The sequence below is a fragment of the Sus scrofa genome, chromosome 1 (genome assembly GCF_054392235.1).
Source record: "Sus scrofa isolate SSC_HxYL_T2T_F1_AM1 chromosome 1, Sscrofa_HxYL_maternal_Yorkshire_Landrace_v2.0, whole genome shotgun sequence".
Classification (NCBI taxonomy): domain Eukaryota; kingdom Metazoa; phylum Chordata; class Mammalia; order Artiodactyla; family Suidae; genus Sus; species Sus scrofa.
Genome location: NC_139383.1, coordinates 17588270 through 17660358, shown reverse-complemented (window position 1 = coordinate 17660358; position 72089 = coordinate 17588270). Strand labels below are relative to the sequence as shown.

The 72089-nt window shown below is 43.0% G+C and overlaps 2 long non-coding RNA genes across 2 annotated transcripts; one reads left to right on the top strand and one right to left on the bottom strand.

The window, feature by feature from the left end:
* Window positions 1-25505: 25505 nt before the first annotated feature.
* LOC146405952 (uncharacterized) lies at window positions 25506-31443 on the top strand. The gene is made up of 2 exons (XR_014844932.1): window positions 25506-25832; window positions 26470-31443. It is a non-coding gene; the product is annotated as an uncharacterized LOC146405952 (long non-coding RNA).
* Window positions 31444-41670: 10227 nt separating this feature from the next.
* LOC146405951 (uncharacterized) lies at window positions 41671-48118 on the bottom strand. Its single transcript, XR_014844942.1, has 3 exons — window positions 45715-48118; window positions 43114-45049; window positions 41671-42661 (listed from the first exon to the last, which is right to left on the bottom strand). It is a non-coding gene; the product is annotated as an uncharacterized LOC146405951 (long non-coding RNA).
* Window positions 48119-72089: the final 23971 nt, after the last annotated feature.

Genomic DNA, 72089 nt, shown 5'->3' with positions numbered 1-72089 from the left:
TATCAAAGATTAACACTCCCTGCTTTTCAGTTTTGCAAAGCTAACAATACCCTAGATCTGAACTGTATTAATAGCATTTTGTTTCCTTCTCTTTGTCCCTTTGTCACTTGGAGTCAAAGGTTTAGGTTCAGAATAAAGTCTGCTCAATAGTTTGTCATTAACCCGCTAAACTTAGAAACTGCAGCTTGAGCTGGTTTCAAGTGCCAGGCTTTAGTGGTCACATCGTTGGACCAACTGCTCTGAATCAAATTGAGGACAAAACCTGCCACTCCCCCCTATACCTCTGTGAGGCCCCAGGGACCCAAGACTGCATTTCAGTAGATCCCAACAATGGTACTCACTTGTGCAGTGTGCACACACACACACACACACACACACACACACACACACACACACACACTGACTCTAATCCCTTCCTACCCACCATGTTCCTGCTTCCTCCTGCTTTGAGCCCCATTCCCTGTGGTGTACAGCTTCTTCTGGGAGACCGTGAGCTTAGAGACGGTGACCCGTTCAGGAACTCATGGATTGGGATGGCGAAAGTGATGATCTAAGTCAATCATGAAGCTCCACTTCTCTCACCATTTATTGAGTTTGGAAGAGGAACCTGACCTAATGCTGGCCACTGAAGGACTTCCCCAAAAAGCTTTCCTGCACCAACTTCCCCACCGTGCAAAAGAGATGCATGGAAAATGATCTTTCTTCCTTGACTGGCAGCGTTGGGTGTACCACTGAAACTGGAAACTGTAGCAGGCGTTTTCCAGCCATGAAGTACCAAGATGGCCTGGGAAATGGTGGAGGGGAGAGGGGGATGGGGTCCTTGGTAACACAGCAGAACAGGCAAATTAACCCTGAAACAGTTCAAACTTCCTCTGGGAAATGATAAACCTCCTAGTAGGTTAAGCCATTTTGAATTGGGTCTTCTTTTATTAGCAGCTGAAATCGTCATTACTAATATAACAATAATACATTGCAAAAGTCTTAGTGACTTTAATTTGACTTAAAACTTCTTCCTGCCCCAAAAAAAAAAAAAAAAAAAAAAAAGAGTCAGCCATAGCCTTAGCTTTTCCCTGCTTTGTGGATTAGAAAAATTGTCTTTTCTGACAGTTTATTATTTTACCTCTGGGATGCCTCTCTGTATAAAGTGACAAAATGTGCCTATGTCTTCATCTTTGACGTGGGAATAAAGGACTGGACAACTGTTCCCTTCGACTGTAATCGATGACTGTACACAGCTGATAATAAAAATAAATCCCAAACTGCAAATAACATATAATAGTAATGAGAGAGGGCCATTTGCTTTAGTGCTTTTCGTTATAAATATAAAAGATAGTTTTAATTGTATCTTTAAGCGTGAGCCCTTTCCAGCGGAGCATGGAATATGGAACACTTATTTAATGGGTATAATTCTATTTCCGTTGTGGAGAAGGTGCAAATAATAGCAGCTTTTGCCCCAAAGCAACAACCCTTTGGGACGGCTGTCTGCACTAATGCGGGTATCGATATACATGCATATTTCCCATTAATACTAATAGGATCTAATGTGACCGTATAAATCACCTGAGTTTTGATGCTGTGTGAATCTGATGTTGGATGAGTCGTGACGAACTCACAAAGTCCATTTGTCTGGGAGCTATTTCTTAATACGCCTTCATCTTGTAGTCGAAAGCCTCTCCTATGACTGAAATATTAATCAAAGGCTGCTGCTGCTGCTGTTCTCATTCTGTACACCTGCCTCTCACCATCAGAAACGAGGAAGTAGACTCTTCTGTGTGGCTCTATCTAGGTGGCGTTTAAGGTTCTGCGGAAAGAAATGAAAAGAGAATGGAACAAAAAGAGAAAAGAATTTCCTCTTCGTGGGGAGCAATGTGCTAGGCTAAATTAAGTGTGCACACGTTTTGGAATTCTGGAAGGCGTGCCAGAGCATGTGGGCTGAGTGTGTAGAATTTACACATCTTTCTCCCCACGTCATCCTCCCCATTGTCAGCTATACTGAGCATCTTACCTCCAAGTCTTCCGAGCAACATTTTTTTACCCATACCATCAGCATCCTCTGGGGAGAAATGTAGGGTATGACCCATCAGAGGCTGTGCTTGACAACCAGTATCCCTCACTCGTCCAAAATGGGCCCTTGCAGGCTCATCTAAATTAGCTCACTTTCCTCCTTCAACTTCCTCCTCTCTCACCTGGGATTCTAGTCACAGTGCCTGCTCTCAGAGACTGCCTTTTGTTCTCCCCTGTTATAGGCAAAAAGGGATTACATACAGTAGTCCCTTTGTATTCACGGGCAATACGTTCCAGGCCCCCTAGCGACTCCCTGGAATCACAGATGATACCAAACCCTTTACAGGTGACCCTCTGTCGCCTCAGATTTCACATCCACTGGATTTAACCAACCACGGATTTTAAATATTCAAAAAACAAATTCCAGAATGTTTCAACAGGCATGCCTCGTATCTGCCTCACACTGGCAACTATTTACATAATATTTAAATTGATTAACAACTATTTACATAGCATTTACATTATAGTAGGTATATAAGTAATCTAGAGAGGATGTAAAGGATAGGGAGAATGTGCATAAGGTTATAAGCAAATACTATGCCACTTTGTAGGACACTTGAGCCTCCACGTGGATTTTAGTATCCACGAGGGTCCTGGAGCCAACTCCTCCCAGATACTGAGGAAAAACTGTAAATACCCTGTTTTTTCTCTACACGTACAACCCATGATGAAGTTCAATTTATAAATTAGGCACAGTGCAGTTCCCAATGTGGCGCAGCGGAAACAAATCCGACTAGGAACCATGAGGTTGCAGGTTCGATCCCTGGTCTCGCTCAGTGGGTTAAGGATCTAGCGTTGCCAGGAGCTGTGGTGTAGGTCGCAGACGCTGCACGGATCTGGTGTTGCTGTGGCTGTGGCGTAGGTCGGCAGCTGTAGCTCTGATTCGACCCCTAGCCTGGGAATCACCATATGCCACGGGAGTGGCCCTAAAAGGACAAAAGACCAAAAAATAAATAAATAAAAATAAATTCAGCACAGTAAGAGACCAACAACAATAACTAAGCATTAAATAGAACAATTATAACAATAAAAATTATGAGAATGTGGTTTCCCTCTCTTAAAATACCTTATTATACAAATTTAATGCCTTTTCCACCTTAAGTAAGCACTTATCATGCACTGTGGCTGTAGCTTTTGCAGTTTGAGGTGCAACAGCAAAACCAGCACACATTTCTTTTTTCTTCTTCACAATTTCACAAATAGAAGATACATTCTCTCTTTTTTTGACCTTTTTTTTTTTTTTGGCCACAGCGTGCAGCTGATTGATACAGGAATCTCAGTTCCCAGAGCAAGGATTGAACCTGGGCTGCAGCAGTGAAAGTGCCTAACCACTAGACCACCTGGGAACTCCCAGAAGATTTACTCTTATTGTAAATCTTAGCAACCTCAGCATATGATTTTTTTCCTTTCTTATTGAGAACTTTCACCCTTTTATCAAAGGAAGCATTTTATGGCTACTCTCTGGCGTATCCGAATTGCCAACGTCACTGCTCTTGCGTTTTGGGGCCATTAAGTAAAGTAAGAGTTACTCAAACACAAGTACCACCATAGCACATCGTTGATTTGATAACCGAGTTGGCTACTGAGTGACTAGTGGGGATGAGATATGCTAGACAAAGGAATGCTTCACATTCAGGGCAGGACGGAGCTGGAGCACTCGCAATTTCATCACTTTATTCACAACGACACACACTTGGAAATTTATGAATTTATTTCCCGAATTTTCTATTTAATATTTCCAGACTGCAGTTGACCACAGCTAAGTGAAACCCCAGAAAGTGAAAGCTTGGGTAAGGAGGGACTACTGTACTCTAAGAAAAAAAGAAGCACACACACACAGCATTTTTTTGCCCCAAAGTTTCTTTCAGACATAGCAAAAATAAAAATCCATTGGAACATCATAAGTAAAAACCTTGTTTATGACTAGACCACATCATCTTGGAATGATGGATAATCAGCACTGGAAAGGACCTGTGGCAGTCTGTCGCAATAAGCTTACATCCCGCAGCAGCAGCAGCAGCTTTTCACAGCTGGCAAAGCCCTGGCGTTTCCACTGCTGTCTCACGTGGGCATGGCAAATACTGTTACTGCCCCTTTTACAGATAAGGAATCTGAGGCTAATTGAAAATGCTGCAAAAAAGGCCTCATTGATTTCTATACTGAAAAATTGGAATCACTGTGTTTCTTCTCTCCTCCAAGAGAATAGGGCAATAATTAAATACACAGCTGCTTGAGTAGGCTGTTAAATCCAAGGTGTCTTAAAACCCATGTAAAGCCCTCAGTGAATCTCTGGGTCCACAAAACATTTCAGAATTAGTTTGGCCATTATAATCTGCTTGAGCCCAAGGAAACGCTAGGATTAAATTAAGTTTAATTAGTAATAGTTGAGGATTAGTGAAAAAGGTATTGAGCCTTAGTAGATCTTCCAGTCTTACTCTAAACTGAGACATCTTTTAAAAATTCAACACTTTGGGGGGAGGGGAAATTGAACAAAAGTACTCAAAAGGTACAAACTTCTAATTTTAAGATAAATAAGTACTAAAGATGTAATTTAATGTACAACATGAAAATATAACACTGCCATGTGTTATGTATGAAAATTGCTAGAGTGAATCCTAAGAGTTTTCATCACAAGGAAAACAATTTTCCTCTATTTCTTTAATTTTAAATCTCTGTGAGGAGGAGTTCCCATCGTGGCTCAGTGGTTAATGAATCCAACTAGGAACCATGAGATTGTGGGTTCGATCCCTGGCCTCACTCAGTGGGTTAAGGATCTGGCGTTGCTGAGAGCTGTGGTGCAGGTCGCAGATGCGGTTCAGATCTGGCGTTGTTGTGGCTCTGGCGCAGGCCAGTGGCTACAGCTTCAATTAGACCTCTAGCCTGGAAACCTCCATATGCCATGGGAGCGGCCCTAGAAAAGGCAAAAAGACAAAAAAAAATCTCTGTGAGGAGTTCCCATTGTGGCACAGCAAAAACGAATCCAACTAGTATCCATGAGGATGCGGGTTCAATCCCTGGCCTTGCTCAGTGGGTCAGGGATCCGATGTTGCTGTGAGCTGTGGTGTAGGCAGGCAGCTGTAGCTCCAATTCGACCCCAGGCCTGGAACTTCCATATGCCACAGCACAGCCCTAAAAAGCAAAAAACAAACAAACAAACAAACAATCACAATATGTGAGATGATATTCACAAAGCTAATTGTGATAATCATTTCCTGATATGTAGATCGAATCAGTATGCTGTGCACCTTATACAGTGCTCATATGTCAATTATATTCCAGTAAATCTGGAAGAAAAAGAATACATTGGTTAGGATTGTATCAATTCAAATGATAGCCATCACCTATGGATTCAGATTTAGTAGTCAGAAACACTTGTGTGCTTTCAATTCCTGGTTCCACCACTCACTGGCAAAATCCCTCTGGTCAAGTTTCTTAACTGATCTAAATCTCTGCTTCTATAGGTACAAGATGGAAACAATAATGTTACCTACCAAGTAAGTTGTAACAATAATTAAATGAAGAGTTCCCTGGTGGCTCAGTGGGTTAAGGATCTGGCATTGTCACTTCTGTGGCTCAGGTCACTGCTGTAGCGTGGGTTCGATCCCTGGCCTGAGAACTTCCACATGCCACAGGTGCAACCAAAAAAAAAAAAAAAAAAAAAACCCAAGAATTAAATGAGATAATTGAATAGAAAAAAAGACTTTTCATACTAGTTATTAAGATATAACTAATATGTAAAAATTAATGAAATTCTTATAAAATTTCATGTCTATAAAATTAAAAGTCCCCTTGAGTGGCAGAACTTGTGCAGGCTGACTCTGTTATCGCTTTGGCGGGAAACATGCTGACTTGCACTGTGACGCTCTGGCTCAGGCATCCTCACCTTAGTTTCCTCTTTTCTATTTGTGCATATCAGATTTAGCAGGAACTACAGGTGTGATACCAACTGCAAAAACAGTTGCATCCATTCATTCATATATTCACTCGTTTCTTATATGCCTACTCTGGGCCAGACCCTATGCTAGGAATAAATACAAGGAGACCGGTTCCCACCCTTTTGGGGGTCTCCCGGGCTAGTACGGGCAAGTCTAGGGAAAGGTACTGAAGGACGGGACTGGATATTTGTTGGGGCATTTATCATTTATCTAGGTTATCTGCCATACTCCTAACTACAGCTTTAGTCAAGTAGGTAATGTTATCCCCGTTTTATAGCTGAGGCCCAGAGGATTTAAAGGCGCTGACACAGAGTCACACAGCACATGAAAGAAGAAATCAAGCCTCCTTGTGTCTAACTGTGCTCTTTGCACTCCACCAGTACTAAACTGGGTATCATAGGGTGGCCTTCAGCAGCTGCTACCTGCCACCGACTGCCACCGAGCCCCTAGAAGTGTAGCCCCAGCTATTCTGTTCATGTTGGAGCCCATCTTCCTTTTCATGGGATATTCTGGAATGAGGAAGAAGCTTGGAGTGCTTGTCCAGGAGGATCTGCTGCGTCATTCATTCTCCAGCAGCTCTCGGGCATACCCGAATGGAACCCAGGAATGACTCTTCTGTCTCCAGGAGAAGAGTGTCCTTCTCGCCAGTGCACCTGCCAACGTCACTGGGAACGCTTTGGATAGTTCCTGAGAATCTATTAAATAGGAGGCAGACAGCCCTAGGAGTAGCGGGGCTGTGGCAAGACTTTCTCGGGAACTCAGAGAGGTTGAGACAAAGCCCAGAGGAGAGAGGAGCCTTCTTCGCCCAGAGCCATAGTAGGAGGGGAGCCCCGGGGGTCCACAGAGCATGTTTCAAAGGAGCATTAAGGTAAGAGAAGCACAGTGGGTGAGGCCACAAGCCCAGCACCAACACTAAGAGAGTGTAAACATGGGGACCAGCCAGGGTTTGCGGCTCAACGATGAGGAGAATGAGGGCCTTGGGAATTGAAGAAAAGTAGGATCCTTCGAGACAGACCTACAGGTGCTTATTCTCAATCCTCAAACTGCTCTGAAAACTGAAAGTTTGGGGTGTCAAAACCTGTCCTGAACTAATATGAGGCCAGCTGTAGTCTTGGTTCATCCCTCTTAATGTGAATATTCATAGTTTTGCTGTCAAAATATCCATTTATTTTATTATGGGTTATGCTGGATTGTGTTTAATATTGTAGAGGATAGGACTATATTACATTTCTTAAAAACCCCAAGTCCCAAACCTGAATTCCCAAACACCTCTTTTCCCAAGGGGTTCAGCCGAGTGACTGTGTGTCATGCATTTATTGCCACGTTATCTCATTTTACCCTCCCATTAGTCTTGAAAGGAAAGTCGTATCTTTCTCCATTTTATGGATAAAAAAATAAGGATAGAGAAGCATTTATTTGACCCAGGTCATGCAACCGAGTAGAAAGTATCAGATTGAGGATTGAACCCGACACACGAACCCAGATCTGCTGCAGGCCTGAGCCATGCGATGGGCTGATAGGGACTGGAGCATGACCAGCAGTGGCTCCCAGGAAGGGGACTCAGGGACCTGTCCCCTTCTCCTGGTTAAACCTGTCTCTGACCCTGACATCTCTCACAATCGTTTTGGTTTTTATTAAAAAGAAGCCACTGCGGGGCTAGAGCCTCCTGTCGACATGAACTTCTAGAAAGTGTTGAGTGAGAGCAAAATAGGATCCTTTTCAAGACTAATGTCTTTCAGCTACAGAACCTCTATCTAGGACGTTGTTTCGAACCTTTAAGAGGTCTTGGATTCCTTTGAGAATCTATGAAAACTGTGAACTTTCTCCATGGGATATCACACATCCAATTCCACAGAGTAAATTCATCCTGCTGCAGGGGGGCCTAGCCACAAACCCCAGATGAAGACTCTCTGTCCCCAACTTTTAAAGGATGAGTACGTTTTCCATGAAAAATTTAATAGCAAAGTTCAACTTTAAAGAGCGAAGATCAAGTGTTCCTGCTATGGCTCAGTAGGTTAAGAACCCGACATAGTGTCCAGGAGGATGCATGTTCAACCCCTGGCCTCACTCAGTGGGTTAAGGATCTGGGGTTGCCGAAAGCTGTGGCATAGGTGCAGATCTGGCATTACTGTGGCTGAAGCTCCAATTTGACCCCTAGCCTGGGGAACTTCCATATGCCCTGGGTGTGGCCCTAAAAAGAAAAAAGGAAGAGTGAAGGTCATTTCAACTAATAAATCTAATGACTCAGTTAAGATGTAATTTCTGTAGAAGCCTAGACTTCTCCAGCCAAAGAAGGGAGTGTGTGTGTGTGTGTGTGTGTGTGTCTTAGGGTGTTGGGAGAAAAGACTGGGTGGAGGTTGAGTTCTCGGACTTGCCCGTAGAAGTGTTATGAAACCCTTAGCGTTCTGTTGACTCCTCTGCTCGTATAAACAACCAAATGGTCCCCAAAGCAGGGAACGCAGTAGAGGTGACTTTCAGTTCCAGGACCTGGCAATTATCTTCTTCTGTCTGCAAGCGCACGGAGAATTTGGTTCTCCTGGCAGATTGCTTTCTGTCATCCGCGATACTAAAAGTTGCAAACCACTGTCAAGGCCCAACGATAAAGAATCTCCAGCTGGCATCGTAACTGTATAGTTTATTTTCCCTCTTGCTCTTTTGATTTACTAGGGTTCAAAGCCATTCTTTTCGAACACTAAATGTTTCCTAGTCTTTTATATCTCTGGTTTGATGGTTATGATAACCTAGTCCCAAGAGTATGAAGCTGGAAATGATGAAGAGAAGAAGGATGTTCATCATTAGCTGGCGCAGAAAACCACTCCTTCCCGGAAATTCAGAAACTGGATAATGGCAGGTTTTGTTTTTTACATGATTTCCTTTATGACAGTTCTGTCACTTCACACCAAGTGCCATATATTCAGGCTGGTGTTTCTCTGATGAGAGTGTCCCTGGTTCATGACACTGGGCTGAGCTGTGTTTCCGATTCGTGCATTTGGTAATTGATAGAAACTGATGATGCATGCGTTTTGATGTGAAGTTACAAACTAGTCATGTTCAGATGAGTAAAATGCTTGTATGCTTCTCATTTCCCACATGGTATTAAGTACGATTAAATGATAAATGCAATTGAGCCAAAAAAAAAAAAAAAAAAAAAGGTTAAGTTCTTAGACTCTGGAGTTACTCCAACACAAGTTTGAGTTTTGAATCCATCACTTATCAGACGAATGACTGTCAAGTTCCCTCATCACTCTATGCCTCATTCCCTGCGAAATGGAATTTAAAATGGTATTTCCCAGAGTTCCCTTTGTGACTCAGAGGGATAAGAACTTGACATAGTGTCAGCGAAGACGCAGGTTCAGTCTTTGTGGGTTAAAGATCTGGCGTTGTCACAAGCTTTGGCGAAGGTCACAGATGCAGCTTGCCTCCATTGTTGCTGTGGCTGTGGCTGTAGTGCAGGCCTTCAGCTGCAGTTCTGATTCCACCCCTAGCCTGGGAACTTCCATATGCCGCAGGTGCAACCCTAAAAAGAAAAAAAAAAAAGATATTTCCCCATAGAGATGTTTTAAGGAGTAATTGAGATAATACATGTAAAGCACTTAGCATAGCATCTTATTCAATACATGTTAGTTATCTATCAATATCATCTCTCAGGATAATAATGATTTCCCCACTCTGATTCCTCTAAGAACCTCCTCTGGCTTCATTTGGGCTTAAATACAACTGCGTCCCTTGAGGTACCAAGATGGATATTTATTGCTATTTCCGGAGTTCCTGTCGTGGCACAGCGGTAACAAACACGGCTAGTATCCATGAGGACACTGGTTCGATCCCTGGCCTTGTTCAGTGGGTTAAGGATCCAGTGTTGCCATGAGCTGTGGTGTAGGTCACAGACGCAGCTCAGATCCAGCATTGCTGTGACTGTGGCTGTGGCAGAGGCCAGCAGCTACAACTCCAATTCGACCCCTAGCCTGGGAACTTCCATATGCCACACCTGCAGTTCTAAAAATAAATAAATAAAATAAAAAATAAAATTTGCTATTTCTTCCAGGTCTGAGCTATCAGAGAGTTGATGCTCAGAGGAGGGAGGAGGTGAACCTCAAATTACCAGGGTGCTTTGCGCAAGAGAGACTTGCAGGCCTCTGTGACAAATAGCTTTTCTGTGTGCTATGTGGCAGCCTGGTAGGGACCTGTGTTTCTGCTGAACTGGGCTGAGTGGAAGAGACAAAAAAACAATGACTGGATTCATCCCACTGGCCTGCACCCTGGTGCCTTGTCCATCCCAGCTGTGGCCCTATGGTCAGCACAGGTGCATAGACTCAGATCTATTCCAAACCGGAACATTCTAGACAAGCAGGCAGGGCCGTCTCAGTCTTCCCAAATCCCCAGGAGTCCAGAGATGCTGCGTTCATCTGAAGTCCAGGTGGGCATCGCCTGTCACCTGTCTCTGCAGCCGTGGTAGACCACACATGCTGAGGGCTTCTGCCAGCACTGGGACAGGGTCTCTGGGAGACAGGCTGCTCGCCTTGCCTTCTTTTTCTGTCAGCCTTGAAGAGCTTTGAGCCTAAAACTACCTGTCTCATTCCAGCGGAAATCCAATAAATGTTTGGAAGAAAATAACCCCATTTAGAAATTGGTAGGAGACTCTGTCGATACATTTCCTGGTTCTGCTCAAGTGTGCAGAACTTTGTTTCTTGGCGAATCAATAAAATTTCAAAATGTGGATCACACAAAAGCAGAAGTTCTAAGAGAGGAAGAGTTTATAAGACTGAGTATGTTTAACTAGTGGAAAATAGAGCTTCTGTGACATGCTTGGCAGAAACTGGAAGCTCTGAGATGTTGCTTGTGATTTGGAAGTGAGCTCCGGACAGGAGACAGGATTTCTTTAGGACGTACAGAGATTTTGCAGGGCTACCTCTCCTCATAGCTAATAACAAGGAAACTTGGGATAGGTTAAAACATTCAAAAATGGGATTCTCAGTAATAAACAGCCGTGTACCAGGTCTCACAGAAAGCGACATTTTAACGACTGTCATTACTGATGATAAACTGCAGTATAGTTTCATGGTATCCCCAGATGTAAGGGTCAAAGGTAAATCAGTTAGAATCACCTTGCAGAGCATGCCTGGAATTTTCCACAGCACCAACATTTAGTTATGGTATATAGTGAGCAGTATTAGCAAAAAAAAAAACCTAATTCCTGGAAAAAAACAAAAACCTTTTTCCTGGCAGAAGTATAGTAACAGCAATAATAAATATAATACCAGCAATGCCTTCTAATAGGCAACTGTGGCCAATAATTTTCCAGAATATGAGTAACATGAAGGAATTTTGCAGGATTCCTTTCCACTTTTAGCTCTTTTTACCTTGCTTTTTTTCCCCCCTCTTACTTTTCTTTTCTGAAGAAAAGTGCCCAGATTTCTTGTTTACTTGCTTGGCCTTCTGGACTTCCTCGTGCTTGTGCAAATTAGGTTTTTAATATTTATTCATTTTAGAAACTTTTTATTATTTTAGGACTTGTGGCCAGAGGAAAAGAAAACATGAAGTATATCGAATTACTTACAGTGGCAACTAGATGCTGTTATTATCATACCATGAACAAAACCATAAAACAATGGCCTAGAGTCAGGGCACGTGGGCTCCGACCCATGAGCCTCCAGGAAGCTGGCTGGCAGCCTGGGAACATGGATGGAGATGACCACTCAGGTCTGTCCAGCTCTGAAGGGTCCAGGGCAGTGGCCAGCAGTGTGCAGAGAAACAGGCTAAGGAACCAGCCCTGGAGGTCAGCCTCTCTGATTAGCCTGTCTGCCCTGACCTCACGTGACTCTCGGCTTCCCCTCATCTCCACCGCATCCCCCAGCACGTAGCAGGGGAGTTAGGTTAGGGAGTTAAATGAGATCCCGTGCTGTGGAGTGTGAACCCCTAGGGCCTGAAACGGGGTGTGTGTTGCCTGTCATGTACCACCCAGCCCCTCTGAGCCCTACAACACAACCCCCAAGAGCCCTGGAGCCAGACTGCCCTGCCACTTCCTGGCTGTGCCACCTTGCACCAGTTCTTTAACCACCTCCGCGCCTCAGCTTTTTTATCCACGGCACAGTGATAATAATATTCATAGCCACCTACCCCCATAGAACTGTTGTCAGGGTTTTGAAAATCTAGATGGAAACACCCCCACTCACAGGGAACTGTATCTAATCACTCGTGATGGAGCATCATAGAGGATAATGTGAGAAAAAGAATGTATGTATACGTGTAACTGAGTCACTTTGCTGTAGAGCAGAAATTGACAGAACATCGTAAATCAACTTTAATTAAAAATTTTTTAAAAAAGAAAAAAATACCACTCTTCTGGGATGTGCTTACTCCCTGTCAGTCATTGAACTAACATGGTTTACACACCTTAGCGCTGGTCATCCTCACAGCCCATAAGGGGCTGGTCCATTCTTTTTTTTTTTTTTAATATTTTTTTTAATTTTCCCACTGTACAGCAAGGGGGTCAGGTTATCCTTACATGTATACATTACAATTACATTTTTCCCCCACCCTTTCTTCTGTTGCAACATGAGTGTCTAGACATAGTTCTCAATGCTATTCAGCAGGATCTCCTTGTAAATCTATTCTAAGTTGTGTCTGATAAGCCCAAGCTCCCGATCCCTCCCACTCCCTCCCCCTCCCATCAACCACAAGGCAACCACAAGTCTCTTTTCCAGGTCCATGATTTGGCTGGTCCATTCTTACCCACATTTTACAGGCAAGAAAACTGTGAGCATTGTCTGAGGTCACACAGCCAGCACGTGGTAGAGGCAGGGTTCAAAGCAGATGGGGAGTTCCTGTCGTGGCTCAGCAGAAAAGAATCTGACTAATATCCATGAGGACACAGGTTCGATCCCTGACCTCGCTCAGTGGGTTAAGGATCCGGCGTTGCCATGGGCTGTGATGCAGGTCGCAGACATGGCTTGGATCTGGCGTTGCTTTGGCTCTGGTGTAGGCCAGCAGCTATAGCTCCAGTTTGACCCCTAGCCTGGGAACCTCCATATGCCTCGGGTGCGGCCCTAAAAAGACAAAAAAAAAAAAAATGCAGGTGGTCCCAATCAAAAGCATGTGCTACCCAGCCCTGCAGTCTGTGCTGGGCCTGTGTCTCCCCCCAAAACAGTGTGGCCACATCCACAATGCTGACGGACCCTCAGGGCCGGAGGGGAGATCCATCCAGGCCGATTAACATACCCGCCCTCTCATTTGCAAACCAGACTCAGGGTCAAGGGCAGCGGCACCATCGAGAAAGCACTGCACACTTGGCTTAAAAGTCAAGCACTTTTGAAAACATCTGCTTGAAATCGTGTGTGCCACTGATTGAAATGAAAAACAAACTCAGCTGCCAAGCAACGGTGGGAAGAGGACAAGGAGAAAAGAACTAGTGACAAACAACTAGTTAGCACGTCACCACAGATGGTCACAATAAGAAGCCCACACGAAGAAAAATCACAACTAAAAATATTGAGGTCTTTGCCAAAAGTTACTGTATGTTCCAATATATAAAAATGGTTCTTTTTCTGTCAGAGGGCAGAGATTTCTTTTGCAAGTAATCCCTTTAATTCGTTGGTTCTATCAAAACACAGCGACCCTAATGCATCTAACTTTTGGAGCCAAAGCTCCCTGGCCTTTATCCTTGCCTCTTTGGTGTAGCAGGAGGAGGGCCGGGGCTGGGGCTGGCACCCTGGATGGAGAGCTTCCCTCCCCATCCCAGCACCCACGTCAGGACAGAAAACACTCATGCTATGGTACTTTGGTCGACGTTCCAGGCCAGACTTTCTAGGTCATGTAGCTGGTAAGAGACAGACTCAAACCCAGGTACTTTTTTTGGGGGGGGGGGTTGTTTTGTTTTGTTTTTCATTTTAGGGCTGCACCCGCGGCATCATAAGAAAGTTCCCAGCCTAGGGATCAAATTGGAGCTGCAGCAGCTGGCCTACGCCTGAGCCATAGCAATGCCAGATCTGAGCCACATCTGAGACCTAGGCTGCAGCTTGTGGCAATGCCAGATCCTTAACCCACTGAGCAAGGCCAGGGATCTGAACCCACATCCACACTGAGACAGCATCAGGTCCTTAACCCACTGAGCCACAGGGGAACTCCAAACCCATGTTCTTTAGAATCCGCACTGCCCTGTCATCTCTGCAGCTTCTCTGTGACATTTAACCTTATCTGACCATGACCCAGGTGCCTGCCTTGGGACTGACTTGTTTATCCTTTCCTAAAAGAATCCTACATTTTTATAACCTCTAAAACATCCTCCTCCTAGCCCCAAAAAACATAACTTAGAACTCAGATCTGTGGAGCTCCCCTTGTGGCTCAGTGGGTTAAGGACGCAACACTGTCTCCGTGAAAATGTAGGTTCAATCCCTGGCCTTGCTCAGTGGTTTAAGGATCTGGCGTCGCCGTGAGCCATGGCCTAGGCCGGTACCTGCAGCCTGCAGCTCTGATTTGTATCCTAGCCTGGGAACCTCCATATGCCTCAAGAGCAGCTGTTAAAAAAAAAAAAAAAAAAAAAACTCACAGCTGAAATTGCATTCCTATGCTCAGCCTGTCAGTGGATAGGCATGCTGAGGTGGGGAGGGAGCTTACTCAAAGACGCCTTGAAAGAAAAGCGGGTTCATAGGGGTCCTGAGAGGACAGGCTTGGTGCTGGCTCCAGGAGCGGTGCTCCAAGCACACGCACTCAGGTGCTGACATCTCAGAAGGGGAAAAGCCTTACACAAAGTGTCTTAGCCAGCTCGGGCTGCTGTAACAAAATACCATAGAATAGACAAGGTGGCTTAAGCCATAGACATTTCTGAGGCCGGGAAGTCCAAGATCAAGGCAGGTCCTAGCTTGCTAATAGCTGTCTTTTTATTGTATCCTCACATGACAGAGAAAGAGAGAGGGCTAGCTGTCTTCCTTTTCAGGATGCTAATCCACTCACAGGGGCCCCAACCTATGACTTAATTGTTTCCTACAGGCCAAATACCCCCACATTAGGGATCCAAAGTATGAATTTGGAGGGGGCACAAATATTCGATCCCGAGCACTAGGAGTAACACAGTCAGCCACACTTCATCTTGCAAAACCATCTTTGACCCAGTTTCTCCATCTCCGTCACTCCCTCCGCCTAATTAGTTGTCTCTTCTCCTTAGTTCTTACATGAACTCCTTTCTCTCTGCTTTCAGTTCTCATTACTTCATACTCTGAACTTTGCAGTAAAATCACTCTGCTCATCTCATTCCCTCTCCTGTGTCCTCATCCGCCCTGCACACAAATGTCTGATCGTGTCTTCCTCTATTTAAGAGTCCAGAGCCCTGTGCTGCCCACACGTTCAAAGTTCTTTATCCACAAATTCTTATCCACCTAGGATCTGATCCCTACTCAGCTGCATGAATTATCCGCTCCAAACAAACTGGTCTTTCCCTGTTCCCTTCATCTACCTCATGATTCTCCCTGTGACCCGCTCGGCCAGCACCACGCTCAGATCCCGGTCCAAAGGGCCTTTACTCCAGCCTCACACCCTAGGGGGCCTTGCTCTGGCCTTACTTTCCTTGTGGGGTGAAACGTTGGCAGGGCCAATGGGATGCTCCTACCCTTAATCCAAGGCCTGCCATATAGTCCATGCTCTGGATACCCGCGACCCATGTTCCCATGGCCCGATGGCAGCTTTTCACCCCCTGGGCAAGGGTGGGCATCGAGGGTAAGAGGACTGAGCTTAGACTTGCAGATGGGGTCTTTGCATGTGTGCACATGACAAACTTGGGATGGGAAGGGGAGGGGCCATACCTCATCCAGGGGCCAGGGGCTGGCTCTCCCGTTCCACTGCTAAGTTCCAGAACCTGGTGATTATAAAGTGTATTTATCAAGGTGAAGGGATAGAGCATATATTATTTCACAGTATGTTAACTTCATTTATAACTTTAGGTAGAGCACATTTTATTTAACAGTCTGTTCATTTGACTTAAGACTTCAAAAAAATATTAAGTCAAGAAGTATGTGGGTTCCATTTTTATTCCAGTCCCAAGATCCATAAATGTTAGGGGCTCATATTTCCTCTATTTCCATTTCTGCCAGTTGAAATTTTACCCATTTTTCAGTTACAGGTCCATTCTTGCCTTTACTGTAAAGCCTGCACTGACCTCCCCAGCTGCAATGTAATTTCCCCTTAGCTTGCTTCATTCACAAACCAGCCTTAGTGACCCACTAAGTGCCAGGCACCATGCTGGGAGCCAAAAATACAGATGTGAAGAAACAGTCCTTTCCCCCAAGAGCTTACACGTTAGAAAAACTGTCGCAGAAGTAACACCATGCACAGTCCATCAGTATTGTCTATGGGCTTTGCATCCAAATTGTATTCCAACTATGACACATCCTGCAATCTTCCTTGCTAAAACCTCAGGTAAAGGCACCATGACTTTGAATCCAGACTATATCTCTGCTCTTGGCCTGCTTATAGTCCATTCCCTACCAGCTGCCATTAGATCTTTCTGCCCTGCTTTAAACCCTCGAATGACTTTCCACTGCAATTAAAATAAAATCCAACCCCCTAACCTGGCCTCAGCTGACTCTCCTGAATCTCTCTCTCTCAATCGCTACTTCAGTGACTTCTCAAGGCTGCCCTGGCTTCTCTCCATCTCTCAAAATACCTTGTTCCAACCTCAGGGCCTTTGAACTTGCTGTCATCTCTACTAGGAACCTTCTTCCCCAAGATCTTCACATGGCCTCTTTTTCTCATTGCTTATTTTTCAGTTTACATAGTACCTTCCCAGAGAGACCTACCTCAACTTCCATAATGAAATCACCTCCAAGTCCCTTATTACTCCATTATTCTACTTTATTTTCTTAATTTGTTCACTCCTGTACGGTCTGTTTCTCCATGTAGAACTCAATTCCATGAGAATGAAGACTTTGTTTTGCCCACAACTGCCTCCCTGGTGCATATAGGTGGCACTGTGTACATTTCTGTTAAAGGGGTGAATGATTGCAATGGAGTGTGAATTGTGCAGGGCCTGTAGAAGCCATGGGAGGAACCTAATTTTCACCTGGGGAGAGTTGGTTTTGACCATGGCTTGGGTATGGGGAGGTGGGGATAGAAGGAAATGTGGAGACATAGACAGGACCCACAATACATTTGGTCATGCTAAACAGTTTAAACTTTAATCTGAAAGCCAAGAGGAGTCATTGAAGGGTTTGAGCAGAAGCATAAGATCAGATTTGCCTCTTAGAAATGACTTGGAACAGAGTGGGAAAAGAGGCTAGAGAAGGCAAAGCTGGAGGCATGGATTTAATTCAGGATGAAGCTTACTATATACAAAAGAAAAGGGATTCTTATCAGGAAAGTAAGAAGTGGACAGCTTTAGTCAGCAAATCCACACATAAGCCTCCCCCACCCACCTACCCCTGGTGTAGTCAGAGAGGAAAATTGGGTACCGAGGACAACTGCATGGCAGGGATGAAAGAGATGGAGCTGTCTCTGGTGACTGCTGGGTTTCAGATTAGATGCAACCTTTCTCAGACCAGATTCCTGGCGAGAATCAAGCTCTGATGTCCATTGTGTAATATAGTGTATTACCTTCCCTCCTAAGCATCTAGAATGGTTCTAGATATGTGCCATCAACAGAAGAATTCCGAAAACAGTTCCTGTATTGTGTACATATGGTGAGGATTCCCATTGAGGGTTGGGTAGATCATGGTATCACTGGGGAATACAGAGGTAGAAACATATTTAGGGGGAAAATACTGAGTTCCATTTCAATCATATTGCGTTTGAGGTGAGGAATGAATCATGAGCAAGAGAAAGAGAAAAATCAACATATAGGGGTTGGTTGATGCTAAGGATATGAAGGAGGTTGCCTAGAAGAAGGATAAACTAAGGAAAGATCTGGGGCAGAGCCCTGGGATGCCTCAGTCTTAAGACTTAACTTACAGGGGCAGATTAACACTTGGGCTGGGTCAAAGGAATCCCAAAGGAAGACCTAGAAGACAGAAGTTTGCAGAGAAATTGTACAGAATGGGGCTTGGTATTGGGGGAACCAAAGGTGTTTCAAGAAGAGAGGGATGATCAGTAGTGGCAGCCATAACAATGGTGAAAATGGAAGGGTACTAAAACCTACATGTGGATTTGGCAGCATGGAGGTCACGTGATCTAATTCGGGGGAAAGCACCCTATAATTCTTCCCCTTTTGAAGTCACGTGATCATCATCATCATCGCCATTACTAGTAGCAGTGGGGGTCATAGGTCATAGCAGTTTCAATGGCTGGATGGGGAAAACAGGACCTAATGGTGTGTGAGATTTTTCAAAGTCTCAGAAGGTAAGGTTCCAAGACAAATTATGATGGACCTTTCACTCATCAGAGCTACAGCAATCCATCCTCTGAGCTGGCTTCTTAAAAATGTCTGATAGATCCTATATCCAATAAAGTATTTCTCCGTAGCTCACCATTAAAACAAAATCCATCTTTTTTTCTCCAGTGATGCGAATTTAATTTATTCCCATTTATTAGAGCTACTTTCTGGGACTTGAAAATGCTTTCTAAATGTTCATTCCATTTTTACATTCACAATCCATTTCATTCAACACGCCTTACTGCAGATTGAATTGCTTACTAAATTTGAAAGAGATCAATAAATAGCAGCAAAACGACAGGAGGTCATTTAATTTTTTTTTTATTAACAGACCCAATAAATCTGAGCCTATTTTCTTCAAATAAATCAGCTGGAAATAAAAAATCGCTTTGGGGCAATTTATGAGGTTAAAACTAAAAATAAAATTTTACTTTCATTTGTGGCTGGTATTAACATGACAAAGCTTCAACAGAGCTTGCTTAGTACTGAATTTATGTCCCTTATTTGCACAAATATCTTTTGCATAGCTGTATACAAGTAGGTGAATAGATTTGAAAGGAACAGAGTCAAACTAAAAATGCCATCTCTAGAGAGAAGTGCTCTTTATTTAAAGGCTTTAGAGTACCTATTAAAAGTCTGATTTTTAGGTCAAAATTTTATAGGAACACTTCGTTTTGAAAACGACCTGGATCCCCTAGAATTTACTGTGGCTACAGAAGGCAGGAGGGAAACTTTAGCCTTTAAGATGAGTTTTATGTGAGTTCATCTAGACATGGCGTGATATTGCCTCGGCTCTACCACCAGGAGCATAATTTTCCCTTCGGTGAGTGGAGAACAGTGATTAATTGGCTAATTAGAATTTCAAAGGGCAGTGATAACAGTGGTGAACAGGAGGAAGTGACAGAAGTTCAAGTCCATTAAAACACTTAGCAATGGCTGAGCTTTTCCCTCCATCTCTCTCTCCCTGTTCCAGTCTCCTCTGCCCACTGGTCTCTAAGCCCAGCCCTTACTCACCCTCTCCATCAGGCCTCCTTACTTCTGTCTTTATCCCATGTTCCCAGCCTCTTTCTTTACACCTTCCTTTTTTTTTTTTTTTTTTTTTTTTTTTTTTTTTTTTTTTTTTGCTTTTTAGGGCAGCACCCTCAGCATATGGAAGTTTCCAGGCTAGGGGTCAAATCAGAGTTGTAGCAGCTAGCCTATGCCACAGCCACAGTGGGATCCCTAACCCACTGAGCAAGGCCAGGGATTGAACCCACATCCTCATGGATCCTGGTCGGGTCTGTTAACCGTTGAGGCACGAAAGGAAATGAATACCTTCCTCTTTCTTTACACCACCAACAAAATAAACTGAAAAATAGGAATCTTTTCCCTTTTTAAAATTTTATTTTCTCTCTTCTTAAATTCAAAGCAAGTTGAGTTTTTTTTTTTTTCTCCCCTTCCCAACCTGTGATTGTACTTATTTGGGGGGGCCACCTGGACTTTGTTTTCCTCCTCTGCATCACTGGGCCAGAGTATCAAAGGGATTCTCAGGCTAAAGGGACAGTTAGGCAGCTTAGGGATAGTGAATTTGTGCAGATCAATCAATGATTAGGATTTCTCCCTCCCAGACACAATCAATATCGCTGTCTTTAATAGCCGTGCAACATGAAACTATTCCATAAATTTTCATCTCACCTACATTAAAAACTGAGAATCAGGAGTTCCCGTCGTGGCACAGTGGTTCACGAATCCGACAAGGAACCATGAGGTTGCGGGTTTGATTCCTGTCCTCGCTCACTGGATTAAGGATCCGGCGTTGCCGTGAGCTGTCATGTAGGTTGCAGACACGGCTCGGATCCCGTGGTGCTGTGGCTCTGGTGTAGGACAGCAGCTGCAGTCCCGATTGGACCCCTAGCCTGGGAACCTCCATATGCTGCAGGAGCGGCCCTAGAAAAGGCAAAAAAAAACCCCTGAGAATCAGACCAATGAATCAGGTGATTCTTTAGGTAGGGGACGTGCCAGCACAGAGACCGGTGTGACTTGTCTCACTTCAGGCTCCTCAGCTGGAAAGAAAAATGAGTCCACGCCCTCAGGAAGAGCCACCCAGGGCCCTCACCTCCCTCAGCCCCAAGTGCCCCCGAGACCTTGGACCAAGTGCAGCTGCATCAGCCTCTGACTTCTTGAAAGATCTGCACCTGGTTTATGGAGCTAACACCCACGGCATTACGGTAATGACTGTGGACCTGATACCCCATTATCCTCCACACGGGAGATGTCTAATGCATATATGAAATCATTTTGCTTCCATTACCTTATAAATGGGATCATTGCAGGCACAGAGTTTTGCATTTCAGGTTTTTCCTCCTTATTTTCCCTAAAATGACATTCATTCTCTCTCTGTTAAAATCGGTTGCCTCAGCAACTCCTAGGAATGCAAACTTCTGATTAGATCACAGGGCGAGGGGCTTCTATTTTCAATTTGGTCTCATTTACACTTAACTGACCCTTTGTTCCTCCTTTCTTTATCTATATAATGAGATAATAACACTTTGCATGGAAACTGATTCTCAGATGAAAGGTTACTGCATGTTATTAAGTGTTTCCATCTTCAAACGGTAGAAGTATTATGGGCGTGGCCTCCACAAGATGGGAATGACCCTGAGAACTTCCTAAGAAGAGCCAGGAACTGAAAATGTTTCTGGAGGGAGTTTCTGTCGTGGCTCAGGAGTTAACGAACCAGACTAGCATCCATGGGGATGTGGGTTCGATCCCTAGCCTCACTCAGTGGGTTAAGGATCTGGCGTTGCCATGAGCTGTGATGTAAGTCGGGGATGTGGCTTGGATCCAGCATTGCTGTGGCTAGGGTGTAGGCCGGCAGTTTCAGCTCTGATTCAACCCTAGCCTGGGAACCTCCATATGCCACAGGTGCAGCCCTAAAAAGACAGGAAAAAAAAAAAAAAAAAAAAGGAGTTCCCGTCGTGGCGCAGTGGTTAACGAATCCGACTAGGAACCATGAGGTTGCGGGTTCGATCCCTGCCCTTGCTCAGTGGGTTAACGATCCGGCGTTGCCGTGAGCTGTGGTGTAGGTTGCAGACGCGGCTCGGATCCCGAGTTGCTGTGGCTCTGGCATAGGCTGGCAGCTACAGCTCCGATTAGACCCCTAGCCTGGGAACCTCCATATGCTGTGGAAGCAGCCCAAGAAATAGCAAAAAGACAAAAAAAAAAAAAAAAAAAAAAAGGGAAAATGATTCTGGAGAGGCAACTGTAGCACAGTGGTTAAAAGTAGATACTGAGACGGTAAACAAAGAACAAAATAATGCCATTTGCAGCAACATGGATAGAACTAGAGATTCTTATACTACTAAGTGAAGTCAGAAAGAGAAAGACAAATACCATATGATATCACTTACATGTGGAATCTAAAATATGGCACCGATGAACCTATCCACAGAACAGAAACAGACTCATGGACTCAGGGAACAGACTTGTGGTTGCCAAGGGGACGGGGGAGGGAGTAGGATGGACTGGGGGTCTGGGGTTAATAGATGCAAACTATTACATTTGGAGTAGATAAGCAATGAGGTCCTGCTGTACAGCACAGAGAACTATGTCCAGTCTCTTGTGACAGGATATGATAGAAGATAATATGAAAAAAAGAACATACACATATAATATATATGTATATATAAAAAACTGTGTCACTTTTTTGTACTGCAGAACTTGACAGAACATGGTAAATCGACTATAGCAAAATTTAAAAATAAAAAATAGTTCACACACAAAAAAGCCGAGACTGAGAGTGGGCGGACTTGATTAGAATGCCAGTTTTGCAACTGACTAAGCTGTCTCAGTTTCCCCAAATATGAAATGAAGGCATAATAGCAACTCCCTTAGCACTGTAAACAGGCTTATACAAGTTAATATTTATAAAGTTCTTGGAACAGTGCTTTCAATGTCAAAGTACTGTGTAAATAAAAATTTAGCATTTCTGACTATGCTGGGGGGAAAAAAGGCGCCTCTTTGTCTGGAAAGAGGCAGTTCTGGTCCTTGTCACACATGAGCTAGAGTTGAGTTCAAACAAAGGGGGTTTTGCTGGTGAGAAAAAGAAGCAACCATAGCATGAAGATCATCCAATCCATCAGCTACTAGCCTGTAAACCATTTTGCTTCTCTGCCTCCTAAAAAAAAAAAAAAAAAAAAAAAAAAGAGTTTTTTCCTGCAGCTCACACAGTTGAAGATGGATAGCCAAAATTGTATTAGAACTTTAAGTAAGGTTATTTTTGTTATTAGGAGGTAGAAAATATAAAATAAGGCATTGCCTGGTGGCTCAGCAGGTTAAGGATATGGCATGATCACTGCTGTGGCTCAGGTTGCTGCTGTGGCATGGATTCGTTGCCTGGCTTGGGAGTTTCTGCGTGCCACAGGCATGGCCAAAAAAAAAAAGAATATATAAAATTTATATATATATATGAGATAAGATGAGGCTTGACTGTAATTGCAAACAGTTATCTCACAATTTGATTTGAAAACACAGACTTTACTTAGCTTATTGAATGAAGCGGGACAAATCTAAAAAAAATTGCATAAAATGTTGATGAGTGGATTTATCAAATATATCACCAGCATTTTTGTTAGACACACAAAAAATACTCCAGCTGCTTTTAAAATGTTGAGCTTCAATAATCTACACTGCTTTGGCTGTGGGGAGTTGACATCATCCATCTCTGCGCAATCTAGGACTTCACTTTACCAGCACCGGGCTTTTAGAGCATTGGGTGTGAGATGGGGAAGGATAGCAAGCCCCGTGTGCTTACGTTGCCTCGATAAATCAGTAAAAGGGTCTTCCTTGAATCATTGTTTCCATTTATGTCTTTGTTGAGCTCTCCAGAAAATATCGGCCTCCCGGGCAGTGCACTGTCCTAAGAATTAGGATAGATGATAGTGATAGGTATACTTTTCTTCTTTCTAAACCAATAGGAAAATTTTACTAAAATCTTTTCTAAACAATAATGAACCAAGCTCCCGCTCAATTAAATCATCTTCGATATATAGAAAAATATAGATATATTGATATTGATATAGAAATAGATGGAAGTTGAGGATCCTGAAATTGATAATTTTTTTTTTTTTTTTTTTTTGCTTTTTAGGGCCAAACCCATAGCATATGGAGGTTCCCAGGCTAGGGATGGACTTGGAGCTACAGCTGCCAACCTACACCATAGCCACAGCAACATGGGATCCGAGCCTGCAGCCTACACCACAGCTCACGACAGCCCTGGATCCTTAACCCACTGAGCGGGGCCAGGGATCGAAGTCACAAGTCCTCATAGATGCTTGCTGAGTTCGTGGACTGCTGAGCCATGAAGGGAACTCCTGAAATTGATTCCTTTTAAAAAGCTGGGCATGTGCCTAGATGACCCATAGTTCCTCCACAGCTTCCCTTTTCCTGCAGACAGATGGAAGGAAGGGGTGTGTTTTTCATCTTCCCAAGGGCTGCTGATGTTGGTGGTTAATGGAAGCTAACAGGAAGAAATACATGTTATGGGGGTTAGGGTTGCTTGTTGCAGGTCGGAAAGACAGAGAATGAACTGGGAGATGATCCCCATAAGACGTGTCACCAGTTATGGGTGGAAAGAAGACCTGTGATTATGTTAGGCACGAGTGGCTATTTTCAACCCTCTTCCATCTACTCCCTCCACCCCCCATGCCTCAGATACTAGTTATAACTGTTTTCCAAATTGCAATATGCCAAAGGTTATAGACAAAAGTAACTTTATAAAGACTATCTATTGAGGGTTTTTTAGACATATAATTCCTTTCCATCTGTCCTTTCAAATAAAGGTTGCAGAGTTCCCGTTGTGGCTATGTGGTTAACAAACCCGACTAGGATCCACGAGGTTGTGAGTTCGATCCCTGGCCTCGTTCAGTAGGTTAAGGATCCAGCGTTGCCGTGAGCTGTGGTGTAGGCCACAGTCGAAGCTCGGATCCTGCGTTGCTGTGGCTGTGGTATAGGCTGGTGGCTACAGCTCCGATTGGACCCCTAGCCTGGCCCTAGAAAAGCCCCCCAAAAAAGTCAAATAAAGGTTGAGTTGCTAAATAACAACCCAATAAGGTTGTTACTGCCTTTCTTGTCTTTCTCAAAAAAAATAAATAAATAACAAATCTTTATAAATATTCAGAAGCTTTGACTACATCAAAGTGACCAGTAGAACATTGCAAATGAGAAAGAGAAAATATTTGCAAGACAATTGGCATTTCATTTTTAGAGAAAGCTGTTTTCTGACAGTAGTAGTTTAGCATTTTTGCTTTCATTTTATTTAGAAGTAAACCCAATGGAGAAACTGTAGTTTAGAAGAAAAGACAGTATGAAAAGGAACCCAGTTTCCCCTCTCATCTCCATACATAATATATGCTTGTGGGAGAGCTTCTAGGGGAACAAACAGGCAATTGATTGCAATGACTATTCTCTATTTATTCCAGTGATAAAATGAAAGATTGGACTCACCACGGTTTTTTTTTTTTTTCCTTAAAGAACTTAAAGAAAAATTGGTTTATTTGATGTCATACTATGTCCTCAGCAGTTAACAAATTTGTAGGCATCTCTTTTATTTTACTGTAATACCACTACGTATTGAATTCATTTTTTTAATTGTAGCAAATTCAGATATTTATTTTCAATCCTGAAATTTTCTAATTCTACTGTTCCTTTTGCCTGAGGTAAAAATAAATATGACAATCATGAATGGAGGGGGGAGATAATTTATTCCTACATATACATTTAATCAGTCAGCCAGACTGCTCACTATGTATGTGCATTTGTATCTACTTTTATCTGTGAAAATGCTCTAGGCTGCTGGAAACAGAAAAGGCATTTATCTCACAGAACAAGAGGACTCAAAATGGGGTGCCTCCAGGGTTGGGCAGTTTCATGGCTCAACTCTGTCGTCAACAAGATCATTTCTGGAGTTCCCATTGTGGCTCAGCAGGTTAAGAACCCAACAGAGTCCCCATGAAGATGTGGGTTTGATCCCTGGCCTGGCTCAGTCGGTTAAGGATCTGGGGTTGCCACAGCTATGGCCATAGGTCGAAGATGTGGCTCAAACCCGTGTTGCTGTGGCTATAGTTTAGGCAGGCAGCTGTAGTTCCAATTCAACTCCTAGCCCAGGAATGTCAATATGCCGCAGATGCGACTGTAAAAAAAAAAAAAAAAAAAGAAAAAAATCATTTCTTTCTCTTTTTCTCCTGTGACTTCTTGGCACATAGGCTGTATACCTGAGCTGGCTTCTTTGGAGTTGCAAGATGATGTCACAGGTGCAAGACCAACCAGAACACCACCAGGTTTCCAGGGGTAGAGAAGACCATTTTTTTTCCTGAGTCTTCTTCTTTTACAAGCCAGGAAATCTTTCTCAAAAGCCTGTGTCGGAGTTCCCTTTGTGGCACAGCAGAAACGAATCTGACTAATATCCATGAGGATGTGGGTTCGATCTCTGGCCTTGCTCAGTGAGTTGGGGATCCGGCGTTGCCATGAGCTGTGGTGTAGGTTGCAGATGAGGCTAGGATCCGCATAGCTATGGCTGTGGTGTAGGCCGGCAGCTACATCTGTGGTTCGACCTCTAGCCTGGGAATTTCAATATTCCGTGGGTACAGCCCTAAAACACAAAAAACAAACAAACAAACAAAAGCCTTGTGTCAGACTTCTGGTTTTCATTAGCAGAGTTCCATCCCTCTGCCTAAAACAATCACAATCAAAGAGAATAAGATTACCCTGATTGGTATAAAGGACTCAGATTAACCTCTAAATCCCATGGGAACAATGTGACTCCAACAAAATGTTGGATTACTGAGTAGGAAAGTTTGGGGGGGGCAGTGATCTGAGGTGGCAGCCAGCTGTTGAGAAATAGCAGTATTGAACATATATTAGCGTAAGTGTAGAATTATAAAGTGTGAATTTTTAGTTCAGAAATATTCATTATGGTCCAAGGGATTCTAGCCTTGAAAATGAGCAACTTAGACTTTAATTCTTTTCTTAACACCTGTCAGAAAAGATTTTATGTACAAGAGTTCTCATCGTGGCTCAGTGGAAACAAACCCGACTAGTATCCACGAGGACTCAGGTTCAATTCCTGGGCTTGCTCAGTGGGTTAAGGATCCAGTATGACACGTGAGTTGTGGTGTATGTCGAAGACATGGCTCGGATCCTGCATGGCCATGAGCTGTGGTGTAGGCCAGAAGCTGCAGCTCCAATGCGAGCCCTCGCCTGTGACCTTCCATATGCCGCAGATGGGACCCCAAAGAACAACATCAACAACAAAATTTATGTACAAAGTTATTTTCCATCTCTCTTCCCCATTGGAATGTAAGTTCATTGAGAGGGCGGACTCCCTGTATCTTCAACATCTAGAACAGTGCAATTAATTAGCACATGGTGAACGCTCAGGAGGAAATATTTGTTGAGTAAATGATGAAAATCACAAGGAGGAGATTGTAATCCCTTTCCAGCCACAGTGTGGAAATCATGATTTAGAAATTACATACCTTTATATTGCAAACCAAATGCAAAGCCCTCTACATTTCTATACACACATTCAGTGTGTTCATCCCCTGAAATGGAAAAATACCAAAAACAGTTATTGTCCATCCTTTCATTAAGGTGATTCTGTGACATGGTGCAGAGAGAAGAGGTATGATTGGGCTACAGTCAATCATATGGAGGGATGGAGGAACATAGCTACAAAAACACACCTGGAAGCATCAAAGCAACACAAAAAGGCAGAGCAGTTACCAAGCGTTGGACCAAGACAGATGGAATCAAAACAAGGAAATGCAGTTGCAAGAAACATTAACTTCAAGCTAGTAAGACTGGTTTGAAAACTCTAAAATGATTCATTCTCTAAACTTTAAACACACAATTTGTGATGCTTTTGCAAATTTTTGCCATGAATAATTGAAGAAGACTGGGGAGAGGTATCTATTCTAGCAGGGTTTTTGATATGGACGATTTCAATTTATTTTAAGTATTTGTCACAGTTTTTCAGATATATAGCCCCTGAGGGTATGAGATTTAATAGTAATTTTAACAGCACTGAATATTTTATTTCTCTATGAAGCACACCTAAATTCTGAGGCAAAATCATCAAAGAAATCACACTGCATGTTTATTTTTTTTTAATGGCCACACCCATGGCATATGGAGGTTCCTGGGCTAGGGATTGAATCTGAGCCCCAGCTGTTACCTATATAGCAGCTATGACAACACCAGATCTTTGGAAGCTACTGTGCCAGACTGGGGGTTGAACCCATGCCTCTGCAGTGACCTGAAGAGCTGCAGTTGGATTCTTAACCCACTGTGCCATAGTGGGAACTCCCACAGTTCCTCTTTTAAGTTTCTTATGGTTTAGAACAGATACTGAGACACATACATGAATGATCATAATTCAAGGTAGTATGAGATCAATGTCTCCACAGTAGTACAAACAGAATATTACAGGAAATTAAACAGAAGGAGAGAGACTGCTGCTGCAATGATCAGAGCATGGTTCAGGAAAGAGATGGCACTGAATCTGAGCTTGTCAGATGGATTTAGGGAGATGGGTAGAAAGGCACCAAGGAAACTCCAGCCACTGGACTAGATCATAGTAGAGTCAGCTAGAGCCATTTACTAAGTCTGTCTTCAGGTAGTTTTGGCGTTCCACCAGTCTTTGACCTCAGCTCTGCACTGTTCGGTGTGTTTTTCAACATCTCGGAGAAAGCCTTATCAGTCTTTAATAATAAATGTGCTTATTCAGATCTGTTTGTAATATAAAGCAGGTAGAAAGAGAGACTACACTAGCTAACAGAGAAAAGACCCAAGAAAGTCTTAACTGGAGTTTCCGTCGTGGCACAGCAGAAACGAATCCAACTAGAAACCGTGAGGTTGCAGGTTCCGTCCCTGGCCTTGTTCAGTGGGTTAAGGGTCCGGCGTTGCCATGAGCTGTGGTGTAGGTCACAGATGCAGCTCGGATCCTGTGTTGCTGTGGCTGTGGTGTAGGCCAGCAACTGTAGCTCTAATTCGACCCCTAGCCTGGGAACTTCCATATGCCACAGGTGTGGCCCTAAAGAGCAAAAAAAAAAAAAAAAAGTCTTAACTGGCTAGAATGATTGATAGTATCTAAAAAGAAAAAATTTACCAAATGAGTATAAAGCTCTTCATTAAAGCAAAGAGCTTTAAACTTATTTGGTAAATATATACTGCCCAAATTTATGTATATAAATATATATAGGCCAAGCACACGATGGAATTGCTCTGGCTTAACAGCAGTTCACATAAAAAGAGACTTGAGGAGGATTAGCTAATTACATGTAAAAATTTGGCCTAAAGTAAATGTCATTTAGCCTGAAATTTATCCCTTCAATAAACATGTTTTCATTAAACACTCTGCACAAAATATTATATAACAATATGGAAGTCTAACAATAAAAATGATTCCTGTCCTTAGAGACATACTGCTAATGATAGAGACAAACAAATACAATTAAAATATAGTTCTGTAAATGCATAAATAAAGTAGAGCCTCAAAAATAACAAAGAATCCCAATGAACAAATATTGGTCAGATTACAGCAGAGTTTTGTGCTAAATTTGTACCCACATTTTTTTTATGGCCACACCCACGGCATGTGGAAGTTCCTAGGCCAGGGATTGAATCCGAGCCTCAGCTGTGACCTATGCCACAGCTGCAGCAACACTGGATCCTTTATCCTGCTGCCCCAGGCCAGGGGTCAAACCCTTGCCTCTACAGTGACCTGAGCCACTGCAGTCAGATTCTTAACCCACAATGCCACAGTGGGAATTCCTTGTACACTTTAAACTGCTTTATAACCCACTCATTGAAAGCATATAATTCAGTGGTTTTTGTATATGTGTGTGTGTGTGTGTGTGTGTGTGTGTATTCACAAAGTTGTGTAGCCCTCACCACGTTCAATGTTAGAACACTTTCTTCACTCCTAAAAGAGACATTGTAACCATTAGCAGTCATTCTCTATTCCCCCCAAACACCAACACCATTCCCACAGTCCTAAGCAAACACTAATCTACTTTCCATCTCTATAGATTTGTCTATTCTGGAGATGCTATAAAAATGGAATTATACAATACATGGTCTTCTGTGACCAGATTCTTCCACTTAGAACAAAGTTTGGAGGTTCACTCATTTTGTACCATGTATCAGTATTTCGTACCACGTTTCAGTATTTCATTCTTTTTATTGTTGAATAACATCCTACTATGTGGATCTCCCACCCTTAATTTATCCATTTGTCATTTGATGGACATTGTGTTGTTTTCACCTTTTAGCTATTCTGAATAATGATCATGTTTAAGTTTTTGTGCAAAGATATGTCTTGTTTCTCTTGGGTATATACCTAGGAATGGGATTGTGAGGTCATATGGTAAATCTGTGTTCAACATTTGGAAGAACTATCAAATAATTTTCCAAAGTTGCTGCACCATTTTACTTTCCCACTTGCACTGTGTGAGGTTTTTGGTCTCCCCAAATCTGGTCGACACTTGTTTTTGTTGTCTTTTTTATTATAGCAATTGAAAGTGGTATCCTTTGTGGTTTTTATCTGCATTTCCCTAATGACAAACGATGTGCATTTTTACATGTGCTCATTGTCCCCCTGTGTGTCTTCTTTAGAGAAATGTCTACTTGGATCTTTTGCCCACTTTTAATTGAGTTATCTTTTTATTATTAAGTTTTTAAGAGTTTTCTGAACACACAAGTCTCATATCAGTTGCATGATGTGCAAATATTTTCTTCCATTCAGTGGGTTGTCATTTCACTTTCTTGTTGGCATTGTTTGCAGCACAAAAGTTCTTAATTTTATTAAGTCTAATTTATTTTGGGGTTGTGGTAGTTGTTGCTTGTGGTGTTATATCTAAGAAACCAATGCCTAAACCAAGACCGTATGGATTTACCTCTATGTTTTCTTCTAGGAGTTTTATACTTTTAGCTCTTAGATTTATGTCCATAGTCCATATGGAGTTAACTTGTGTGAAGAAGACCAATTTCTTTTGCATGTGGCTATCCACTTGTCCTAGATTATTTGTTGAAATTACTTTCTACCTTCATTTAATTATCTTGGCACCCCTGTCAAAAGTCAACTGACTATACATGTTAGGATTTATTTCTGGACTCTCTTTCAATTCTATTTCATGGAATCTATATGTCTATTCTTATGCCAGTACCACACTCTCTTGATTATTGTAGCTTTGTACTAAGTTTCAGAATTGGTGAATGTGACTCCTCCAACTATTTCTTTTTTTAAAAAAGATTGTTTTGCCTATTCTGGGTCCATTGCATTTTCATGATCAGCTTAAGACAGCATATTTTAAGAAAGATAATTGATGAAGCCGAGTGGACCAGAGGTCAATTGAAGAAAAACTTCAACAAGTTGTGCTGTTTAAATTTGCAAGATGGAATATAAAAGTAGAGCATGAGAGATGACTGACTTAAAAGGATGTTGTAATGTGGAAAATGATTCCAGTGAAATTCTTTGTTACTCCAGATGGTGAAAATGGTGTGAGGGGAACCTCAGTTCAATATAAGGATGAACCTTATAACAACTTAACTTAGTCATAAATAGGTCCCACACACTGATTCACCCATCCCTGAAAAGATTTAAGCCAAGGCCAGATGCCCTATATATGAATAATGTTGTAGAGGAAATCCCAGCATTTGATAGAAGATAATACAACTCTATGATATGTGCATATGGATGGCAGTGAAAAACTAGGCACTGTCATTGGGCATTATCTCAATTAATCCCCCCAACTGTTAGGTGAGGAAAGAAGCTTAGGGAAGTTTTGTAACTTGTCCAACAGCACATAGTTAAAAAGTGACATAGTGTTCACTCAAAGCCAGTTCTCTTTGACACCAGAGTCCAGCTCTTAACCTTTATGATCTGGATATGAGTCGTGGTGGTGTATATAGGAAGATAAATGAAAATGAGTGATCTCCTAAAGGAAGAAGAACAAGAGCTATTGAATTTATATGCTGTCAAGGATGAGTTTGAGGTTTTAAGCTTTAATAACTGGTGGGGAGGAGAGGCACTTATTAATAAAAAAGAAGAAATTAGTAGGAAAATCAGGTCTTGGTGGACATAGACAGCAAGCTCATCCATTCAAGGGCACGTAAGTGTCCCTGTTCAGGTTTCAGTTCAAGGTCACTGACACAAGAGGCCATGATGTGACCACTCTTCTAGATGAGTCAAACATAGCTCACGCAGAGGCTGTGAGCCTGGAGTTCAAGGGAACGGAAGTAAAATTAACAAAGAGGAGACTGGAGAGGAGACACGAGTTTGAGATTCTTCACTGAGTGAAGGGTATGTTAAACTTGAACATAAGAATTATTTTTAAAAGTACAAAGTAAAGCATCCAACTTGCAGAAGATAATTAAAATGTGGGGTTGAGGGAGTTCCACTGTGGCGCAACAGAAATGAATCTGACTAGTATCCATGAGGATGTGGGTTCGATCCCTGGCCTCATTCAGGTTGGGGATCTGAGTTGCCATGAGCTATGGTGTAGGTCACAGATGTGGCTCATATCCCGCATTGCTGTGGCTGTGGCTGTGGCTAGCAGCTATAGCTCTGATTCAGCCCCTAGCGCAGGAATTTTTATATGCCACAGGTTCAGCCAAAAAAAAAAACCTCTGAGCCACAGACTATAGACAAGGAAAATGGGCTAACTTGGCATTTAGTTTTTCATCCTTCAGAAGCCCTACTATGCATCACCCAGAGCTTACAGACAAGTATGCCTCAAATTTCCTGAAGTCAGTATCCTTGGAAAACTAGCATTTAGTTAATGTCTCCTAATTCAGGACCTGAGCCTGGCACCAACATAAGAGCTTTTATGGAGAATACGTGATTTATAACAAAGCTCTAGTGCAGGTGGTATTCTCTGCATTTGATAGATGAGGAAACTGAGACTCAGGGAAGTTAATTAGCAGAGCAAAGACTGTCTGTCTGTCTGTCTGATACCAAAGTCCAAGCTCTTCTTGGTGCTCTAAGGTGCCACGCTGCAGAGGCAGGCTGCCTTCCCTCTGATCTGCCAGGGAGAGACCAGGAACTTTCATACAGGCTGGAGCCCCCACCCAACCCACTCCCACCATTGTTCCTTCTATTTCCTGCCTTTTATTCTTCCCTTCGTCAAATATCCACCTATATCTTTTTAAAATATATACCGTGTGTGTTCTATGTGCCAACTATTAATGATACAAAGAGGAACAGGAATCCATTCTTACCCTCACGGCACTTACAGACAGGAGAAAGACTGATGTTAAGCAACCAATTACACATTGATTTAAATTCCCTAAACGCCCCTCCATTGATCAGATTCACACACAGAAGAGAATTGCATAATCACGTTTGCTGTAAAATGAGAACCACGTAAGTTCATCAAAAGGGCCTAAATTTTGTTTTAAAGCAAAACCAAATTCAACAAATATTCCTTGTTTCTACTGAAAGGTGCCTCTTGCATTGTGGTCCCTCTGAAACAGCCTAACCCCAAAACTAGCAAACTTCGCAGAATTTTTAATCGATTCAAGTGATTTGTAAGTTTGAATTTAAATATCTGAATATGTGTGTATGTTTATACTGAATAGCCATATTTGACTTCTGCCAGTAAAGTTTCTGGAGGCAGCTAAGGCCTGGCGTGACCCTTGACCTCACTCTGGGAATGTCTGTGCTTGTCCGAAGTTAACTTGGGGTGGGGAGATAAGGACAAGAAGGAAATGGAGGTGAAGTCAGAGCTAAGGCCAAGTAAGGAAACCTTGCCGGGCCTGAAAATCCTGATTCCCAAGTACTTTGGAAATATCTCAGATATGCTCTAAAATTCACCTTGATGAGTCCATGGGCTATTTTTTGCCCTGATTCCCAAGTACTTTGAAAATATCTCAGATATGCTCTAAAATTCACCTTGATGAGTCCATGGGCTATTTTTTGCCCAAGACAGAGTTGAATAGAATTCATTTTGGAGAATCCATTCCTGATGACGCATGGATTCTTGTCCTCCTCACTCAGTGGCACCACCATAAAACTCAGACTTCTAAATGATGGGCCACACCTCAGGGCCACTTGTGTCCTAATCATGTGTCAATTTTAATCACGAAACTCAACTTTACACGAACAAAAATTTTAAAAGGCGATTAATTGGTAGGTGGCAGGGGGACAGGGGAGGGGTTGCAGGTAAATGAACAGACCCTGATTGCTGACCTTATATAATCATATGCTTAATCTGGTCAGGTGTAATCAACTCATTGAAAGAAAAGACAAAATCAGAAAAAGAAAACCTCTCTAATCAAAAAGATGGTTTCTGTTCCTCTAACCTCTTATTGTCCTTTTTGACCTACTCAGTTATGAAGAGATAACTAATACTATTGTTTCTTGGCAGGATTATTTCCCACAGAACATGTTAAATGGATTAGAAACTATATAGTTTAAAAAGAGCCATTTGTGCTTGGTTTTAGATGTCTAAGCTGTACACTAACTCAGCAGTTTCCAGGCCGTAATGACAGTTCCAGCACTATGGTTGCCTCTCATGTTATGATGAGTCAAACCCACAACTCCTGATGTCAAAGGGACCAGTACAAACATGTTTCTAGCAATTATAATCAGTAAATAATAGTAGATGCAAATGGTAAGAGAAATCTCATGAGTCAAAGCCTTGACCCTCCCTTGCTAAAGGCCCTTGTTCACTCATTCTGTGTCAGGATTCGAGAAATAATAACCTAATACTGTGAACAACATCATAGCACCTTGAACTTCACACTTCTGTAGTAAGGGTGTGGGAAGCAGATGAAGATGCAGTGTGAGTGGGAAATTATCCCAACCTATTTCAAAGTTCAGGGAGGAGTAGGGTATAAAATGGAATTAAAATGCTGGAATCGCATAGTTTACACAATTGACTTCAAATGAACAGAGAATGGAGTTCCTGCTGTGGTGCAGTGGGTTAAGAACCTGACTGTAAAGGCTCAGGTCCCTGCAGAGGCTCGGGTTGGATCCCCAGCCTGGTGCAGTGGGTTAAAGGACCTGTCATTGCTGCAGCTGCAGTAGGTTTCAGCTTCGGCTCAGATTCAATCCCTGGCCTGGGAACTTCCATATGCCAAGAGTGGTGGCCATGGGGAAAAAGACACACACACACAGAGGAAGTCAAGAGATGGGGTGAACTCATGAGGATGAGGTGGAAGCAGATGGCAGCACCCCTACCTGAATCCTGGATTGTGAAGATCCGTATGTCCCGTCTCTTCTCCACACTGAGTGGTTATTGGACCCGAGTTGAGCTTTGAGCAAGGGAGCCCATAGTCAGAAGGCCCCCTGGGCCAGTGACACACATTTGCTCTGTTGGAGAGATGCAGGGACAAGGACCCCTGGCCGCAATCTGTAGGTTGCCAGTGAGAGTGTTGAACAGCCATAGATGGTGTCTGCATCTTTCTTAGCACCACTCTTGTAGGGCCAGAATGGGACCATATTGAGGGTCACTGACAAGTGGCTACTAATATAGGGATGGCGTAGCAGTCAGCCCCGAGATAGCACAACCAAGGCTTGTGGTTGACATTTCCATCCATTTCTACCTAGAGGTGACATTCTTGTTTGTTGCATCACATAATCCATTATTCTGTTTATCTTCGGTATGTCTTAGCATATCCTAGATTATTTTCTATCTAAACTTAGTGCATGCTATGAGTTTGGCCTCTACTTCATAAGGAACGAGCTTATTTACTGTCTATGCCTAAGGTTTCTTATGAATTTCATCATTCCACTTGTTTTATTGTCCTCCAGAGCAGAATTGAATATTCCAAATAAAGAGCAAACACATTATAACTGGTGTCAGTTCTGATGGCAGTTTTCCTTCCCAAGTTCAGCAGGAAGCTGGAGAATTGAAAAGCCACCATGCAAACAGACATGTCACTTCTGTCTCCCTCGTGGAACTCACTTGTGAACTATCAACCCCATGTGGCCGAGGCACAGCCCAGCCCTTTTCAGGATTTGCGGTATCAGTAGTCATGAGTAATGAGCTGTTTAAAAATGCCCTGTATGCACTTTGCTGTACAGCAGAAATTGACAGAATATTGTAAATCAACTATAATAAAAAATGTTTTTAATTAAAAAAAAAAGTGCCCTGTATAGATACATAGGCATGGAGAACAGACTTCTTGTTGCCAAGGGGGAGTGGGGAGAGAATGGGATGGACTGAGAGTTTGGGGTTAGTAGGTGCAAACTATTACAATTAGAATGGATAAACAGGGAGTTCCCGTCGTGGCTCTGTGGTTAACAAATCCGACTGGGAACCACGAAGTTGTGGTTTCGATTCCTGGCCTCGCTCAGTAGGTTAAGGATCCGGCATTGCTGTGAGCTGTGGGTGTAAAGTCACAGATGTGGCTCGGATCCCGATTTGCTGTGGTTGTGGTGTAGGCCGGAGGCTACAGCTCCCATTAGACCCCTAGCCTGGGAACCTCCATATGCTGTGGGTGCCGCCCTAGAAAAGACTAAATAAATCAATCAATAGAATGGATAAACAACGAGGTCCTGCTGTACAGCACAGGGAACTATATCCAGTCTATTAGGATAGATTCTGATGTTAAATAATATAGGAAAGGGATATATAAATATATATATATATATATATATATATATATATATATATATATATGACTAGGTCACTTTGCTGTACAGCAGAAAATGGCACAACATCGTAAACCAAGTCTATTTCAATAAAACTTTAAAAATGAAAAAATCAGTAATTTTTAAAAAAATGATCTTCAGGAAGTTCCCATCGTGGCACAGCAGAAACAAATCCGACTCGTATCTATGAGGATTCGGGTTTGATCCCTGGCCTCGCTCAGTGGGTCGGCAATCCGGCATTGCTGTGGCTGTGGTGTAGGCTCATGGCACCACCTACACCACCCAAAAAAAAGAAAATAAAAGAAATGCTCCGTATAGTCAGTCATTCCATGGGCCACAGCGTGCATATAATCTATATGGGAAAAGGATGGATATGTGTGTACGTGTAACTGAATCACTCTGTAGTGCAGCAGAAATTATCACAACATTGTAAGTCAACTGTAAGTCAGTAAAACTTCAAAAAATGAAAAAAAAAAAAAAAATCCCTGTATAGTCAACTAGCGTCCTCATAGAGTTGGTCAAAAAGAGCCTGAAAAATACATGGCCCTCTATTTGCTGATTGCCCTGCTCTCTCTCTGGCTTCCTTGCTCTTTCCAGAATACTCCGGCCTCATGACAAGTCTGCCACATTTCTTACTGGGCACTGTTCAGGACAAGATTCCAGTGGACCCCATGGATCTAGAACCCGGAGAAGGACACACCCCGGCATGGGCATCGTGCCGACCCTACTCGGACCCTCTACACTCAGAGCCAGAAAAGTTCTTCCCCCCGTGGCCTTAGAGACTGCCACTCTTTCTCCCAGTCTTTGCTCACATGTCGCCTCCGCACTGAGCTTTCCTGGATCACTTTCTTTGAATGACATCCATCACGGCTCACTGCAAACAAAACTTCCTGTCCTCTTCCTGGTTTCCCTTGGTAGCACTCACGGCCTGATCTATGATACACAATTTTCCACGGATATCGGCCTGTCTTTCCCACCCCCATCTCAGTCACACATGCTCACACACATACACATTTGCATACACACACATCAAATTACAAATTTGAAAGAAGGAATTTTTATGAGTTTTGCTCACTACTCTATTTCTGGGCCTAGAAATTACCTGGCACACAGCAGCTTCTCAATCAATATTTTGTTTTGGTTTTGGGTTTGTTGTTTTGTTTTGTTTTTTTGAGGGGTTTGTTGGTTTTTGGTTTGTGGGGGTATTTTTGGGGTTTTTTTGGTTTTTTTTTTTTGCTTTTTAGGGCTGCACCCGTGGCATATGGAGGTTTCCAGGCTGGGGGCGGGGGGTCAAACTGGACTGCAGCTGCCAGTCTACGCCACAGCCACGCAGGATCCTCAATCACTATTTATCTAATACATCCACTTCACTCTTATCACTCTTATATACATTTCTCTCCTACCGACTTAATTTCCATATCAGGTTAGTTGGGGAAAACCCATGTGGGTCAGTTCAATAATAGCTCCAAAAAATTACCCGGGGAAATGTTATTCGCTAACCAAGTTAGCAGGGTCAAGGTCAGGTGGAAACAGACATCGACTGTGTCCCGCAATGTACCAAGCACTTTATGGGCCTGTAAGTCTGTCGAGCCAGATGTTTGGCTCAGCCGGGAATATCAGAATTTCTTAAGTTCTACCACTGCATCCTACTTTGAGCTGCTTTGCAATTTATGTGAGATAAGATGTTTTTGCTCACTGATTCCAAGTGCATTTGTTTGACTGTGAGAGTACCTTGGTCTAAGGGGAACACTGTGATTTTGTAGGGCCTCCTGATGGCTAAATAATTTGGGGATGTTGGCCTTCCCTGAAAGAAATGATAACATAACAACACTCAGTCTTTCTGATGAGAAGATAGTCCAGACCCATTCGCACTGTGACGTGGCCTTGGGCTGTTTCCCCAGAGGGAGATTTGCTGGTTTAGCCCTGACCCTCCCACATGCTTGCCGGTGACTCAGGGGAAGTATCTGGAAGAAGTCCGACAAGCTGGACCACTATGGAAGGGAAGCTTCTTCATCTTCTTCCTTTCCAGATTCTGAGCTTCCTCCCATTATTTGAGAGGGACAATTCCAACGCCTCTCCAAGTCCTGCTCTGACTTGCTAATCCATCTCCAACCAAGTCATTATGCCACCAGCTCTGTTCTTTTCCATTTCAGTTCTTTCCTGGGTCAAAGTGACACCTTGCTCATCAATCTGTCAGTAGAGATCAGCTCAAAAATGGTTAATAAAAAAGATTTTAGGGAGTTCCTGCTGGGGCACAAAGGGACAAGCCATATCTTGGGAGCGCTGGGATGCAGGTTCAAACCCAGGCCCAGCACCGTGGGTTAAGGATCCAGCATTGCTGCAGCTGTGGCTTAGGTCTTAACTGTGGCTCAGATCTGATCCCTGGCCCCGGAAACTCCATATATCATGGGGCAGCCAAAAAGAAAATTTAAATAAAATAAAATAATAAAATAAAATAATGACTTTAGGAGACGTTGTCATTCTGCAATAGTGCTTCTTTCGTCTCTCTTCTCCTTTATTCATTCTTCTGTCTCCCTCCTAAAAGGGAGTGACCTGACCTCCAGCCAACCTCACACTTGACCTTCAGGCATGACCCACGTGGGAGGCTGGGTGTAACGGTGAGAATGCGTTAGGATTATCTTCCTATCAGAAGGACCACATGCTGCTATGTTATCATTTATTTTAGGGGACACAAACACCCCCAAATTATTTAGCCATCAGGAGGCCCTGCAGAACTTCCGTCAGGACAGTCTCCCGGGACATTGACATGTGACAATGAGAGAGCCGGCTTGTCCCATATGTCATTCTTTCCCGTAGAAAGACAGAATTAAATCAGAGAAAGATCATTCAAAGTTGCTCAGCTCACGAATTCCTGTGTCTGAAATGAGGAGCATTTTGGTGCCTTGGTGTCTTGTTCTCCCCTGAACCAGCATCTCCCTGAGAAAGAGGCACACACGCATTGGCCCACAGTCTGGGGCAAACATTCTCCTAACACAGAGTCCATCACCGCTTGGCCTGAGGCTTGCAGGGCACGTTAGTTGCCTGGGTTAAGCGTAGGGTACATTCAAATCCTCACTGTTTTCATGGAATAATCGCTAATGAATATAATCGTGTCCCGATGTAATTTGTTTCATTTGCAAGTTGGCAGGAACAAAGAAGGCAGCTTTCTTTAGAAATGATTCGACCTTGGCTGTGAGGGTGAGGTCATTGTTTTACAATTAAGTCATTCCCCCCCTACAGTTACAATAATAGTGATGGATCCCAGAATCCTGTAGCTGGCTCTTTGGCAAAAGAATGAGATCAAATTTTCAGAGTTTGGGCTGCCTTCCCTGAGTTGAAGGAATAGTTTCCCACACCCGAGGCTGCTGGTGGGGAACGGCCCCCTCATACCACAGGCATGACTCTGTGTCAGGCCTCCGCGGCCAGGCCAGCTCAGGGTGCTCTCCAACTTGGGGCGGAAGCCTTTCCAACAGGATTAAGAGAAAGGCATTTTTAATTTCAGTCCCACGTGGGATTTGTGTCACCTGATCTACGTGAAGAGGGAGAAGAGATCTTCTTCAGAGGAAGAGAAAAAGCGTTAGCCAATGATTTTGTGCTTCCCATCAAAGAAAAAATAGCTTCTTTTTTTCACCGGGGTCAAGAGACGTTATCAGCTTCAGATGTCTAGCCATGGGACTGAATTTCCCATATCATTATTTTTGCCTGCAGAGTCATCCTCTTTTTTTTTAAGTAATGTTTTTATCTCTCTTCCTCTCTCACAAACAAAATATGTCATGGTCTCCACAGACCTATTTTTGGCAAACTCTAGAAAAAAAATCTGTAAAATACTTTCAGCCCATCATAGGGGAAAAATATCCACTGGAACTAACACCATAGATAATCAGTGAAATTCCGCGGCCCCATTAAAGATTGCTTCTATCTGTCGTTGGACTTATGATGAAAAAAACATTTGGAAGAGTCTGGAAGTGGGAATTGAGACTTGTGTCCTCATTCTGGCCACGTTGTTAACTAGTTGTCAGACTTCAGCTACAAGTCTTTGAATGTAGCTGAAGAGGTGATTAAATCCACACGATGACCCCTAACTGTCCAAATGCTTCTGAGTGCACGCGAGCGCACACACATACATAAAGTGCTAAAGTCACACATTGTGCCATTACACCTCCAGAATCTTCCTAAAAGACGAGCTCTGAGATGAAAACTGCTAAGCAAATGGCATCTCCTCCTGCTTTTAAAACTTGAGATTTATGGACACCTTGAACTGTATCTAAGACAGTCATCGGAATATGCCTGTTGTAAAGTCTCAGGATGCATATTTATATTCTCTTATAAATGTTTAAGCAGAGAAATTTGTTTTGGAGGGTATGAGTAAGGTTCTTGCTTTTATCATGGTGATGGTTTCACAGGTCTGTGTGTATGGCCAAATCCATCACACTGCGTATCGTAGATTTGTCCAGGTTGTTTGGTTTATCACTTATACCTCAATAAAGCACATACACATGCGAGTCCAAATGAAGTTAATTGTGGTATAAAGGTTGAAGTAGTGGTTCATTCCTCCCTTTCTTCAAATCGCTAGTCAGTGGTTCTGATGCAATTTGTTGACATGTCCGTCCTTCTGCATAGATTGAATGGCAGCATTAGATCGTGAACATTTCTATTTGTGTTTTATTAATTTCCAGAGACTCTATTCTGTTGTCTGTATTTTTTTTTTTTTTTTTGTCTTTTTACGGCCACACCTGTGGCACATGGAGGTTCCCAGGCTAGGGATCTAATCGGAGCTGTTGCTGCCAGCCTACACCAGAGCCACAGCAACGCGGGATCCGAGCCGCATCTGTGACCTACACCACAGCTCACAGCAATGCTGGATCCTTAACCCACTGAGTGAGGGCAGGGATCGAACCCGCAACCTCATGGTTCCTAGTCGGATTTGTTTCCACGACAGAACTCCTGTTGTCTATATTTACTTGATCATTCTTAGACAGACAATCTTGAACACCAGCTGGCTATCAGAGAAGGAATAAGCTGCAATATCGTACAGCTTCCCAAAGCAGTAAAGCTTCATGGTGCAGAGTGTAGGTTCTAGAGTCACAGGATCAGAGTTCAAGTGCCCCCCACCACCACTTGTTAGCTCTGTGACCTTGGGCAGTTGGCTTTACTTCTTCAAGCCTCCACCTTCTCATTTGTATATGGCATTATTTGCAGTATCTACCTTATAGGATTGTTGTAAGGACTCAAGGAGATAACACATTTATATTAATCAGCCCAGTAATTGACATTAAAAGCATTCAATAGATGTTGGGTATTATTTTTATGAAATGAGAGTTGGGTCAAAAATGACTATCATTAGAACCACATCTGTGGGTTATTCCATCATATGTTACTTATGACTTAAACTTTCATAGAGTTAATAAAACAATCAAGAGTGGCTTTTGTTAATTTCTTGGTCCCTTAGTTGTTTCTAAATATGGAATGTAGTTCTATTCAGGATTAACTATAGTCATCTAGGCTTTTACTATGTATGGTGAGGCCTTGGTTAGTAGTGACAAGTGATAGTTGGAAACTTTTCTTCATGGATTTATTTTTAAATAAGAGTGGGGAAGGGTACATTTTATCCGTTTATCCACTAAATCACCTTCATTATAGAAAACATGCTTATTTAATTCCATTAGACAACCACCCTGAACTTTTTTGTGTGATATTTACTGCCAGTATTTTTTCAGTGCATAGTTATTCTTCCATAATTGTAGGCATGCAATATTATATCCTGCTATTTTATTAACCTTTTTTTTTTTTTTACCTGACAACTCATCTTTGGCCTAATTTGAAGGGACCAGAAATGTTCCTTTTGTAAATAACAAACTAAAATAAAGTCGTTGTGATTCAGAGAGACCAGAAGGGTGGGAAAATATGTGAATGACTTCTCCATTCCAGTGGGAACCTGGATGGAAACCCTCTTTTTGGAAGCCAAGAAGGCAAAGTTCCATTTTTTTCTTGGCAAGACACTTTATGAGACTCTGAGTGTCTTTGGACCCTGCATTTTGGTAGCTTGGAATGAGCCTGAGAACACTTTCATGCCCCAGTGATTTCAGAAACTCTCCCCTAAAACAAAGACTCCAGTTGCCAGCGTTCAATCTCATTTCTCAAGGCCAAGGAAAGTGCGTGTTTGCATCCATCCCAAGTCCTCTTTCACTTGTCCCTCACACCCTGATATTGACTATAACAAGACGATTTAGAGGTTCAGGAAAGATCTCCCTATCCAATTAGTATTTTTCTGAAAAAGGGCAGCTGCCACTAAAAAAAAAAAAAAAAAAAAAAAAAAAAAAAAAAAAATGCATCCTATAATTTATTTTGATCTCTTTTCTTAGTGAAATAAACTGTCAGTGCCTCGAGATCCCATATGCCATTGGTTTATCTACAGCTAGACACAGTCTTTTTAAGAATTTTTTTTGGGGGGGAGGAGTTCATGTTGTGGCTCAGGGTTATGAACCCAACTAGTATCCATGAGGACAAGGGTTCAATCCCTGGCCCCAGTCAATGGGTTAAGGATCTGGCGTTGCTTTGTGTAAGCCGGCAGCTGCAACACCAATTGGGCCCCTAGCCTGGAAACTTCCATATGCCATGAATGTGATCCTAAAAAATAAATAAATAAGAATATTTCTTTCTGTGTAGATTAGCCTGACACCAGAGAAGGTAACAGCTTCTTCCTCAAGGACCATGGGTGGTGACTATCTGCTGGACAAACCTGTGGTCTCTGCCCTGTTGGCACCCAATATGTGCTATTTTTACTCTTACCGATGCTATAAATCCCATATGTTGGCCACCTCCTGAAAACAGGATGTTTCCGCTGGCAGATCATACAGGAGACTTGGATGTGATGGGGGGAACTTGAAATCCTGCTTTAAAGCTAGGTTTTAACTTTAAGCTCTCTGAACCATCATGATAGCCATTGCTGAGCTTGTCAATGTGTTGGTTACCAGGAAGGCTATGGAAATGAATGCAGGGGGAGTTCCCATTGTGGCTCAGCAGAAACAAACCCAGCTAGTGTCCGTGGGGATGCCGGTTCAATCCCTGGCCTCACTCAGTGGGTTAAAGGATCCAGCTTTTCCAAGAGCTGTGGTGTAGGTCACAGACGCAGCTTGGATCCATCATTGCTGTGGCTGTGATGTAGGCTGGGAGCTGTGGCTCCTGTTTGACCCCTAGCGTGGGAATTTCCATATTCATCCATCAAAAGCAAAAAGAAGCAAGCAAGAAAGAAAGAAAGAAGAAAGGAAGGAAGAAGGAAAGAAAGAAAAGAAAGGAAAAAGAAGGAAGGAAATGATACAGGGAAGCCCACCGCTTACCCACATGAGAGGCCAGTGGACTGACTGGGCTAAGATTTGGAGGCCTTCCTGTGGCCACTACCCCAGCCTTGGGGACGCGGCCTCCCTCTAACTCTCCTCTCAACTGCTGACCCGAGACCGTTCCTCGACTTTTTCAAAACACTCTTGAGACTGGGCTGGAGCATTTAAAGAGGGTCTTGCTACAAAAGAAACAGAACAACACACAGCTGAATTCCATGCCTTTGTGATGGTGCTTGCTCACCCAGCTCCCTTCCCAGCTCTGGCCCTGCAGCCTTGTAGCAAGGTCATGGTTCCTCCCCACCCTGCAGGCAAAGGAGGCTTAGACTCCTGGAAGCCCAGATGGAATCACCTACTAAATTCTAGTTTCCTGTCCTCAGGCCCACATTTCCTCTGCACATTTGATCCAGAAAATATCTCCCTACCCTTCAGGACAGCCCAGCTTTAGTCACAGGGCCTTTCCCGTGATCTTCACCAAGACACCATCTCAGAGTCCCCCAGCCAGAAAGTGCTGGAAGAACCCACCCAGGGGCAGGAAGTTGTTTTATTATCATAGTGGCTGTCATGATCGTATCAGAGATAATACACTCAGTGAGGGGGCCAGTGTTCTGGCAAAGGAACCATATTCAGCTCTACCAGGAGGAGATGGGCTGTGAAAAAAGCGGGACAACTCTTAAGGCGCACACTTAGAGGCCTCTGGTTTTCGTAACAGGGAGGATGCTTGATGCATTCACGTGGCAGTTTGAAGAAGGAGCTGCTGCTCTGCTGTTGCTGTCACTTCTTCTGGGGTTGTGTCTCTGGTGGCTGCTCTTTCAAAGGCAGCTGGATCACAGCTGTGCTTCTGGCCACAGGGTTCCTTCAAGCGTGGGCCCTGAGGAAGGCCGCTCCACTTGACAGAGGGTATGACAGATTCTTGCTTTGCCTGGTTGTAAGAAAAGAAGAATTTAAGTTGAGCTACTCGCGGGTTTGGGGGCCTGGGACACAGGTGCATGCGTGTGTGTGCGTGTGTCTGTGTGAGTGTGATTACAAGCTGGATCTCAGCAGGCCTTTTTCAAGCCCACATTCCATTTCCCCATGTTCAACTCAACTGGCTTCCAGGAGCCCTCCCAAGAGAAACAGCTGCTTGATGCCTTAAAGATGAAATATTAAAAGCTCTTGAGGCTTAGAATTTTAGAATCCAGGGTTGATAACTTCCTCTCTGCTTATGAAAACAAACAACCTTAACTTCTCTCTTTTTCAGTACAAGCACAATTCCCAAATGATTGCTTCTTTCTATCAAGGAAGCCAGGATGCTACCAGGTTGCCTGTAATTAAGTTGTGGATGCGGCTAATAAACTCTGTTCTTTCTATTAGAGCAAGGGTACTGTTGATCATCATGCTACGATTGAAAAGTGTTACAAAGATGAAGACCAGATGATGTCTGCTTGAGCCTAGAAAGTTTCCAGTTTCCCCTCTGAGCAACACAAAATGTCAATCTGATAGAAGCAACAACTGACTTGGAAATATTAATTGTTCACTTAGAGTAATTCATTGCCCCATAGGAAATGCATTGTAGGTTGTCTCTACTGGGGTTCTTTATTAAGGCAGGTTACAGAGCCAGCAATATATAGTTCATAAGTAACTGAAGGATTTTTTTCAGAAGATATGCTAGTGATAGATGGAGGGAGAATTCTAGTTTGGTTTGGTTTTCAAGTTTGAGAAAAACAAGAATTAAGCTGTGGAGCATCTACTTGTCCCAAATACACATACACACACACACACACACACGCACACACACGCACGCACGCACGCACACACGCACTCACCCCATCCTTTATTCTTCCTTCTCTCTCTCTCTCTCTTTCCCTCTCTTTCTCTTTCTTGCTTAGATTACCCATATCCTGACAGAACAGTAGACTCAGAAACAAAATTGAACATGAAAGCCTAGGTATGGATAAGTAGAAGTCTTTCCATTTTTATTTCTTTCATTATCATTCAGTTCATTCTTTTGCCTCTGAATGTTCTTTTTTTTTTTTTTTTTTTTTGTCTTTTTTGCTATTTCTTGGGCCGCTGCCACAGCATATGGAGGCTCCCAGGCTAGGGGTCGAATCGGAGCTGTAGCCACCAGCCTACGCCAGAGCCACAGCAACGCAGGATCCGAGCCGCGTCTGCAACCTACACCACAGCTCACGGCAACGCCGGATCCTTAACCCACTGAGCAAGGGCAGGGACCGAACCCGCAACCTCATGGTTCCTAGTCGGATTCGTTAACCACTGCGCCATGACGGGAACTCCTGTTCTTCTTTTTAAAAGAGCTCTTTCCACCAGAACTGTTTTCTTTTCCTCAATTTCCACCGCAACACTTTAATGTAATGGGATAACGTGTGTGCGCGCGTGTGCGCGCGCGTGCACGCGCGCACCCATTTTAACACCAAAAGTTGATTTTTCTGTGTGTTGAAAATAATGTGTAATGGCATCAATACCATTCACGTGGGTTATTTTGTACATTTTTCAATGAAGGAATTCATCCTAGGACTGGTTTATTCTTTTTTTTTTTTTTACTCAAATGAATTTATCACATCTGTAGTTGTATAATGATCATAACAATCCAGTTTCACAGGATTTCCATCCCACAGCCCAAGCACATCCCCCCAGTCCCCAAACTGACTCCTCCAGAGACCAAAAGTTTTTCAATGTCTGTGAGTCAGCATCTGTTCTGCAAAGAAGTTCAGTCTGTCCTTTTTTCAGATTCCACATGTCAGTGAAAGCATTTGATGTTGGTGTCTCATTGAGTGGCTGACTTCACTTAGCATGATAGTTTCTAGGTCCATCCATGTTGCTAAAAATGCCAGTATTTCATTCCCTTTAACGGCTGAGTAATACTCCATTGTGTATATGTACCATATCTTCTGGATCCACTCCTCTGTCAATGGACATTTAGATTGTTTCCATGTCTTGGCTATTGTAAATATTGCTGCAATGAACATCGGAGTACATGTGTCTTTGCGAGTCGTGGTTTTCTCTGGATAGATGCCCAGGAGTGGGATTGCTGAATCAAATGGGAGTTCTATTTTGAGTTTTCTGAGGAATCTCCATACTGCTTTCCACAATGGTTTCACCAATTTAAAATCCCACCAACATTGTACTAGGGTTCCTTTTTCTCCACACCCTCTCCAGCACTTATTGTTCGTAGACTTTTGGATGATGGCCATTCTGGCTGGTGTAAGGTGGTAAGGACTTGTTTATTCTTAAAATAACTAGCTTCCCATCAGTAGCTTTAAATACCAAGCAGAAAATAATTTTCAATTCCCCTAAATATTTGCAGATCTGAGAGACATAAAACAATAAAGGGACTATACAGTAGTGAGAAAATATTTTTAGGAAGCGATTACTTTATATCAACCATGGTTAGTTTGTAATATATCTGATATAACTGGTAAACAAACAGGTAGAAAATCTTCAACCTCCAAAGCATCATGAGTACTTTGTAATGAAAAAAGTTTGGCTAAAAAGAAAGAGATTTTGTAAATTTAGCTAAAAATTTACATTGCTACTATATCCAAAGAATACTGGGGGGCGGGGGGAGGAATGCGCTAGGGGTATGAGATGGAAGTCCTATAAAATTGAATTGTGATGATCATTGTACAACTTTAAATGCAGTAAATTCATTGAGTAATTAAAAAAAGAATGTAATACACTATTTCTTATGTCATTCAGTCATTCACCAAATATTTATGGTGAGTCCTTACTCTGGGTTATGTATTTGTACTATTCAGAATGCAAATGAACCTGTTCTCAAGGAGTTTACAGTGTAGTTGGGGAAGGCAAATAAACAGTTCTGCTGAAATAAAAGTACTGCTGAGTGTAAAGGAAGAAGGCCAAGGGCAATGCAGTGGAGTATTTGTCCCCAGAGGCAGGATGTTTATTTTAGTCGATTAGTCATGGTCCAAAGTCTAGTTCATAGGCTCAGAAACCTTAGCATGGATTGTCTCTCATAAGTGGACTCACTTTGTCCAAGTAATTAGAATCGTTAACAAAATAGACTGCCAGTTTATTATGACAAAGAGAACTGCCCAAGGGACCACGCCCCTAAATCCAATAGCCAGGATATCAAAGGCAGCTACAGCAGAAGCTAAGTTATAATCCCAGGGTCCCTTGATAAGGATAAAATTTAAAAAATTGTGTTTCACAAAAGATGATAAGAAATTATAATGACACCAGGCTGTAGTTATAATGATAGCCTGATGAATCCACCTCCTAAATGGATCCACCTGACTCTGTGATGGGACGAGTCAGAGCTTTGGACAAGAGCACCCACTGCAGTGGATGCTGAGCACCACATGGGCGGGGCCAGAGCCAGCCCCTCCCAAACCTCTTCCATAGTTGCCATTCACCCTTGTTGACTGGGTCGAGAGTCATCTGGCACAGTCATGGCCATCCTGAGGGTCTAAAACCTGATTTGGATCATGTGGAATCTAAAATATGGCACAAATGAGCCTATTTACCTGAATTAACCGATTCACAGACATGAGAACAGACCTGTGGTTGGTAAGGTAGAGGGGGAGGGAGTGGGATGGACTGGGAGTTTGGGGTTAGTAAATGCAAACTATTACATTTAGAATGGATGGACAATGAGGTCTTATTGTACAGCACAAGGAACTATAGCCAATCTCTTGGGATAGACCATGACGGAAGATAATATGAGGAAAAGAATGTACATATATGTATGATTGGGTCACTTTGAGGTACAGCAGAAATTGGTACAACATTGTAGATCAACTACACTTTGATAAAAATTAAAAATAAACAAATAAAACCTGATCTGATGGTGGCTTAAACCTTATTCTTGTTTGTGGGACCTCTTAACGAAACACTACCCCTTTATGAGTAAAAATTAGATATAAAAGTGAAGCTTTCTTTGGAAAATTCCCATGCAAGAGGGGGCCCGTTCACTTAGAAAATCCACTTTTGCAAACCAGTTGTTAAATTATGGGAATACTTCTATAATAGTTGATAAAAGGCTACTGCCCTGCCTCCTGTCACACTGATCATCCTGGCCCCTCTGTCCCTGGGAAACCCTAACTAGTGCCACACTCCAGCAGCAAGAGGATGAAAACCAGGACAAGAGCATTTGTTCTGATCATGGTGATGGGCAAACATTTTTAACAAGTCTCTTTTTAAGGCACTTTGTATGTATCTTTGTGTATATCTGTAATACATTACATGTTGAGTTTTCCATTTAACTCTCAATATTAGTCCCTTATTTCAAATTCTTGGGAGTTCCCATCATGGCTCAGTGGTAACGAAGCCAGCTAATATCCATGATGATATGGGTTTGATCCCTGGCCTCAGTCAGTGGGTTAAGGATCTGGTGTTGCGGTGAGCTGTGGTGTGGGTCACAGACATGGCTTGGATCTGGCGTTTCTATGGCTGTGATGTAGGCCAGCAGCCAAAGCTCCTATTTGACCCCTACACTGGGAAATTCCATATTCTGCACCTGAAGCCCTAAAAAAAAAAATCAAATCAGATCAACTTCTTGGCAGAAACTTCATGGTAACCCCTAAATAGTGACAATTAACACAAGTCAGAAATATTTAAAATTCCTGTTCTCTCTTTATATATTTCCAAATGATGGAGCTGAGTGGAATTGATACTGCCTTCTAGGCCGTGCCCCAGAAGAGACCCGAAGGATAAAGCCCAGTGTAGATGGCCATGAGCCATAGCCACAGCACTCATTCCCATGAGATGAGGGGAGAAGGCACTAAGGGCATTTTCTTGTTTGTTTTTTTTGATTCCTTTGGTTTTGTTTCTTAATCAAGAGCAGTATGAACATTTCCTTAGGGGATAGTTGAAATATTATTAAAAGAAGAAAGAATGGCAGCTCAGTGAACAACACACAGCTAATGCATTCTCAAAATTTAGAGCTTTTTTTGTTTGTTTGTTTGTCTTTTTAGGGCCACACCCACAGCATATGGAGGTTCTTGATAAAGATTCTTGAGGGGCATAAAATTGAGAATGCATGCCGTGTGGGTGCAAATCCTCAAAAATCTATTCCCTCCTGATTCAGGTACTTGGGAGGGAAAAACTGTACCTTGTTTTTTTTTTTTATAAAGAAGCAGTTTCTATATTTGACTTGGAACTTCGTTTACCAGAAATCCATCATCACCTTGCTAAGGAGCAAATGTGCTCTTTAGAACATTTGCAACATTTTCAACTTCATCAAGTTAAAAAGAAGAGTTTGTGAAAGCAGCCACTTTCCCTCGTGATTCTCGGAAGGAGATTCATTTGGCTTGAAAGCATCTTCCTATAATTTGTAGCTGTGTGTTTCCCAAGGGGAAGTATACAAAGGACTCGTTGAGAAAATGCGCTTCTTATTTAAGCTGTGAGGGGCTGATAGAACTATCTGCTACTGGCAGTCAGTGACAACCACTGGGCATGTGAAAAGCCAACAAAAACTATTGTCTTCCCCTGCATTCTGTCCTTTTAAACTAATTGTTACAAGATCTACAATTAGGATCCAATATTTTATAAAGAGGCAACATCACACGTGGGTAATAAAGATTTAAGAATTTGGAGTTCCTGTTGTGGCGCAGTGGAAACGAATCTGACTAGGAACCATGAGGTTGTGGGTTCGATCCCTGGCCTTGCTCAGTGGGTTAAGGATCCAGCGTTGCCATGGGCTGTGGTGTAGGTCGCAGATGCGGCTTGGATCTGGTGTTGCTGTGGCTGTGGTGTAGGCAGACAGCTATAGCTTCGATTAGACCCCTAGCTTGGGAAACTCCATATGCCACAAGTACAGCCCTAAAAGGACAAAAGACAAAAAAAAAAAAAAAGAATTTACCTGGTCCAGGGCTTAGCTCAGAGTGAATGTTTGCTGAATGAATGAATGAGCAAGCCAGTGAGACAGATTTGTCCTTGAGAAGACTCACAGATTAAAACACTACTTTCGCATTTTTTTTCTTTTTTTTTTTTACTTATCACCTAACTAAAAGTAGTTTCTAGAGCAGTGGATGGCAACTCTGATAAATGCATATCTGGTGGTATAATTTCTGTGAGGAGAGAGGGCATAGCTCAGAATGAAGGCTAAGTGCCAAGACTATGGATGAGAGTGTGTGTGTGTGTGTGTGTGTGTGTGTGTGTTCGTGCACATGCATCCACCCACAGGCCCCTGGTAACAGAGGCTCAGAGGAACCAGGGAGGTACCATTTCAGAGCTATGAGCAAGTTCATGTGTAAACAGTCTGCGTGACCACAAGCAGGGTGTTCCATGCTTCTAGGAGGCACCAAGGTTCCGAAGGGAAACACAGGCAGGTTTTGGAACCAGGCAGGTAAAACTACTGATCTATAGCTTACCAGCCAGTGACCTTGACCTCCCTGAGCCTCAGCAGACTCATCCTGAAAATGCTGTTAGTAACACCACGCCGCTGTTACTTAGAAACCGGTGGTGCTAGAAACCTGTATATAACACGTATTACATGACCGCACTGTTCTCAGCACTTAACATAGGTCACCTCATTTAAATCTTACAAAAGCCATGTGAGACAAGAATCTCCCCTCGTAAGTGAGGAAAACCAAGGTAGGCAAATGTTAAGGAATTGCCCAAAGTGTATGGCAAAGCGTCTGAGCGCAGTAGATTCTCAATAGATAATAACAGCTGCTATGTGTGTTCACGGCGCTAAGCACTTCGTATTGATTCTCTCATTTGATCCTCAGACGGTGCCTGGCACGTAGCAGGCATTTGATAAATATGTGTTCAATGAATGAGTGACCCTTCACTGTACAGAAAATGCATGGAGACTAAAATAAGAAAGTCACTTGCCCCAAGTCACACAACTAGCACTCCAGGGTCTGTGCTCTTAGGATCCAGTCACATCCAACCTCTGTCTCCACCTCCCCACATCAGAGAGAAGAACAGCCCGGGGGCAGAAAGAGCACGACCCCTGGACACACCAGGATCATCTGGAGTGGCCAGGACATGACACCTTGGAGGCTGTTCAGAGAACACGGAATCCACAGTCTTTTCTTTCTCTTGCTCTTTTTTATTTCACTCTCGAATATCTGCCTCGGCCCCTAAAAATCTTTGCTCTGCAACCTCCAATTTCTAGAGGGAAAAATATTAGAAAACATATTCTGAACCATCCATCATTAAGCGAAGCCTTCTTAAGGGTTCTTAAGTAATCAGCCATTCGAGGCTTAGGATTGTATTTGAGGGGAAGAGAGCTGGGTGAAGAAGTATGTGGTCCATTTTAATTCATTTCTCACATGCTGCTACCAACAAGGTCCAAAAACACCTACGTCTTAAAAGAAAACCAGTTTGAAAAAGGAATGAATTTATCTCAAAGCATTATACAAAGAGCTTTAATTGAACACTTATGTTGAATTAATTACCTTTACATGTGTCCTTTCTAGAATATTGATAAGTGGACAGAGCTTCCAGAAACGACTTTGATTTGGAATGAAAGAATAATGGGTATTAGCTTCCAGCTTGGTGAACTAATTATTGAGTGCTGTCATTTTTAGTGTTTCAATACCTCGCAGTGATTAAGTATGGATCAAAGCTAAAATTAAAAAGAAAACCCCATTACCAAATACTAAACAGCTCCAGTAACTTCGTGCCAGTCTCTGAAGGACATTCATGCCTTGTTATGACAAGGAATTATTCATAATGTGTGCCTAGCATATAGATTGCATCCTTTATTTGAAACAATAAAAGAGTCATCTTTACTGGCTGATGGAAATAAATAGGCAGGCAAAATTTAAGGGGAATGAAAAAAAAAAGACCAACCAGTAGGCCTCTGTAATAATTGCTTGTCACCGAAACATCAAGTAGTTCATCCTTTTAGGAACTCGTTATGTGGCTGGACCATTATGTTCTCTGGGTGGAAAAAAAAAAATGCAGTAATTCACAGAAAAGCAATGACAGGATTCTGCTGGTTTACCTAATCGTATTGACTAGACAGGAGAATTATGGCTTGCAAGCAAAGAGTGATTCTGTATTTGGAATTGTTTTGCTGTCTTTTTGCCCAATCAGAATTTTTCTCATTTAAAAAATATCAATACCCTTGAAAAAATATCAAAGAGACTGCCACCAGTGTTTTGATCTGACTCTAAGAGCACACGGCTCCCAGATTCATGTCCAATTACTTGCTTCCTGAAACCTCTGATGTTGTTGGGAGGGAGCTGGGAAGAGATGCTATGCTTTAGTGCCCCTTGCTGGTCAACCTGTAGAAAATCTGAGCGTCAATATTGACAGAGACCAGGTTTCAATGAATGGTGTGGCTCCCTTCATTCAAATGACTTAGGAGGCCACATCCACTTAACCTCAACATCTGTAGCCAGTCTTAAGAATTGTGCTAAGGATACGATGATGCATTTGGAAATGCACGTATGCTTTTAGAGAGGAAAAAGTTCCCATAGTGGCTCAGCATTAACCAACCCGACTAGCATCCTTGAGAATGCATGTTTGATCTTTGGCCTTGCTCAGTGGGGTTAAGGATCTGGTATTGCCTTGAGTTGTGGTGTAGGTTGCAGGTGCATCTCAGACCCTGTGTTGCTGTGGCTGTGGCATAGGCCGGTAGCTGTGGCTCCAATTCGACTCCTAGCCTGGGAACTTCCATATGCTGTGGGTGCAGCCCCTAAAAAGTCAAAAATATATAAATAAATAAAGGCAAACTACGTGTTAAGTCATAGCCTAACCTCAAAATAAATCCAGGTAGATATATTCCTATGAATGCACCCTTATAACATAACAAACTTCCTAGGCCCAAAGTATGATTGTGCTTGTTCATGCCTCCAAAAATGTGAATGGCCTCTCACACCATTAAGGAAACCACAGATTCAAAAGAAATAAAAAATAATGGGATTTTCAATTTGAATTTATTTCCAAAAAGGATCAAAAACTTCTTTCTATGAAAAAAGAAAAAAGAGCCTATCTTTACAGCAAATGCATTAGATCACTGATAATTACATTATAATTTTAACAAGTTCTGATTTTTTTAATGTTTGCCATTTTTTTTAAGATATGACAATATTACTTTTATAAGTTAGAAAAACAGCCAGAGCATGGCTACACTTAACAAGTTGTCCATCAAAGCTAATTAATTCTTAGGGTTCTATAATGAACCATCAGATCTATACATATCAATCTTATTTGAAATACCACCAGAGCTAGGCTTGCAATTAGATCTTCTCCTCCACAAGGTAGTCATCAAGAACTTGGATTGCTGCAGGCATAGCCAAAAAAATTAAAAAAAAAAAAAAAAAAAGAGAGAGAGAGAGAGAAAGAGAGAGGGAGAGGAGAGAGAGAAAAAAACTTGGATTAACAAGATCTAGCTCCAGGGGCTAGAAAAAGCCTATTCAGACAGACTGACTAAATAATACTGAGGCATACAGGGACCAGTGCATATTGTAGGCCTGCCATATTTACAGGCCAATCTTGGATGCATCAGCTAGAAGACAGATCCTAGCAGCAGGCACCAGAGAGAGATGATCCTTCAAAAGCACAGAGGACCTCAAGGGACCCACAATATCCAAAACAGTTCTGAAAAATAAAAACAAAGTCAGAGGACTCACACTTCTCAATTTCAAAACCTACTACAAAGCTATTAATTATCAAAACGGTGTGGTACTAGCATAAAGATACTCATGTAGATCATTGGAGTAGAATTGAGGGTCCAGAAATAAACTTTTAAATTTATGGTCAATTCATTTTTATTAAAACTTCTAAGACAGTTCAGTGAGGAAATGAATTGTCTTTCCACAAACAATGCTGAGATAACTGGGAATCTACATTCAGAAAGATGAAGGTTGAACCCTTACCTCACACCATATACAAAAATTAAATCAAAAATTATCTAAAATCTGAATATAAAAGCTAAAATGATAAAACTGTTAGAAGAAAACAGATGAGAAAAATCTTCATGACCTTAAATTTGGCAATGATTTCTTAGATAAGACACCAAAAGCACAAGCAACTAAAGAAAAATTAGATAAATTGGACATCATCAAAATTAAAACTGTAGTGCTTCAAAGAATATCATCAAGAAAGTTAAAATAGGAGTTCCTGTCGTGGTGCAGTGGTTAACAAATCCGACTAGGAACCATGAGGTTGCAGGTTCGATCCCTGGCCTTGCTCAGTGGTTTAAGGATCCGGAGTTGCCGTGAGCTGTGGTGTCGGTTACAGACTCGGCTCGGATCCCGCTTTGCTGTGGCTCTGGCGTAGGCTGGCGTCAACAGCTCCGATTCGACCCCTAGCCTGGGAACCTCCATATGCCGCAGGAGCATATGGCAAAAGACAAAAAAAAAAAAAAAAAAAAAGAAAGTTAAAACATATGGAGTTCCCACTGTGGCTCAGCGGAAATGAATCTGACTAGTAACCATGAGGACACAGGTTCAATCCCTGGCCTCACTCAGTGGATTAAGGATCCAGCCCTGCCGTGAGCTGTGGTTTAGGTCACAGATGCAGCTTGGATCTGGTATTGCTGTGGCTGTGGCATAGGCCAGCGGCTACAGCTCTGATTAGACCCCTAGCCTGGGAACATCCATATACCTCGGGTGTGGCCCTGAAAAGACCAAAGAAAAAGGTTAAAAAATAACACACAGAATGAGATCAATTTTTCCAAATCTGATGACTCACAAGGAACTTGTATCTAGAATATATATATATAATAATTACAACTCAACAATAAAACCCAAATTAGGGAGTTCCCGTCGTGGCGCAGTGGTTAACGAATCCGACTAGGAACCATGAGGTTGCGGGTTCGGTCCCTGCCCTTGCTCAGTGGGTTAACGATCCGGCGTTGCCGTGAGCTGTGGTGTAGGTTGCAGACGCGGCTCGGATCCTGCGTTGCTGTGGCTCTGGCGTAGGCTGGTGGCTACAGCTCCGATTCAACCCCTAGCCTGGGAACCTCCATATGCCGCGGAAGCGGCCCAAGAAATAGCAACAACAACAACAACAACAATAATGCCGCGGGAGCGGCCCAAGAAATAGCAACAACAACAACAACAACAATAATGCCGCGGGAGCGGCCCAAGAAATAGCAACAACAACAACAACAACAACAAAAAGACAAAAAAAAAAAAAAAACAATAAAACCCAAATTAAAAAGTAACTGCTAATTAAAAATAGGTAAATGATCTGAATAAGCATTTCTCCAACAAAGATGTACATATGGGCAGTAAGCACATGAAAAGATGCTCAACAGTATTTGTTAGTTATTAAGGAAGCACAAAACAAAACCACAGTGAGTTGCCACCTTACCCCCACTAGGAGTGTTGTAGTCAAAAACATATACAATAACAAATGCTGACAAGCATATGGAGAAATTCGAAGCCTCATTCGCTGATGGTGAGAATGTAAAATGGTATAGCCACTTTCGAAAAGACTTTGGCAGTTCTTCTATATATACATAGAGTTCCCCTATGACCCATACATTTTATTCCTACATATGTAGACCCAAAATAAATGAAAACATGGTCCCACAAAAACTTGTGCATTAATGTTCATAGCAGCATTATGGTTCAGAGCAGCAAAAGTTGGAAACCAAATGTCTGTCAAAATGGATAAACAAAATGTGGTTCATTTATACAATGGAATATTATTTGTCATCAAAAAAGGAATGAAGTGCTGATATATCTTATGACATGGATTAAACCTTGAAAACATTATGCTAAGTGAAAGAAGCCAGACATAAAAGGTCACAGGTTGTATGAATCTATGACATTAATCTGATGGGGCTGCCATAACAAAATACCACAGATTGGGTGGCTCAAGCAACAGGAGTTTATTTTCTCATGGTTCTGGAGGCCAGAAGTCCAAGATTAAGGTTTTGGCAGGTTTGGTTTCTCTTGAGGCCTCTCTGCTTGGCCAGCAGACCACGGTCTTCTCACTGTGCCCTTGCATGGCCTTTCCTCTGTGCACACACATATCTGGTGTCTCCTCCTCTTCTTCTGAGGACACCAGTCCTGTCGGATCAGGTCCCCACCCTTATGACTTCATTTAACCCTATTAGCTTTTTCAAGGCCCTGTCTCCAAATACACAGTCACAATGGGGGGTTAGTACTTCACTGTATGGATTTAGGGGGCTATAATTCAGTCTGTAGCATGCATTTCTGTGACATACCTAGAACATATGGATTTAGGGGGCTATAATTCAGTCTGAGCATGCACTTCTGTAACATGTCTAGAATATACGGGTTTAGGGGACTATAATTCCATCTATGGTATGCACTTCTGTGCCATGTCTAGAACATATGGATTTAGGGGACTATAATTCCACCTACAGCATGCACTTCTGTGACATATCTAGAACATACGGACTTAGGGGGCTATAATTCTGTCCACAGCATGCACTTCTGTGACATGTCTAGAAGAGGCAAATCTGTAATGACAGAAAGTAGATTAATGGTTCCCAGAAGCTGGAGGGCATAGAAGGATTGGGATGACAGCTAAGGGGTGCAAAGGATTTTTTAGGGGGTGATGGAATGTTCTGAAGGTGATTGTGGTGGTGGTGGAACAACTATAGTATGCTAAAAAGTCCTCAAAGTGTAAATTTTAAATGAATGAATTGTATTCTATATGTGGAATATCCCAATAGAACTATTACCAAAAACACACACAAAAATAAACCCTAGGGAGTGGGAGGGGTCATTGGTGAAGTCTTTAAGCCATCACAGGAGTCCACGCATGAGCATGGAGTTCAGAGCCAAAACCAGAGTGTTTAAATATGTACAAGGAAGAGAGAGCCCAGTTCTGATCCTCAACATTGAGAGTGAGTATCAGGTCTGGAGTGTCGGGTCAAGCCTGCCCTGACTGCAAACTTGACTTGAACCTGTGTTCCAAAGCCTTGGCCTGGAGTTCCCAGAGCTCCTTAAGCTCCCGTCCAAGGCCAGCATTTATCTTCAAGTCCAAAAGATGACATCCCAGCCTGGGGAGAAGAGAGTTTCTAAGGCTAGGAACTCAACAGGGTGTGAGGCAGTGCCTGTGTTCATCTCTCCTGTGTTCTGACTTCCCTCTTCCATTCCTTTCGAGTGAGAATGCGAGGCTTGAGTCAGCATGTAATCCTTTGGGTATTGCATGCTCGTCTCTCATGAACTCTGTGTTTTCAAAGGCATAGGTCTGTAGAGCTGCATGTGTTCAACACATATGCTATATGGTCATTATCCATGTATTTACTGATCTGTTCCACCGGACTTCAAGTGCCTAGAAAATGGAAACTTACTTTCATCTCTGCATCCTCATTGGCTCACCCATTGCTGAGCACATCCAAAATGCTCCACAGATGGTTGTTAAAAGAATTAATAAGTGAGTACTTGGTTTTCCCATGTTTAACTTGTTAGAATACATATGACTTTTTTGCTTATGTTAGATTGGGGAATTTTTGGAACTAGCAAACTAAAGAATCCCACCTAACACTTTTTTTTTTTTTTTTTTTGGAGTTCCCTTTGTGCCTCAGGAGGTTAAGTTTCCAATGTCATCACTGTAAGGGTGTGTGCTCGATCCCTGGCCTTGCTCAATGGGTTAAGGATCTGGTGTTGCCACAAGCTGCAGTGTTATGTCATAAATGCAGCACAAATCTGGCATTGCTGTGGCTATGGCTGCAGGTCTGTTTCGACCTCTGGCCCAGGAACTGCCATATGCTGCAGGTGTGGCCATAAAAAGAAAAAGAGAAAAGAAAACTTTGATTTTTTTTTTCCCCCATAGAGCTGATGTAATTATCAATAATAATAATAACTTAATGCTTATTAACCATTTCAGGACTGGGTCCGATGCTAAGCAATTATGTATTTGTTATCTCATTTAATCCTCACAATAGACCCATTTTACAGATGTGGACACTGAGGCCCACAGAGCTTGACCTGCCCAAAGTCACAGAGTTAATAATAGTGGAGCCATCGCTCAGTGGCTTAAGGATCTGACATTGCTGTGAGCTGTGGTGTAGCTCGCGGGTGCAGCTCAGATTCTGTGTGGCTGTGGAGTGGGCTGGCAGCTGCAGCTCCAATTCAACCCCTAGCCTAGGAACTTCCATAGGCTACAGATGCAGCCCTAAAATAATAATAATATGAATAATAATTATTATAATAATAGTGGAGCCATGATTTAAGCCTCAGAAGTCCAAAGCCTGTTCGTTTATCCTCTTGATAATTATGACCTCTCGATATTTTATCTTGAACATACCCTCACCAGAGGGAAGTGGAAAAAAAAAAGGGAGAGGCGAGGCTTGGGAGTGCTGACTTGCCCTTCTTCCAGGCCCTGTCCAAAGGCTTCCCATCCTCAAATGTTAGCAAACACCTGCCTGGGTCCAAGACAGCACACAGTTTCCCTATAAATTCAGGCTGCTGTGTTCTGAGATTTCCTTACTTACTCCGTAGGCAAAAATTACTGCCCAATCAGCCCCCGTGCATTAAGGAGAGACCCCTAAAAATAAGGCACGCGTGGAAAGTCTGGGTGGGCCTCTCCCCCTTCATCAGGAATTCAGTCTGAAATCAACCAAAACCAGAAAGCCTTTTCAGATTGTTTTCACTGTTGACTGACTCACGGCTTCCAGTTTTCATTGTATCCTCTTTCATTCCCCTTATGCATTTCGGTCGCACTTCACAGAGCTCTGCACAAAGGGAGAACTCAATACCGGTTGACTGCTTATCAGAATGGAACATTCTGACATTTCAGAACAACATGCTCAGCCTGCATCAAATGCCCTAAGTTGTTGTGAGAGATTCAACAGCTTTCACCTTGACCTCAATAAACAAAATTAAATGTTTGCTCATTTTGCGGTTACCATGTCCCAATGCAAACAGCCTGGTATTTTTCTCGTTTTCTATCCAGTTTGTTACCTCGGCTGTCTGTGTGTTATGAGTGGATGGCACTCAGAGATTGTTGTCGGCAAGGATGGAAGAATGTTTATGCTCAAAGTGGGGCAACTCTTGTTCCAGGGGAGCTTGGAGTCATTCAAGACCAGTGTCCATGATTAGGAAAATTAAACAGAACCAAACTTAATCCACTATACTCTTCATGTTCCTGGTGGCCGGATTAAGCCAAAATTCTAGGAACGGCCAGGGTTGCCAGCACCCATTCTATAAACGGTCCTCAAATTTCAAATGAGCTGTATGAGCAGAGAGAGTGTCCAAACATCTTTCTTGGATCCTTCTTTCAGAGCAATGGCCAAATGTCCCCAAGCAATTGCATATCTCACGTACACTCCGAGGGGCAGGGTTAAGACTGTTCTTACTCATTGCTATACCTCCAGAACACACCTGGCTTAATACCTTTTTATTAACCGCATAAGTGAATTATAAGGTTGATGGAGAAAAAGAAATGCCTGGAGAAAATACGGCTGGGGACTGACTCCCTGTCACAGAGAAGACCTTGGATCTCCCAACAGGTGCCCCTTACACTAAGAGTGAGCCAGACCTTATCTGCTGGGGAAGACTTGGTTGGAATAAGATCTTTTGAAGACTAAGGCACTTTTCATCTTTTTAACACCCTTTCAATGCACTGCAAAGCTTGGCTTTTTAAGTTCTAATTTCTTTCCCTCATTTTTAATTTCTGAACAAAATAGTATATTTAGGAACCAACATTTCTTTAGTCTGAGATTAAATATAACATGTGCATCTATTTGAAGTTTATGATCTTTTGAAAATACTAAAGAACAGAAATCGGGGAGTTCCCATTGTGGCTCAGCAGGTTAAGAACCCGACATAGCATCCATGAGGATGCTGGTTGGATCCCTGGCCTTGATCAGTGGGTTAAGAATCAGGCATTGCCACAAGCTGTAGCGTGGGTCGCAGATGCAGCTCAGATCTGACGTTGCTGTGGCTGTGGTGTAAGTTGGCAGCTACAGCTCTAATTCATCTCCTAACCTGGCCACTTCCATATGCCATGGGTGCCCTAAAAAGAAAGGAAAAAAAAAGAGCAGAGCAGAGCTCAGAGGATGCCATTTTGACAATGTGACTTTCAATTTTCATGAAATTTCAAGAAGCTCAATTTTTAAATTATCAAATATTCCTTGGAAAGGATTTCTATTTTGAACCTAAATTATTTTTAAATATCGCTTAAGGAGTTCCTGTTGCAGCACAGCAGAAACAAATCCAACTAGGAGCCATGAAATTGAGGGTTCGATCCCCAGCCTTGTTCAGTGGATTAAGAATCCGGCATTGCCATGAGCTGCGGTATAGGTCACAGATGTGGCTCAGATCTGGCGTTGGCTGTGGTGTAGGCCATCAGCTGAGGCTCCAATTCAACCTCTAGCCTGGGAATCTCCATCTGCTGCGGGTGCAGCCCGAAAAAGCAAAATAAATAAATAGATATCACTTAACTTATGTTAATCATTTTATAGTTGCCTGCTTCCCCTCCCCCACAAAATCTTAGGATACCATTTGTACATTTGATATATAAATATAATATTAATCAGCTTCTTATGTACCTTGTTTCGAATCTGTATAATAGTGGGTACAGCTCCTAAAAAGCGCTTTGTAAATAACAATGTGCTGTCCAAATTTTCTACCATTGAGATAATCACCAGAAAGATGTCCACCTGATATCTGACAAGAGGCAGTCAATGGTCAGTCCCTAGACAGGAAGTACCCCCCCACCTCTGTATTTCGCCCAAACTCAGGTTCTCCTTGGAGGGGTTTGCTGCACCCCCAAGTCTTCCCAAGTCAGACGCATGTCTCTTTGACATTTACTTTCTCTTGTCAACTGTGGGGTCCCCTATGTCCTTGCCTTCCTCCCAATTATAAAACATGCGCCTTCCTATCTAACTAGAAGAAAGGAGAGGCGATCCAACTCTTTCAGGTGCTAAATGGAAATGCAAACAAGACAGTGTACGTTGAGTAGAAACAGAACATGTGGTGAAAACTAACCCTGGGAGAAAAGAGGGGGTTGCATGCATTTCAGAGTCTTAGCCAAAGAGTCCTAGATACAGGTGGCAGCAGCAAATTGCCTGTCATGAGACCCACTTCCTAACGAGGCCAGCCATGTAGAACGGCCACCGCCACATGCTGGCCTGGATCTTTGCATCTCTGAACCGGACGGCAGGAGTGACAGTCCTGAGCTTCCCAGCAACGGCCACATCCCTGCAACAGGGTTGATGCCCCCAGCCATCCCTTCATGCTGCCACTGCCAAACCATCAGTCGAACGAGGAATGGGGATAAGGGGGGCGGGGAGAGTCTGACGTCAGGTGTCGGGGTGGAAAGAAAAGAGGAAAGAAGAGGACCCATTTATCTTCAGGATCCTCTGTCATCTTTGGCTAACAGTCCAGGGTTATGCAACAAGCAGGGGGTCAGAGGATTGGAGAATGCTAGGTCTTCACCATGCTGGTCTCCTGCCCTCCTCAGCTGCGTGTTCTCAGATGCCCAGGAAAACACAGCACGATTCTCCAAGCTCTCTCTGTCTCTCTGTCTCTGTCTCTGCCTCTCTCTCTCTCTCTCTCTCTCTCTCTCTCTCTCTCTCTCTCTCTCACACACACACACACACACACACACACACACACTTTTCAGTGTCTTAATTATGTCCATCCTCTTTTACTTGTGTCCATCCCTGTGCTTAAAACTGAAATGACAGTAGGGAGGCTGCATGGTGGCCAGTGTACTGACCTCCTTCCTTGCCATTTAGCTCATGTGTAAGAGACCAATTGTCCTGGACAGCAGGGAAGGCAGTGTCACTTTCAGAGTCAAGACTGCTTCAGAACCCACTCTCTCCCTGAGCCACCAGTCCATCCCTGAGGGGTGACATTAAGACATAGGCAGGAGTTCCCGTCGTGGCGCAGTGGTTAACGAATCCGACTAGGAACCATGAGGTTGCAGGTTCGGTCCCTGGCCTTGCTCAGTGGGTTAAGGATCCAGCGTTGCCGTGAGCTGTGGTGTAGGTTGCAGACGCGGCTCAGCTCTGGCGTAGGCTGGCGGCCACAGCTCCAATTAGACCCCTAACCTGGGAACCTCCATATGCCGCAGGAGCGGCCCAAGAAATAGCAAAAAGACAAAAAAAAAAAAAAAAAAAAAAAAAAAAAGACATAGGCAGGTGAGGTGGCCCATAGGTGGGAGCCCCCGGGTGCCTTTCAAAGCCAGTTCCCAGCACCCAGGCATTGACACTGGTTTGGCAGAGCCAAGGTAGCACGCCAGGCTAACTGCAGGGGCTGCCAGCTTTACGACAAAGCTGGCTTCCAATCAGATAGATCCCAGGGACCAAGCAGAATAATAAAAAGCTCAATGAATGGCAGTTTAAGCTTAGGAAAATGGAGACATGGCTGGGGGCGTAAAATTAGGTTAAGCATTCAACTCTGTAGAAGAACGCCATGATGGAGTTCCTATTGTGGCTCAGGGGGTTAAGAACCCAACTAGTATACATGAGGATTCGGGTTCAATCCCTGGCCTCACTCAATGGGTTCAGGATCTGACGTTGCTGCAAGATGCAGCATAAGTCGCAGATGTGGCTTGGATCCCACATTGCTATGGCTATGGCGTAGGTTGGCAGCTGCAGCTCCAATTTAACTCTTAGACCCGGAACTTCTGTGTGCGGTGGGTGCAGCCCTAAAAAGGAAAAAAAGAAAAAAGAAAAGAAAAATACCATGATGTTAGGACTAGAGGCTCTGGGAACAGCTCTTGCAAGATAGTTCTAAAGAGAAATCAGAGATGGTAGAAATCATTTTAGGGCGCCTGAGTGCAGAGTCCTTGGCAGAATCATCTCTGGCTTCCTCAGGACACCTGCACGGGGTAGGTGCCCAAGAAAAACCCGTTGAGTCCATGAATGAACATGCAGGAGCGGCTGCTCTCACTGAAAAAGCAGAAGGTGTTGGGGCGAGTCTCCTGCTCTTCAGAAACCCTCTACTGCCTTTTGAGAGCCCAGCCTGCTTGCATTCTTAAGCGTGTTTTCTAAACTTGTGTCCTGGAGAAGCAGAAGGCACTTCTCAGGTTCACTGAGCTAGAACCGCATTTTGATACAAACAGACCTGGGCCCACTGAAAGAGTTATGCACTTGGTGGGAACACCACCTTGAGTTCAGACAGAAAGCGCATCTGTGCCTCATTGATAATGTAATAACCTACATTACATTTTTGGCCGAGAGCACCTGTGCACAGCCCAGAACGTCAGCCCAGGGCCACCATTCTGATGGAGGTGATATTAACAGCTCTCATTAAAACTGATGACTAGAGCGGTGCCCAGGAGCACGGCTGCAGTGAGATGTCTCTCTGCATTGCCATGGCAGGCGTCTATTTTTGGAGTTCCTAACTCAACCGGAGAAATACACTTTGTGCTGAACTGAAGCCTGAAAAGAAAACCATCATGGGATAAAGAGAGTTTGACTCTTACAGTTTTCCTTCCCCTGTCTGGACAATGGAAAGAGAAGGAAACAGAATGAGCTGGCCCAGGAACAATTTGAGGGTCATATTCAAATATATATATATTCCTGCCCCCATGGCTGCACCCACGGCATATGGAAGTACCCGGGCTAGGGATTGAATCTAAGCTGCAACTGCGACCTGCCCCACAGCTGCAGCAACACCAGATCTGTCTAACCCACTGCACTGGGCAGGGGATCCAACCTGAGTTGCCTCAGAGAAAACACCAGATCCTTAAACCATTGTGCCACAGCAGGAACTCCTTGGTGTTTTAACTTTTATATTCATCAGGGATGCAGGGAGTTCTGTTATGATGGCAAGTGACATTCACATGTCAATCATTTATTCTAGGTATGCACCTATGTGTTTTGTTTACCGTTAGCTCTTCAAAACAAAGAAGAACAGCCTTCCCAGCACTCCACCTGGGACTGACTAAGGTCACATAGAGCTGCATCTTGCTCATTGTCAACATAACACTTTTCTCTGATGAAAGAGCGGTCCAAAGACATAGACCTCACTGACAGTAATTTGAAAGAATTCTGTTATCTTTTATTTTGACAAAAGGCATTGCGAAAGGCATGCCTGTTCTCAGCTAGGCAAGTTAAAGCTTGATAGTCTCTAGATCTATAATTCCGTCCTATTTAGAATGTAGAAGAACTACTGTTCCCCCCAAAATATGAAGGAAGATTGCTTTAAAAATGTAGACAGATTACTAGATAATTTCTGCTTCTCTAATAAGCATTGGCTAGGAAGAGAAAGGTCGTCACTGTCTTCTGTATCCTTTTTTTTTTTTTTTTTTTTTGTCTTTTGTCTTGATAGGGCCACACCTGAGGCATTTGGAGGTTCCCAGGCAAGGGGTTGAATGGGAGCTACAGCTGCCAGCCTGCACCACAGCCACAGCAAGGCGGAATCCAAGCTGTGTCTGTGACCTACACCACAGCTCACAACAACACTGGATCCTTAACCTACTGAGCGAGGCCAGGGATCAAACCCACAACCTCATGGTTACTAGTTGGATTCGTGTCTGTTGCACCATGACGGGAACTCCAGGAAACTGATTCTTGACTTGATTTACTTTGACCTCGCTGGATACTTAAATAAAAAGAATAAATTCTGCACATGTAAAAAGGTGTGCAGGCTGGGGTCCCCACTGTGGCACTGTTGGTTAGGAATACAGCTACAGCAGCTCAAGTTGCTGCAGGGGCACAGGTTTGGTCCCCAGCCCTGCACAGTGGGTCAAAGATCTGATGTTGCCGCAGCTGTGGTGTAGGTCACAGTTTCAGCTTGGATTCAATTCCTGGCCTGGGAACTTCCAAGATGTCACAGGAGTGGCTATTAAAAAAACACGAAAAAAGCAATCATGCCGTCATCATCACCTATTAATATTTCTGTGTTTTCCTGTACTATTAATGATTAGTTATGATGGACAAACAATAACTTTAATGATATCTAGGATTATTTGCTTACTCTGTCCCAAGCACTGTACTAAACATGTTATTTATAATAAAATGTAATAGATATTTCATTTTATTGTACAGTCTCAAGTATAGTATATCTCATTTATATAGTAACGTTAATAAGGGTAATAAGAACAACAACAGACATAGGAAAAAAATAAGTTCAGTAGTCTGGAAACCTCAGAGAGAATATTGATTCATTTTCCAACTGGGCCTGATTTTCTCAGAACCTTAAGCCACATCCTGGATGTGACTGGCTCAAGACCCCACAGCTCATAAAAAACATTTGGGACTCAGGTTCAAGCCTTCAGATGCCAAGTCCATGTATCATGGACTGTCTCTGGGAAGGCAGGGTTAACCCAGGCATAGACAAAGCAGGTTGTTGGGAATGAACAACCCATGATTCTCCAAGTAAACTCTTCAAGGGCTAGAAACTCACGTTTTTAAATGGCTGGCTCTAAAGTTTCTTAAGAGATCTGGTCTCCACATTAGAAGTGGCAGAACAACCCAGGAGGGCTAGCTTCCTCTGAATTACTTTCTCAGATTCATTCCTCTCTCTCACTGGCCGAAATTCAATTGGCTGCAAGGAAAAGAAGAAGAGATTTAGATGAGTGACAAGAGTGACCTTTGGCAAGTTTCTTACTCTCTAAGCCTCAGTTTCCTCATCTGTAAAATGGGAATGATTACCCACCTTACAGCATCTCTGAGACATTTAGATAATCTATGCGGAGCCCAGGCACAATGCATAGAAAGGACTCAATGTTAGCTGCTGATGTGGTGGTTATTAATATTATTATTAATAATAATTCTGATGGAAGAGAAGCTCTGGGCCCCCAAAAGTCTTGTTTTGTTTTGTTCTGTTTTGTTTGTAAAGGGAGGCTTGGGGTAGCTGGTGAGCTAGTAAGAGGCAAAGAAATAGGCAAAGGTGGTAGAATCCTAAGACAAATAGCACCAATTCCATAATTCTGCTTCTAGTGATACCTCGACCAAGCAACTTCCTCTGTGGCTTTTGGTTGCTTCTCTGTAAAAGAAAGATAATACCCACTCTTTCCACTTCAGCCAGTTATCAAGGATTCAAATGAGACACTTGTCTATAAAAGCATTTTGAATATCATAATGGGAATGGCAGGCATTGTTTTCACACATTTCACTTAAATGACTGTTGTTTCAATGAAGTCAGTGATTCCCCACCCCGTCTTCACAGGAGAATCAACCAGAAGCTTCTAAAAATCCAGACACTGGAGTTCCCATCGTGGCTCACTGGAAATGAATCTGACTAGCATCCATGAGGTTGTGGGTTTGATCCCTGGCCTTGCTCAGTGGGTTAAGGATCTGGCATTACTGCAAGATGCAGCATAAGTCGCAGATGCGCCTCAGATCCCACATTGCTGTGGCTGTGGTGTAGGCTGGCAGCTGCAGCTCCAATTCAACACCTAGCCTGGGTACTTCTATCTGCCATGAGTGCAGCCCTTAAAAAGACACTTTTTTTTTTTTTTTAATCCCAATACCCAGGCTGCACCCCAGGCTAATCAAGTCAGAATTCTAGGCGGTGACCCAGGCTCAGTTCTATTTTTTTTCCCTCCCCAAGTGATTCCAGTGTCCACCCAAGTCAGAGAATAAAATCTTTCTCAAACTTGCTCCGTGACCAGGAGCCCCAGAGACCCTCCATAACACAGACTCAACCTTCCGAGGAAAGGGCCGGCATCTGCATTTTCAACAAGCACCTCAGCTGCCTCTTCTCATTGGGCAATGAAGACAAATGCCGTGTTAAATCATCATCTGCAAGGGACATCATCTAAAATCTTCACACTTGGAGTTCCCAATATGGTGCAGTGGGTTAAGGATCTGACTCTGGTGTCTTGGGTTCCTGTGCAGGTGAGGGTTCGATCTCCCACCCGGTGCTATGGGTTAAGGATCCAGTGTAGGTCACAGCTGCGGCTTGGATTTGATCCTTGGCCAGGGAATTTCCATCTGCCACGAGTGAGGCCAAAAAATAAATGAGTAATAAAATAAAATCTTCACCCTGGATTCATCTCTAAACCATGGGAAACTTTATGAATCATGAATGGAAGGTGAATGTGTGTTAACCAACTATGTGAACAGTAAATTATACAAGCGTTTGTTATTTCTTTCTGTGCAGGAGCCATCACCAGTCTCTTTCTAGTTCAGGAAATCTGAACTAGAGGGATGGATAAGATTTTCAATGTTTCAAAACTCTTCTCGATCAAACAATCTGGAATGCCAAGGAGTGCATCAAAAGAATTCTTTCATTTAAGAATAAACCTTTGGGAGTCCCCATCGTGGCTCAGTGGTAATGAACCCAACCAGTATTCAGGAGGGCTCAGGTTCAATCCCTGGCCTCACTCAGTGGGTTAGGGGTCTGGCGTTGCTGTGGCTGTGTTGTAGGTCGAAGACATGGCTCGGATCTGGCCTTGCTGTGGCTGTGATGTAGGCTGGCAGCTACAGCTCTGATTCGACCCCTAGCCTGGGAGCTTCCATATGCTACGGTTGGGGCCCTAAAAAGACAAAAAAAAAAAAAAAAAAAAAAGAGTAAACTTTTGAATTTTGTGAAATAAAAGAATAAACTGAAGTTTTGGTGTGCACAATGGGAATGGGACTCACTAAAAATAACTAAAAATCTTTCCCCTACCAAAAAATGCATCTTGTACAGTGCTATAAAGCCTAAGTTATTGCTTCTAGCTCTCATGGGAAAGTTAGGGAGATCAAGTTTAATGTACATAACATACAGACAAGTTACTATGGCAAATCTGAAGGGAAAAAAGTTAACTGCTGATATTCAAGTTGCAAAACTTAGCTCAGTTCTAATTATGCATCGCAAGAGACAATTCCACTCCTCCTCACTGTTTTGAAAGCCTCGAACTCTGCCAGAACCACTGGTCTGTCGGTTCCCACTGAACATGCTAACATCGTCTTTGTAAAGTTAAATCTTCCAGAATCCCTTTTCGTCTGGGGCCACACCCACTTGCCTGGCCTAGGTAGTTAACTCTGAAAGCTTGCCCTCTGTTATTTTCTGCACTGTTTGAGTCCAGCCTTTGTCTCAGCTTTGTCTGAGCCTTAAAAACCATCAATATTTAGAGACGGTGTTTAATTCTGAGCTTGTTAATATGAAAGTTAATGGGAATTGATTTCAATTAATATATAGTTTCAGCACGTTTACATTTCCTTCATAATGGTTTTATAAAACTTACCTCCAGAGTTCCTTTGTGATGCAGTGGGTTAAGGATCCAGCATTGTCACTACAGTGGCTCTTGTCACTGCTGTGGCTTAGGTTCAGTCTCTGGCCTGGGAACTTCTACATGCCATGACGTGGACAAAAAAAAAAAAAAAACTTTTTTCCAAACTTTGCCAGATAAGGCATTTGAAAATAATGGTCTTATGGAGTTCCCGTCGTGGCTCAGTGGTTAACGAATCCGACTAGGAACCATGAGGTTGCGGGTTCGGTCTCTGCCCTTGCTCAGTGGGTTAACGATCCGGCGTTGCCGTGAGCTGTGGTGTAGGTTGCAGACGCGGCTCGGATCCCGAGTTGCTGTGGCTCTGGCGTAGGCCGGTGACTACAGCTCCGATTCGACCCCTAGCCTGGGAACCTCCATATGCCATGGGAAGCGGCCCCTAGAAAAGGCAAAAAAAGAAAAAAGAAAAGAAAAGAATGGTGTTACATCCACACTGAAGTTTATCTTTGGAAACTATCTCAACGTGCTGTATGTAATCAGTGCTTGTTTTAATGTGCATTCGCTCTGCCCATTTCTTAGCATCTCCTTTTATCTTTGATAAAATGCCTTAATAGAGAAAATCCACATAGCCTATCTTTGTGTGATGTGAAATAATCACACATTATTGCTGCATTTGTTTTTATTTGGGGGAAAGTTCTTGTCATTAACGAGAGGGTACATTGTAAATGCTTGGAGGGACATGCCCCGTGGAGGACTTGGTGGGATAACAGCTGACCCTGAAGCCCGCGTTGAGTCATTGGACGCAGTACCTTGAACAAGAACAGAGCCACAGGCAGTCCCAGCTGTGTACCGTCTCCATCACTGGGCTTCGTTAGGTTTTTACTTCTTTTTTTTTTTTTTTGGTGTTTTACTTTTTACTTTTTTGTCTTACTTTTTTAAAAATATGTTTTACTTTTTTAAAAAAAAAAAAAAAGTTATTTTACTTTTGACTTTTTTGGTGTTTTGCTTTTTTTTGTTTTGTTGAATCAGTTGTGTTATAGTGTGTGTTGGAGTGGAGGGGGGTGGGAGGAGCATTTTGAAACCTAAAAAAAAAAGGTATGGCTGATGGCCTTTCCCCACTGTCAGCCCCTTCCCACTGCTCCCTTCTTTTAGCTCTCACACGCTAGAGTATCTGGATTTTATTTGTGTGAGTGTTTGACACACAGTAGGGTGCGAGAGGTAACCCACAGTCATTGTTCAGAGGATGCCGGTGTTTGTCTGTAACAGCAGTACCAGGGACAGGGTGGTTTACACAGCAGAACTTCCTTGTCTCACAGCTCCGGAGGCTAGAAGTTCAAACACAAGTAGTATTGGATTCTCCTGAGGGCTGTGCCGGAGGGATGTGTTCCAGGCCACCCTCCTTGGCTTGCAGGTGGGCGCCTTCCTGTTCACATGGCATCCTTCCTATAAGCATGTCTCTGTGTCCAAATGTCCTCTGTTTATAAGGACACCAGCCATGTGCACTTGGGCCCACTCTATCCATCTCATTTTGATTAAGTTGCCTCTAAAGACCCTCCCTTCAAAGAAGATCACATTCTGAGGAACTGGGGTTAGGACTCGGCATAGGAATCGGGGGATGGGGGACAAAATTCAGCCCGTAACACAAGTATTATGCATGATTTTTTTTTCTTTTTACAGCCGCACCCTGCGGCATGTGGAAGTTCCCAGGCCAGGCGTTGAATTGGAACTGCAGCTGAAGTCCTACACCACAGCCACAGCAACACTGGATCCAAGCCACATCTGCAACCTTCACCACAGCTTGCAGCAACGCTGGATCCTTAAGCCACTAATGGAGGCCAGGAATCAAACCCACATTCTCACAGAGATGACGTTGGGTCCTTAACCCAGTGAGCCTCCGTGGGAACTCCCTACCTGATTGTTTTATAGATTTTTTTTTAATGTTCATATATTGTCAAATTATAGCAGAGTGGAGTTTCCTCTTGGGCATTGTCACTGCTGTGGTCTCTGCTGTGGCACGGATCCTATCCCCGGCCTAGGAACTTCCACATGCTATGAGTGCAGACCCCCCCCCCAAAAAAAAAAAATTATGGCAGAGAAATATAAATCGGTTTGTGGGAAGAAAACCTTAATTCTTATGATGTAATGTTATGTTTTAGGGCCTTATTGGCATTCTGAGCTCTTTTTTACAGTAAGTATGTATCTCCCACAGTTGCCAAAAGAGCATAGGACAGGTTAACTCTGAATCTCTGCCTGATCCATGGCTGTTCTTGGATGTACACTGAACTTCGGATTTTATAGGCATGGCTTCTGAGAGTCAAACTCTAAAACAAAAGCTACATCCCATGGGGCAGAATTTCCCTTTGGATTATTGGGTAAGATGATGGTGAGACCAATGCCTTCCTTGTACAGATGAGGACACAGACGCCTAGAAAAAAGAAGTGAGGTGGCTGAGGCCACAAGACTACTTAGTAGCAGCCCTGAAACTAGACTGGTAATTCCCTGCTTTTTCCACCACATCACACTGCATCCTTCACACAGGTATCCCCACCTACCCCATCTGTCAAAATGACCCACTACCCACTGACCACATCTGACATTCCCTTAAATTTAAATTTTAAAAGATTAAATTTTAATTGAATTAAATTTAAATTTTAAAGGATTAAATTTTAATTGAATTAAGTTTAAATTTAAAAATTAACTAATCGTATGGGAGTTCCCCTCATGGCTCAGCAGTAACGACCCTGACTGGCATCCATGAGGACACGGGTTCAATCCCCAGGTCCACTCAGTGGGTCCGGCATTGCCGTGAGCTGTGGTGTAGGTCGAAGATGTGGCTTGGATCCACCATTGCTGTGACCGTGGTGTAGGCCAGCAGCTGCAGCTCCAATTTAACCCCTAGCCTGGGAACCTCCATATGCTGTGGGTGTGGCCCTAAAAAAGACAAGAAGGAAGGAGGGGGAGGTGGAAAGAAGAAAGAGTCTCATTAAAAGAGCCATAAAATATTTTTTAAAAATTAACTAATCATAATAAAGTAAGTACAGAATTCCCACTGTGGTGCAGTGGGTGAAGGATCTGACTGCAGCAGCTCCATTCACTATAAAAGTGCAAGTTTGATCCCCAGCCCAGGGCAGTGGGTTAAGGATCTAGAGTTGCCAAAAAAAAAAAAAAAAAAAAAAAGTGCATGATTGATGACCGTGAGCAAGAATTCCAGAGTATGACTTAGGTAATGTTTCCTCAAGAAGCCTATTTAAAAAAAAAAAAAATATATATATATATATATATATATATATATATCAAGGTATCTAATTAATATAAAAGAGTAGCTTTCTTTATTCCCTCAGATCTGACTTCTCAGCTAACACTTGTCAGCTATCGTTATCAATACCTGCTTCAAGGTGGAAAAAAATTTTGTCTGGGATACCCAGCTAATGGCAATCAGTGATTACTCCTGAAAACAAAAGAAAGAAAAGACCTTTCCTCTGGTTTCTACCAGGTCTCAATTAAGGCATCACAACTGATATGTGAAGTTTGCGTTTTAGAAAGACCTACCTAATTCCGCCTCTTCCTAAATCAAACTATGGCCTGGGCAGTGTCTTGCCCAGGGTCACGCAAGTAGAGCTGGGGACAGGCCCTTTTATGTCCCATCCAGAGCCCTTAACACCCTCCTATAATGCTGCTTACGGGTGATTTAGCATATGTGTAAGCCAGTGGAAAGTTAACCTGTCTCTCCCTGTGAAGACAAGAGAAACAGTAGCCCGTGTTCATTGGCGAGTGACTTAAGGCTTCGCCATGTAGCTTCTTTATGT